At 40.8% G+C, this 51,749-nt stretch overlaps 3 protein-coding genes across 4 annotated transcripts; 2 read left to right on the top strand and 1 right to left on the bottom strand.

The window, feature by feature from the left end:
• Positions 1 to 1,647: 1,647 nt before the first annotated feature.
• On the top strand, positions 1,648 to 16,711 carry MORC3 (MORC family CW-type zinc finger 3). The gene is made up of 17 exons (XM_053456280.1): positions 1,648 to 1,740; positions 4,536 to 4,608; positions 6,843 to 6,975; positions 7,572 to 7,786; positions 8,882 to 9,029; positions 9,363 to 9,510; positions 10,294 to 10,425; positions 11,158 to 11,277; positions 11,382 to 11,479; positions 11,703 to 11,804; positions 12,222 to 12,344; positions 12,441 to 12,518; positions 13,225 to 13,246; positions 13,823 to 13,974; positions 14,227 to 14,998; positions 15,841 to 15,980; positions 16,488 to 16,711. Exons 1-17 carry the CDS (start codon positions 1,702 to 1,704, stop codon positions 16,645 to 16,647), a joined length of 2,655 nt encoding a protein of 884 aa, XP_053312255.1. The 5' UTR covers positions 1,648 to 1,701; the 3' UTR covers positions 16,648 to 16,711.
• Positions 16,712 to 20,642: 3,931 nt separating this feature from the next.
• On the top strand, positions 20,643 to 29,125 carry CHAF1B (chromatin assembly factor 1 subunit B). Of its 2 annotated transcripts, none has more exons than XM_053456278.1 (14): positions 20,643 to 20,704; positions 21,838 to 21,961; positions 22,194 to 22,326; positions 22,659 to 22,776; positions 23,578 to 23,681; positions 23,764 to 23,860; positions 24,282 to 24,363; positions 25,402 to 25,495; positions 25,727 to 25,796; positions 26,334 to 26,422; positions 26,804 to 26,966; positions 27,279 to 27,713; positions 28,409 to 28,506; positions 28,969 to 29,125. In XM_053456278.1, the coding sequence occupies exons 2-14, from the start codon at positions 21,839 to 21,841 to the stop codon at positions 29,097 to 29,099; spliced, it is 1,737 nt and encodes a 578-aa protein (XP_053312253.1). In that variant the 5' UTR covers positions 20,643 to 20,704; position 21,838; the 3' UTR covers positions 29,100 to 29,125. The 2 variants fall into 2 exon arrangements, with proteins under 2 accessions (XP_053312253.1, XP_053312252.1); XM_053456277.1 differs by having other exon boundaries at positions 26,801 to 26,966.
• Positions 29,126 to 37,238: 8,113 nt separating this feature from the next.
• Positions 37,239 to 38,175, bottom strand: CLDN14 (claudin 14). The gene has a single exon (XM_053456279.1). The coding sequence runs from the start codon at positions 38,173 to 38,175 to the stop codon at positions 37,465 to 37,467; it is 711 nt and encodes a 236-aa protein (XP_053312254.1). The 3' UTR covers positions 37,239 to 37,464.
• Positions 38,176 to 51,749: the final 13,574 nt, after the last annotated feature.

Raw genomic sequence — 51,749 nt, 5'->3', positions numbered from 1 at the left:
ATATATACACGTGTAAAACGAGTTAAACGATCAATCAACATCACGGCAATCAATGCTATAGTGTCAAATGTCAATACAGTAATACATCACCGAGCCGAGTATTTATCAATCTCCTCGCCGATCAACTCGAGACTCGGCAGGGACTGGGAAACCCCTTAGAACAGTCTTTTCGAGGAGCCGCTTGTCTTGGACGCATGGATCCCTGGCTCCGTCCCGGCCGTCCTGTGCACGTTCTCACAAACACCGCAGGCGAGGCTTCAGAGTTCGTGGTCGTGGCTGTGGGATTTTATAGCCGGTGTGGGGACTTTCCAGAATCTTCCATGGGCGAGTGTCTTTACGTCGTGGTGTTATTTCTAGGTGGCTTCTCTGTCCTACGATGCTGGCCGGGCACCCTAAACAGAGGTCCTTCGCCATGTTGATCGTATGTGCTTGGACGTTCCCTTACCTATTTGGCACAGCGGTCTGTACACGTTGCCGCCTAAGTTACAAGTTATATGACTAGCCTTAACTAATGAAGCCGGGCCCAGGAGTCATATCATTAAAATGATTTACGGTGGACAAATTCTTATTTGACGTTTAACGACCTTCATCAAATTCCTGGGCCTGGGCCATAAATTTAATTAGGATTCAGTCAAAGAAAGAATACGGCCATTTATGTGATTTAGGGTACAATATGCTTAGAAATATAATATACATATTTTCACACTTGGGAACTCTCTGGGTGAAGCACTGCTTCTCCGGGTCGCGGGAGCAGGGTCTTGACATGTCACACTCTCCCCATTTCCCCTTTAAATGGGGGTGTTTCCCATGATGTCAGAAACGCCCACTGACATCAGCGGGAACGCCCCCCGACGTTCGCCCAATTATATGATTCCATCTGTCGCTCCCTAATTTCGCGTAATCTCACTCCCAGAACACGTGACTGTACTAGAGGAGTATGTATGCCACAGGTTCATAGGTATAGTCTATAAGCATTCCTCCCCATTATAGCCTATGGGCATTCCACTCCGTTATAGCCTCTGAGCATCCTTCCCCATTAGAGCCTATGGACATTCCTCCCAATTGTAGCCTATAGGCATTCCTCCCGATTAGTTTATGGGCATTTCTCCCCATTATAGCCTATGAGCATCCTTCCCCATTAGAGCCTGTGGACATTCCTCCCGATTACTTTATGGGCATTTTTCTCCGTTATTGCCTATAGGCATTCCATTATATCATTCCGTTAAGCATGTCCCCTCTATTTCCTTATGTTGTATTTTATGTTTCCTTTTTTATGGGTTAGTACAGGGATGCGGGAGGAGCTACGGGGTGCTCTTGGTTTTATTTACCCCATTCATTTCATCACAACCATTAGCATAATCTGATCTGCCCTAGTCCAGCACTTCTTGTTGTAGTTTATCTGGGGTAGTTTTAAGTAGTATTTTAGGGTAATATTTAATGTGTGGTCCCTATGCGGGTCCTGGAACAAACTAAGTCACCTATAGGACTGTATAGGGCTGTATAGGACCGTTCAGCGACCGTTACCTTCCGTTTGGAATCAGATAGATACGTGACCGCGGACACTCAGGGGCTGTCACGTGAGTAAATAGCCAGTGCGAAAACAAACATCGCAATGTGATTGGCTAACATGAGTAAGCTCCGCCCCGGAAGAGGAGCTCGTTCAGATGTTGTGAATTCGGATAGCAGAACGGTTTTAACAAGATGGCGGCGCAGACGGCGCACGGGATCCGGCTCAGTGCGGTGAGGGGAAGGGCTAAAGGGGGGGGACACGTTGGGGAGGAAGAGCGGGGTGCTGTCATGGCTGCGGGCAGTGAGCGGCCGGTGTGTGACATGCCCTGCGGCTGCGGTGACGGTCATTGCCGTGTGAGGTGTAGTGTCTGGCAGCCTGTATACCTTGCAGGGCTGTTCAGCTGCCACCGTACCGCACAAATTGAACTGAAAACCCTATCACTACGAGACAGTCAGCTGAATGGCTTGTGTCATGGTGTTAATTATCCAGGACGTATGTTATGTCCTGGGAATGCTGGGAGTTGTAGTTCGTTACTCAGCCGTGGTAGCCACTCTGTCATCGCTTGGGGTATTAGCCCCACAGTCGGGGTAAAGGGGCAGATTCCTTCATACTCTACTCCGATTAAATGATGTCTGATTATCCTAGGTGTTGCTATGCTCACTGCTTCATTACAGCTGCAAACCCTGCTTGATTACAGGTGAGACTTAAAACCATGTCCGCCTCCTGACAAGTTGAAGTCTTTCGAAGGGTTAAGCGTTTCGGGTTCCGCTGATCTAGAAAGTTCTGTAGGATATATTGAATGGCTGACGCTCTGTGGCTTGGAGCTGGTTAAAAACACTAGGTGCGATAGTGATAAGGGCTCTTATCGGGCGCAGTTACCCGTCTCTGGCGGACCCGCCTATTTCATGTCTTTATAATATATTTCTCACCAAATAATTTCCCGGCTCGGTCTGGTTACGCTGATAAGGGTCGGCCCCGTGCAGTGATCACCGATTGGTCGTCGCCCGGTTTCTGGCACCATTTCCTCATTGGGCTGGTTCTTGTTTTTTTTTTGTTTACAATAAGAAAAGCCTACTTTGTTGCTATATTTATTCTTAAAGGAATAGCCTTATTTATAATGTCTTCACTGTATTATCCTCTACAGCGTCTGCTGGGCTGCTTCTCCACTTATCTACCACTCTTCCATTAAAGTAACAAAAATTGGAAGGGTGCCTGCTGTGTGTAATGTTGTAGGGTGAATTGGGTCGGTGATGTATAAAAGGAGCGCTGTTACCCCCCCCGCAGCGCTTCCCGGCTCTGTGCGTTGAAAGGATTGCAGTGATGGGTGGAGGAGTCCATCGCGAGGCCTGTCAGGGTTTGTCTTGAATTGTTACATGCAGCTGGTTTCAGTTTCTTTTCCTTGGTCAGTGACAGTGGGTGTGTCGGTGAGTGTGTGTCGGTGGATGAGTGTGCGAGTGAATGTGTGTCGGTGGATGAGTGTGTGAGTGAATGTGTGTCGGTCGGTCGGTCGGTGAGTGTATGAGTGAATGTGTGTCAGTCGGTGAGTGAATGTGTGTCGGTCGGTAGGTGAGTGTGTGTGTGTCATTGTCTGTTTCGTCCTGCTGAAGTAATTAAAACACCAGCAGGCTTCATACAGATTCCTTTACTGGCCCCCGGGGAGGAAATACAGCGTTGTGTCTGTGCTGTTCCCTGGTGACTGTCGCAGGTGTTGTGTTTGCCCCCACGGAGTGCTATAGATAGTAGGGGCTGGTCGTGTAAGGTGTGTTTATGGTTATGGAGAGCTGAACTCTCGTTATCATTGTGCTGCGCTGAGTGCTTTCTGTAGGGTCAGCCACGGCGGTCTCTGCCTGGAAACCTATCCCTGCGCGGTGTGAACACATAGCGACGTAATGATGTGAATATACCGCGCTTCATCTACAAATAGGTTTATAGAGAGGCAATCAAGGAAGTCCATTGCAAAATAAATGAAATCATTTGAGTGTTAAACCCCAGCGCTTTATACACTAATTCCCCTATATATATATATATATTATAATTACTGTCTGCAGTCCAGACAACAAATAATCTGAAATACATGATGGAAGTAAAAGCTGTTATAAAGTCGTATAAACACGGGTATGTGAAAATGCATGAGGAGTAACGTGGGGTTTAGATAGCGGGGGGGCTGACGGGGGGGCACATTGTCAGCGCTGCAGAATATGTTTCTATCAGGGTCAGCTGAAGATCACGTCGGGCCCTGGGCCACACTGTTACAAGGGGCCCTGTCCAGTAGAATCATGTTATATACTCGCCTCGGGCAGTAACAAGGCCGGCTACCTGGCGGCTCTGACATGTTTTTGTATTCATAAAAGAGACAGTCGTGGCACAAAAAGCCTTGGACTGGAGAGCCCCCCGAGCAGTGAGACCCCCCAGACCGAGCGGGTGCGATGGGCAAGCAAAGTAGATAAAACAATTGCTGCCCAGCTGCAGTTACCAATGTCTGTGTGTAACCCAGGACGCTGTATAAAGACACATTTTACAAATGCCCTGGAACCCAAAATAACGCTTCTTGTGTTGCTGTGACAATGTATATAGACAGAGGCGTAATGCATTCATGCACACCTGCGCGTGCACGCACCCCCAGACACTTAAAGGGACTCCCCAGCCATCGTAAGCACTTTAGTTGTTATATCTGTGTGGTCCCTTTACATTTTCGTGGTGTTGCTTTTGCCATGGGGTGGGGGATTGTGCAGAATGGTGGTCTTTTGCTACAACGTGCTTCGGAGGGAATCCCTGTGGTTAAGCAGCAGCCGCTGCGGGTGGCTCCGGGAATTTACATCTTTCTGCCTGACAGGAGGTTTCATTCTTTACGGGATGCCCGTCCTGTGTCAGAGGGAGGAAGGCAATGCTTTTATCTTTCTTACTGTGAACCCGAAATGTAATTGTGTTACTGTGACCCCGAAATGTAATTGTGTTACTGTGAACCCGAAATGTAATTGTGTTACTGTGACCCAGAAATGTAATTGTGTTCTTGTGTCTCTTTCAGCTGTGCCCTAAATTTTTGCACACAAACTCTACGAGTCACACGTGGCCCTTCAGCGCTATCGCGGAGCTTATAGGTAAGTGCCGGAATGTGCCGCCATCTCCTGCGTTAGGACTATGAGGCTGTCACAGCGTTGTATGAGAAAACAAAGTCTCTGTGCCTTTAAGAGACATATAACCATTGGGGGGCGCACTTGGGGCGGTATCACTTTGGATGTGTTAAGGAGAGCATTCAGAAAGCTTAAGTGGGGTTTATCTACTAAATTGTTGGATGACGTAACTGGGTATTGTACATGGACAACTCTTTGGAAGAAAGCCATAAACGGCCACAAATTTAACTGAACATTATTCAAGGCCAACTCAGCCCCTGTTGCAGAGAAACAAATAACCTTCTTCATTGTTTAGTCGATGAGTCCCCATTTAGTGAGTGCAAGAAGTGCATGTTAAAGGGACACTCCAGCCATCATAGGCGCTTTAATTGACTATATCGGAGAGGTCTCGTAACGTTTGTTTGGTCCCCCTGCGTTTTCTCTGTTTGCTGTGCGGGAGCTGCGTTTAGATGACATGTGAATTACGTCTAACGAGCCCCCCCTCGTACACCGCTGTGAGGAGGCAGGGAGCTGCAGCTTCTCCATAGGGAAAGTGATTTATTAAATTGCCTTCTGTGTTAAGCGGTCTCTTTAACCCATTCTAATTTCTAATCTTTTTCTTTCCAAAGCCTGCAGCTTCCTAGCCTTTTCTATCCTTTCTTATTTACACGTTGGGTACGCCGGCCCACCACGAATGGGACTAATCGGCAACGCAGCCGCTGAGGCTCATTTCCTTGGTGATGACATTCTATATATTGATAGAAAACGGGTTTATCCTCTCCGATCTGTCTGTTTTTTACGTTCTTTTTTATATCTGGACGCGGCTTTGTTATAGTAAAAAAATAAATTGTAATCAGAAGCCTGGAGTTGCCCGCGTGTGTATGGGGGCATTCACCCCCATACTGGAGACGGCTCTTTCTGGCCCGTAGTGCCTTATTTTTATGCAGGTCTTTGCTTAGGCCAAACTTTGGCTCTGGTTGCCGTAGTAACGTTCCAGGAATCCTGCCAGATTGGATCTCGATACGTTTCAGATTTTGGCTTGTTAGTCTGAACCCAGGCCAGTTGCTCCAGTAACAGCCGGAGACGGTGCCTTTTTGGATATTGCCGCCGGTATATTAGTAGATCAGAGGTGTTGGTGAATCCTCCCGAATCCGCAAAATGTATTGTCTGTGGAGCGGAAGATATGTATGTTTAACCCGTTCATGGCGAGACCTGTTTTACACTACAGATCAAAAAGCAGTTTATTGGCATTTTTATTGTTCGCAGGCACTAGATTTGTACTGAAATCTGTAAAGTGTCGCTTAGTGGGAATAAAACGTCTGAAGACAAAAAGCTGTTAATGAGACTGGTGCAGCTAAAATAAAATACCCCGTATCATATCCATGGATTTGTCTTGATTGGCAGATTCTATTTGCCCCATAAAGGGACAGTCTAATGCTCTCCTAGACAGACAGAGGGTGAGCTCCTCGTGAAAGAATGCATGTTAAAGGCCTTTAATATACTTCATAAAACTGCAGTATTATGCAAGATCCTATTGCAATTAATGGAAGCTTTCTGTGCTTGAGCACAGGTGGTCTCAGACCCCCAGCCAGAAACCCCCCCCCATGCCAGCGCTGGAGCAGACTTGTGAGTATATCACATGGGCGAAGGCAGCGGCAGCATCTCTTGCAAGCCAAGTAGTTGGAGGCTGGGGAGAGCGTTAAATGCATATGGGGGGGAGGATTCTGTAGAATCCCTCCATGCATTAGCAAGGAAGACCACATAATATTTAATGGGACCCCCAAGCTATCGTATGCATTAAAGTGCATTACTTTATGTCGCTGTTTCCAGATTCCAGCCATGGCTTAATTGGAGCTTATTGTTTAGATCATCCTGTAATTAGTTTAGGATCACTGCAATTGCGAATCCCCTGCCAGCTACACAAATACCATTGGCACGTAATCCCTGGGTTTAAGTCAAAATGTTGGCATTTAACTAGTGCCGGTGCCAGCGGTGGATAGAAAGGTAAAGTTTTTATAGAACTTCCTACAGAAACCTTAAAATAAGAGAAATCAATTGAATTGTTTTTGTTTCTGAACAAAACATTTATCCTGCAGATGTTAGATGATTACTAAAGAGTCTCTGTCCCTTTAATTTATGGTTTCTCATGCTGCTGTGAGTTATACTTTGTTTTATCCCTTTATTGGATGTGTTTGTCATATTCTCTCTCTCTCTACTTTCAGATAATGCCTATGATCCCGATGTGAATGCAAAACAAATCTGGATCGACAAAACTGTCATGAGCTTCCAGGTATGCTTGACGTTTACTGACAATGGCAACGGCATGACTCCTGATAAACTCCACAAAATGCTCAGGTAAGCAACGAGAGACATTGCGTTGGGCTTTAATCACTAAATCACTAGCAGGAGAGTTGAGGAAACTCAATACATACTATATATATATATATATATATAACACATACACACGAGGGAAGTTTGAAAAGTTTCCGCACTTCTTTAATATAAATATTCTTTTGTTCTCTCCGAGTGAGGAGACTTTTGCTGATTGAGCTATACATTACACAGGGCCAGTGACAGTCTTCCTGCAGCAGAAGCTCCATACGCTCCTGTCGACTTTTTGAATAAACCCCTGTGTCTTAAAACTGTTTTTTTAACTATTTCTTTTTATCATTCAATAAAAAAATCATACAAAATGAGGATGAGGGATGTGGAACGTCCAATGTGTTTTATTGATGAGTTCATCATCGCACGTGAGCCGACCCCAAGGCTCTTCCGAATTCTTATCAGTAATTAAACCAAGATATTTTAATTTCAGGCAGGAAGTTTATATTTACCGGTAGTTCTAAAAACCTTCACCTTTTTAATGCGGTTGTTAAGGTTGCTGCCGACATAAACGGGGGTCCTCGAGCCCTCACGCCATTGTGATTAATGAAATCTTTTTTAATTTGCAGCTTTGGCTTCAGCGATAAAGTTGCCATAAATGGCCACGTTCCTGTCGGACTCTACGGCAACGGGTTTAAATCCGGATCGATGCGGCTGGGGAAGGATGCCATCGTGTTCACCAAAAACGAGTCTGGGATGCACGTGGGCATGCTGTCCCAATCCTACCTGGAGGCAATTCATGCAGAGCACGTCATTGTCCCCATAATATCATTCAACAAGCAAAATATCCTTTTTGTCCGTCGTAAAGCACTTGGGTAGGCCTGCAGTAAGTGGAAATAAATATTGATTTATCGCTTATGAAACCAGCATAATAGTATCCATAACATAATATTTTATTAATATTAACCATTAATATTTTGTAGAAATGTATCTTCATGTCATGAGCAGTCGTTAACCTGTTCATGATCTGCATCATTCCTTTACAGCAGCATTTTTTTATTTTAACTTATACGATTTTTTACGATTTTACCTTTTTTATCTAATTGCAAGTGGATGATGCTCCATCAGTATATATAGACGCTGCTGGCTCCTGTACCGTCAGCGACCAGCGCTGCCCTCCGCATCTGTGCCGTTGTGCGTTACAGGAGGCGATTGACAAAGGCAAGTCTCTTCCTTTATGTAAAATAATTTAAATATATATAAGGTGCGTTTTATTATATCTCGCGTTACTCCTCCCCCTTCACCATAAAGATAATTATTTAAGCTTGTTAATAAGTGTATCAGGGTTGGGTCGAGCAGGAATTATTTAATTTATATAGCACCATCATATTCCGTAGCACTGTACAATGGGTAAACAGGACATAAGTTGATTTACGGAAACAAAAGGTGAGAAGGGCCCTGCTCAAATGAGCTAACAATCTAGAGGCAGTTAGAGTGTATAACATAAGAGGTAAAAGTACCACCCTTTGTGACGGACCGGCCGTGCTAGTTAAAGAAATAATAATATTGCTGGATGTTAATGCAGTCCGAAAGCCGAGGGACTGGGAAACGTGAGCTAGAGGTGAGTGGGAGTTAATCTGTCCGTTGATAGACGTCCCTGAAGAAGTGGCTCATGAGGAATTTCTTTGAAGGGCTGAAGGTGGGGGAGATAAGTTGCCCCTAAATTACTCCAGTGCTTCAGCTCCTTAATAACGTCTGCTGCTGAATATTTCATACAAGGAGGGTTTCCCTTGTGCCAGGCATACTCTCTCACCAGCCTCCGCATACAGATTGTGTTTAACCTCTTACGCTCCATGCACTCCCCCACTTCTGTAGTTCTGTGACTTCACTTCTCTCCTTCGACATCCGCTCGATTGTTTTTCCTTAACGTTGATTTAACAGCGGCTGGTAAATACTGAAGATTCCGAGGCTAATTTAAAAGCGATTTTAACTCATTCGCTGTTATCGAGTGAAAAGGAATTGCTGGCTGAACTGGATGCCATCCTAGGTAAAAAGGGGACACGAATAATCATCTGGAACCTGCGCAGGTAACGTTTGTATCTCTGCTTAATACTAACATTTGCTTGTCTTTAACACCCCCCCCCCCCCACACACACACACACACACGACACTACAGCCTGTTTTGGGCAGATACCAAAGGTACACGGCACAGACCCCCAACATGTGCTGTGCACAGGGGAGCATATGTGTCTCTTCCCTCTCGCTTCTCTCTGTCTCTATTAAATTTGATATAAAGTATCCCTGTTTGTCAAAAGCTGTCCTTAACGTAGAAGTTGGCTAAATACATTTACCCTAACAGTGAATTACGATAAAAAAAATACTTATTTTCAGTTAACCTTTTTTTCTTCTTCTACTTTTAGGGACAAGAACAAATTTCTAGAATTTGATTTTGATAAGGACAAATATGATATCAGGATTCCCGACGAAATAGACGGTACTTTGAAGAGAGGCTACAAGAAAATGGAAAGAGCCGACCAGGTTGCACCAGATAGCGATTACTCACTGAGAGTAAGTATAATCTCACCTGAGAAAGCAATAGATGAACCGACTGTTACCTTTCCCATTGGGAGGGTGAGAATCTAGAACCTGCTAAGACTGCTCTAGAGAGAGAACCCGTAGTTTTTAGTACTTTAAGAATTTCTCACTGCTTAGAGGGGATATTATAACAATATAAAGAGCTCTTCAGCGACCTGATCATAACAGAAATGTACAAAGAACAAGCGATCATCCACTGAGACGGGAAGAGCGGAGATTTCATACACAGCAAAGGAAGGGATTCTTTACAGTGTGGGCAGTAAAGGTATGGAATTCACTGCCGAGAGAGGGGTTTCTATCACATACAATGGATGACTTCAAAAAGGGTCTGTATGTTTTTGGTAGAAAAGCAGAACATACAGTGCTACAAATTATAGAATAAACAATATTTTAGAGCATTTTGGAGTCAAAAACAAGTTTTCCCTTCAAAGTGGCAAAAAGTTTTAAAAAAATAGGTTTAATTGGATTTAATTGGATTTTTTGCCTTCCTTTTGGTTTAAAAGCATGAATGATAGGAAGAAGGGTTGAACTCTAATGTTTTTTTTTTCTTTCTTCAACCTAAGCTATTATGTTTACCAACGCTACAACTGGAGAATGTGACATAAAAACAGAAATAGTTCTCAGAAATGTTTAACCAAAATGCAAATTGTGAAACATGTTCTATGGCGCATACCTTTGCAGTGAGATTTCTTCTCTATGGAAGTATTGGCTGTGTGTAGGTGGCCTATTTTCAACTTTTTTTCCCCCCCTTTACAGGCTTACTGCAGCATCTTGTATTTAAAACCGCGGATGCAGATTATTTTAAGGGGACAGAAAGTTCAAACGCAGCTTGTCTGCAAAAGTCTTGCACACATAGAAAAAGATGTCTACAGACCCAAATTCCTGGCTGTATCCTTATTTTTGGACAGTGTGAAAAGAACAAAGCATTATGTCGATGCCTATTGTTAACATGCGCAAACAAAGCTTGGTATCCTTAAAGGTATCTATTCACACCCGTGGAATGGGGACAGGTTGGAGGTCAGGTTTTGCCTGCCGCTGTTGCTTGCACCGGAGCTGCCGGTGTCACCGCATACGTTTAAATATCATGAAAGACCAAGGGAGCTCAATATGTATTACTAGCAGAACGAAGGAGACTGGAGATGTGATAGAAACAGAGTACCGAAATTTATTTCAGAGGAGTAATGTTAGATCAAAAGGCCATAATCTAAGCCTACAGGGTCAGGGGCTTAGATGTAATTTAATGAAGTGGTAGATAAATAGAACAGCCTCCCATTAGAAGTGGTAGAGGGTCATACTGTGAGGAATGTAAACATGCATTCAATAGGCACGAGTCTTTACATCATGGAAAGACCAAATGGGCCGACTGGGTCTTATCTGACGTCAAATACTATGTTTCTGTAAGTAAGGTTTACAAAGTCGCTACCTTGAGAGGTTAAAAAAATAACAGTCCGTAACTTTTGAGACATTGTGCCTTTTCTCTGTCCTTGTGGGCAAGCCTGTCGATGTGAAGTTCATGCGCAGCATTACATCCAGTCCTCGGATTAGAAGGGGGCAGCTTTTTTGGTTTTTTTTTTTTTTTTAATTTCTTAAATTATATGAAATTTTCCTTAGTCTGGTTAGCCTAAAACTGTAACAATCACCTTTGGATACAACTGTCGTAACAAGGAGCACTACGGAATAATGATGTACCATAAGAACCGCCTTATCAAAGCCTATGTGAGGGTTGGCTGTCAACTAAAGGTAATTATTTTCTTATATGTTTTCTAGTTTTTAAGTTATTAAAAAGGCTCGAAATTAATTTAAATTACTGCGTGAATAAAATAACCCTTTGAAATTATTTCCAGGCAAACAATATGGGAGTCGGGGTGGTTGGAGTCATTCAGTGCAACTTCTTAAAGCCTACTCACAATAAGCAAGATTTTGATTATACAAATGATTACAGGTAAGCAATGTCATCTGTGATGTCATCTATTAGACAATTGATGTAATGCAGACGGCGGCAATCGGATACCTTGCTTCGCTATGGAACCAAATGAATCATCATCATAATTAATCTGAAAGGAACTCTAGATTCGCCCGACCCGTTGAATGCATAGACTGCGGAAATTGTTGGTGATGTTATCCCTTTTGCGTATTTTTTGTTAAAATCTCCTACTTCTTTACAGACTCACGCTCACCGCATTGGGGGAGAAGCTCAACGATTACTGGAATGAAATGACAATGAAGAAAAACCTGGATTCAACAAGTGTACCTGTGGAGGACACACAGTAAGCGATAGACTTGGAGAAACCATAGTTTGGAGAAAACATTGAGGACACTTCTATTGCATCGTGAAATGGCCCTAAATATTTTTCATATTAATGATGCTTAAACCTAATGCTTCCTATGTGGTGGGACAGCAGATCAGACCCATTCAGCCGATCTAGTCTTCCCATTCTTACTGATGTAAAGACTCTTAAATAAGAACTTTTAATTAGTCCTTGGTTCAGAATAACCATATGCCAGGCATGTTTAAATGTCTTTATTAACGTTTACCACTTCTCCTGGGAGGCTCTTCTGTTTATCTGCTAGCCTCTCGGTAAGATTTAATATTTAATTCACTATATTTTCTTGTCTCGTTGTCAGGGGAGCGGTGTGTAAGGCTACTCTACCCAATCTTCACATTTTTCTTCTCCCCTCGATAGAAAAAGTCCAGACCAGACCTGGGTTCAATGCGATTCGTGTCTGAAGTGGCGAAAGCTTCCGGACGCCATGGGCAAGCTCCCTGTAAAGTGGTACTGCTATATGAACGCGGACCCGCAATTCAGGTAGATATGTTGTATATCTGAAGTGTCGGTGCGGAAGGAGCATCTGTTACTACATCGATGTGCGATCATTTCTGTCTTATTCTTTATCCCAATCAGAGATTGCAACGTACCGGAGGAACCTGAGGACGACGATGCAATTACCCATTCTACATATGAGAAGACATACAAGAGAAGGTAATTACTCTCTGACCTGGGAAATGTATCAAAAATATCTGTTCCTCTCGGGCCAAAAAGATCCCTTAGAGAAGATTGATTCCCTAATAATTCAGTCTTCTAGGCTTCTACAACTATCTGGCTGTGATCTGTGCCAGGATCGTTGTTGTCTTCTGTAAGCCGTAAGGTCCTTCTTCTGTAGAAAAGAATTTGGTCGTAATTGTGCTAGATTGTTGGGAAAGTATATAAAAAAAATAAAATAAAAAAAAAAGGGCAGGAAGGCTGCCCCCTGTTAGCTTGTAAGTGAACATCAAAGGTGACATCCAAATGTGGTCCCTTTATTTCACTGTTTGGTGATGGGACATATATCGGCACTCAGCGGGGTCTATTCATTGAATGAAAAGTTTGCAGCTCCTTCACTTCACTATTCATTCTGAAGAGCCATCCCCAGCGAGCTTCTGCTTCAGGAAGAGCTTCCCTGTCCCCGATATAATGTATACTTAAATCAATGAGATTTCTTTAGACTCGCCGTACGCATTGAATTGAAAATGAATAGTGTTGGTCCGTCATTATGAATAGTAAAGTGAAATCAAAAGACAAACGCTCCTTCCAAATTTATCTTTGAATAAACCCCATTGATACTCAAGTGAATTATAATGTATTTTACACTCTACTCGTTATTGGTTTTGTGCTAATTTTATCTCTCGTCGTGTTTTTCTCTCAACAGAAAATGTGAACAACTTCTGCAGGTGCGTTATCTTTATTATTTTAGTTAGATAAGTTTATTATATTATCTTCTTGCCCACTAACAAGTCATAAGACCCCTCTGTCCTCTATCTTCTACATGAAGGACAATGAGTTGTTTGGAGTCGTTCACGTGATGGATAAGTAGGACTGTCGCTGAGGATACCCAGGCTATCTGTGGGTTTTAGCTCGATTTATACATATATGCTGCGTGTGGAGTCAGTTTCTGCCTTCCCTAAAGATACTTGTGATTATAAATTTTAAAGCGGAGTTGCGCAGTAAGAAATCCTCTAAAGCAGATGGGAATCACAATGCAATCTTCCCTCAGGGATATGGTCTCCTCGCTTCTTTTTTAAAGTTTGTAATAGATGTAAAGTTCTAAGTGGCAATAAATTGATTCTAATGAATAAAACCAGAATTCCACAGAGCTTTTGTTGTACTGTTAATGTAAAACTGGGTATTTAATATATATAAACATATGAGGAAAAAAATGCCTTTTTTTTTTTTTTTTTTTTTTTTTTTTACTGGTGTAGAATGATTTTACTCTTCTTTTTATTTTCCTTTTTTGTCTGTTGGAACAGATCAATGAAAAAGCAACAATTCTTTTCACTCCCCCAAATAAAGACCTACAGCCAACGCTGAATTCATGTGCAAGACTCTTAAATAAGTGGTCTTCTTCTTTCCCGGCAAGATCTTCCGAACTCGTTTCTGAGAGCTTTTACACAGATTACAGGTAAACTGCCCTGTGAACAGTTTGGAAGCTGCTGCTTAGGGCAACGCACCCCATCCTTCCATTCCAATGGGGTCCTTCTGTGAAGCAGACAAGGGGCTGCCGCATCCCCCCGGCTACTCTAGCCAATATTACACACCCTTGGTTTATTGGATACTCGCTATAGAGAAATAGAACGTATTCCAGTCCATGAACTTCTCCGTTCCATAATTCTCTTACAGCACACTATAAAATAATCTTTTATTTTGTCCTCAGAAATAAACGTCTACTTGCAATAGACAGCCCTCCCATCTCCGCTAAAAAGCCAAAGGCTGAAACTATTGAGTTAACTGACGAGGTCGATGAGATTGAAGACGGTGATGTTATCATCCTTGAAGATAGCAGCACCCCGAAACCCATATCCGAGAGCGAGGCGTGTGAGAACGATTGGACCGCTAGCCCCGTTCACGAGGAGCGCACTGAGCACAGGCCTCCGATCGAGTCGAGTGTGAGCGACGTGTCTGCGGTAGCCACTCAGACTGAAGGGGTACGTCTGACTGTAAAAAAGGAAGAGGATGTCCGCGAAACGGAGTTCCCGGAAGACCACCAGCCCTACGCTCACTGCAACGGATCAGGAACCCCCCGAGAACCCGAAAACCTCTGCAACCCACAGAGTCCGGCGTGCGCAAACAATCACGAGAGAGAAACCTACAGAAAGTACTGCGGAAGCCTGGAACAGAAAGTGAAAGACTTACAGAATCAGCTGGTCGAAATGAAACACAATTCCGTGAAAAAAGAGGTTTATCACAAGTTAACGCAAACCGGCGACGGCCTTTTTGGCAAATCTGAAAACGCCCCGAAGCAGCTGGTTGCGCAGTACGAGCAGGCGCTCAAAGAAATCGACAGACTGAAGCTACAGTGCAGCGCTTTACTGAGAAGTAAATCCGCGCAGAGCGCCGGACCTCCCGGAGACGGGAACGGCAGAGCGGACGACCTGGCGAGACAGCTAGGCGTGTGTTCTACTGAACGAGATCAGTATAAACTGGAGGTGAGTTTGTTGCGTAGCTTGGCTTTAGGTTTAATTTGCTGCTTAGTTTGGGAAGTTCCCTAAAGTGAAAGAAACATACTAGTCGTTTGCAGTCTTTAAAGGGATGGCAAAACTAGCGGTGCGTCTCGGAATCCGAGAGTGATCGTTTCAAACAACTGAGACGCTTAACTGCTCTTTAAAACTTAAAGGGAGCTGTCACATCCATGTTCAGCATAACTGGGTGCACACGATAGCTGTGTTTCACCTTTAAATAATCTCTTCCTATTGTAAATGCGTGGCAGGAGGCAGGACTAACCCCGGTTTTCCTGCCAGGCACTTTTGCTGAACACTTGTCCTGCTTACCGGTGCAGTGCGTTTCAGGGGTCCCAACTAAACCCCCACACTTATATCATCCAAAACCGGTGTAAAATAATGTGCTTTTTTATTGTTTTGGGGATATTTAGTTTTTAACACCCCACATGGTAGCAGCCGGTCCGTGACGTTCTTTCTTCTCCACACCCGCCCTATTAAAGGTTTCCTTGGGAGGTACGGAATTATACCTCCCGTTGTTATCTCCTCTTTAGTAAGTTGCTGATTGAGGTTGATTGGTACAGGCAGCCTTTGTAAGGGTGGAGGTAGGAGAAGGAAGAAAACTTCCGCAGTGGAGGCAGATTACCTAATGTTAGCCCTGCCACAGGCTGCCACCGACCTCCGAGTCTTCAAAACAATTAACAGCGCATAGGTTAATTTAATACAAATATTTACAGACCCATTTAGGGTGTAAGAAAGGCTAAAGCTGTTTTTGTTTGTTTTTTGTTTCGTTTTTCTATGGGTTTTGCATCTTTTTCATGTGTCTGCCGCAGGTTGAAAAACTGAATGAAGAGAGAGCACAGCTGACTTTGCAGAATAACCAACTGAAGACCGAGGTGCAGCAGTTGAAGCTCATGGTTCAAGACATGAACAAAAACAACCCTGCCTGGACCAGCTCGTTGGGGGAGGAAAGGTATTTTAGGAGCACCTTTTAGTTTTTATATTCATAGATATATTTTGAGTTTTAGCTTTATTGGCTATATCCCGAGCCCTTTACCTTATTTATTATTATTTTATAAAGCGCCATCAAATTCCATAGCGCTGTACAATGGGATGTATGTATGGGCTTTTAAAACGCTTTTAAATAGCGTGCAGTTGCTATAAACTTGTGTGCGGGTTATTATTATGGGGCAAATACTTGGTAGGCGGCACACTAACATGCCAGTGATGGCAACAAGCCACAAAGTCCTGCTTTATTTTCCTAATATGTTAAAGGGACATTCTAGCTGCATATGATGGCCAGGGTGTCCCTTTAATTGCTGGGGGGGCATCTAGCATAGTAAGCTTATTTTAGCAGGAACCTCATCACCTTTTGTTGTAAGATGCTTCTTATGTCCTGTGGAATATGACGGCGCCGTGTAACTCCACGCATAACGCTCTGCAGACCGCCATGCTGACTCGAACAAACCTTCTTTTTCAGTCTGAAGCTACGGATTCTCCGAATGAATGTCGCCGGTCTGCTCACCACATTGATGCCCGAATTGGATTTGCAGCAGACGGACTATGGCTTCGACGCGGTTGATGACATTTTAGTGCAAGTGTTGGAACAAACTGAAAAACAGGCCAACGGACATGAATAAGTGGAACGTCTACCGCAGAGCTATTGTTTTGTTAGCGCTTGTTTCTATGCCACTAAAATGACCTCCAGCTCCCGTTTCACGGCCTTCTGGGAGATCGAGAGACTCAAGGCCATTTTTTTTTTTTCTTTTTTTCAAGGAAAATAATAAATTTTTTTCTGAAGACGGTGATTTTATGCACTGAGAGATTACCTCAATTTTTATACAAATTTTCAGGTGTAGAGCAAGTTACTTTATTTTTCCATTGTTAACATGCCAAAAAAACAGAAACCTTATAATAATTTAGGGTGAAGAATCTCTTATGTATTATTATTATTGTAATGTGTAAATATTGTTCCATTTTATCTCTTGGGAAATGCATCAATCACCGCCCAAGATTTTGTTTTTCTTTGTAAAGGCTGAAACAAATACTGTTCTCTTCCAGTTTTGGTTAAATGATGTACAGTTATACATATAGAGCAAGTGTGCCAAACCGCTAGATAAACGTTCTGGGTACAATGGTTGATTTGATCTTTGGAGGTAGTCCTGATCCATAAATGGGCCGTTTAGGGAGATCTCCCTTGTACCCGGACGAATGAGCGCAGGCACAACAGGTGGTCTGATTCCCCCAAGAGGACAATATGCCCCCTGGTTTTGCCGCAGCGGCACTACTGCCCTCCATGGACCTCTGCCACCTTAGGCCAAGTTGGCCCAAGCCACATTACGTCTCTGGGTAGGATCTTCATTTATGTTGAAAAAGTCCTTAAAGGTACTCTTACCACAGAATATATATATATATATCTTATACTGCTTCCCGGTCAGAGTAACACTGCTCTGCCCCTTCGCTACTATTTTTAAATATTGCTATGAATCGTTTCACATTGAAATTCAGACCTGACTTTATAATATTTCTTGCATTTGTAAAGCTACTTAAAACAAATCCAGCGTATCTCTCCTGTTCTATTTTATACCGAGTATTTAAAGCACAAACCTGGATGACTTGTATTGGGGGAGCGTCTGCCCTCGTTTGTGTTAAGCATTTTGCCGTGTCATGTATAACTAAATAGTCAAGGAAAGATTTAAGAACTCTTGCACATTGCCTATGCATTGTACGGGGCCAGCACAGCCCTCTACATTAAAAAAAAAAAAAAACATTACTATGGAACCCTAGAACGTGTTCTATATATGACCGTGTTGGCGGTGACTAAGGGGTTTCAAATTTAAAAACTATTAGTATGATGGGAGTTTTTTTTCTACAGTTTATAATCTGTTATTAACCTTTTAGGTACCTAAAGTGTATGCCCTCTGGCAGTCATAGGGTTAATCCAGAGTATTACATTACGATTCCAAGTTCGTGCCACTAAATCTATGGCTTGCATTTTGTGTGTATGTGAAGATTTCTTTTTATATTGCTTTTTTTGAACAAAGGAAAGTGTATATACTGCAGATGAGTTCTGTTGCCTACTATTTATATATCTAAAGTATTCTGGAAACAAATCTGGTTAACTTTGGAACTTTTCTAAACTGCTCTTTTATTTTATTTTTTTACTTTTAAGCATATCTAAATTCACCTTTTTTTATACTGACTTCCGAAAGGAAGATGTGAAATTTGGACGGCGTATTAAAGAACAAACACGTTTAAAAGAGATTTTATAAAGGTACAGCGAGTGCATGATAAGTGCGGAGCCTGAAATCATGCTTGTGCCATAATGATATACTTCATTTTATATTACGCTTCTTTTATGGGTGTAATACTGCAGCTTTGGATGATTTTGTCTGGTTTTGTTGATGTATCGGGGTCTCTCAAGCCAAAATTATCACAGTAGGGGGTGGCAGGGGCATGGTATCCTAATTATGTTAAAGCCATTATATGTATTTCAATGCATATGAAAGATAAGAGGTCCCTTTAAATTTTAGTGTTCGCTTACAAGTGCATGGGGGCGTTCTGCAGAATCCCCCCCTATGTCTTGGTCCTTTTCCCCACCTCCAGCACAGCTCCTGACATGTGATGCACTTTACTGCCAGGCATCTCTGGGGCCGCTCAGCAAATATTAATTCCAATGTGATTTTCACAAAGTCCCTTCTTATTCATTCAGTGTTCAGGGGGATTCCTATGACATCAGGGAGTGTCCCTTTAAGCAAATAAACCTTAACTAATCAATAACTTTTTTATTTGTTGCTCTGAAAACTTAAAGTGCTTCTAGTAAAATATGAAGGCACATTTTACATGATTAAAGAATTATTTCCAGGAACGTTTTGGAAACTGAGCATTACTAGCAGCATGTTTCTTACATTAATCAATGGAAACTCGCCTTTAAAAAATCCTTCCTTCTTCCCTTACCTCTAGTAGCTCAAATAATGAGGGACAAGAAGAAGAAGAGTGAAAAACACTTTTTTTTTTTTTTAATTATTTTGCAAGTGATAGGGCTTTTTCAAAACCATTTTTGTTTTCAAATCTGGTCATTCTGCCCCATGTATTATTTGGGACATCTTTGAAGAAGGTCAGTTCACTTTACCCAAACCAAGATGTCTGAAAACCAGACACTTCAGGATTATTTCAGATGCTGATATTTCCATTCTTGTAATTTAACTTTTCCAAGTTTGTGGTATTTTTTTATATTTTTTTTCCCCCACACATTGTAGGTATGAAGTTATAGTTCCTGGTCTATGTTGCTGTCAGACAGCACCAACCTATACAATTTACCCCATCAAATCATGCATTTTTGAAAACTAGACACCCCTTGAATATTTCAAATGGCGGTATTTTAACTCTTTCCATGTGCGGATTTTTGCGAAGATCCGTGGAGCGATCAGATGGGTCCCCTGCTGCAGATTTCCTTAATTACAGCAATACTGTTTGGGAAAAGAAAGTGATCTTATATTGCTTTCTTCACTTGTTTATACTCGTGACATGCCTGTCACGTCAACTGTCCTCAATGGGATGTTTTTCTGTGATGTGCCTTATGTGTCAATTGTCAAAGGGTTAACGGTCATCCAATGTTTTCAACGCAACGCCTATAAGTCCAAAAGAAATACCTGACAAACTAAAAAAATGACAGTGTAAAAAATATCCATAAACCGATCTGCACCCGGCGGCTTGAAAACGGCTGCTGCTTGCTCTAGCGTTTGTAAATATGCTCTGGAGTAGCTAGTGGCTGAACGCTAAATTACACTCACTATGTCGCAGGGGCAAAAGCGATACTTTTTGTCTTGTTTTGGATCCACTGAGTTCTGTTTCATTTAAAAGGGACTGCCCCTGAACATGTATTAATAGAGAGCCAAAGTTACATTTGAAGGGATTGTACGGCTATATGCATTAGAGTGCGGATGATGGATGGAATATCTGTTTAACTATTACGATATAAACCTCTTGCGCATGCCCAGTAGCACCCCAGTTGAAATCAAAGCAGCATGCGTCAGTGTTCGCTTATATGTGATAGGCTGCTGCCGCTCCCATTGAGTTCGATGAAAGCCCAGTTCCCATTGGCTGGAATAAAAGTTTTAATGAGAATGCGGAATAAGCGTACTGGGGTATGCCCCTTGTTTTCAGTAGCCACAGCTTCGCGAGGAATTACATGAGAAAGAGGAACTCCAATAACTGAAGAACGCCTGTGAACCCTGAGATACTCATACCCAGCAGACACTCTGAGGTCCTAGAAAATAGGGCATCAGGGGAGCAAAGGGGGAGAGGATTTGGGCTCCTAAGATGCACTGTTCGCTCTAAACCGGGAAGCTGGATGGTTTAGAGCAATCGCCAAAGAAACCGGCTGTGTAACTGTGGCAACCAAACTCAACACATCCTAATCAATTCTGAGCAGGACCCGCTGCTTCTGTAGTTGCGCTGCCTCCTCTCTGCCGCTAGGCGTCGCTGTTCCCGTGCGATACACACTGCCGAATCCCTACAGCAATTACCTTTCGTGGCCGCTGTGTGTCCTCCCCGCCGCCGGGTGTCGCTGTACGCTGCGGAGCACGGTTACTGGACTCGGTGGTGAATTCTGTGAGAGCAGGCTGATGAGGGGCGCGCGCGGGAAAGATCCCGGCAGTCAAACTACAGACAGACAGGAAGCCGGTGCCCTGCGAGGTAATAATTACTGCAATAATATAACTAGTAATATTACTGATCAACCGCAAGGCGGTTACAGCATAGCTGATCAATATCACCGGCCACCCCACGGCGGGGGTAATATATAGCACAGCCCGGGATTCCAGGGAGACTGCGATAGTATAGCTGCTTAATTTCACTGAGCATTTAATTACTGCTAACAATGATGGCTTTAAAGCTTATTGAGTGTATCCATCATAGTTTGGTTAATATTACCGACCATTGCAAAACACTATTATTACTTTTGGGTTTTTTTTATAGCGCCATTATATTCAGTAGCGCTGTACAATGGTACAGCATAAATACAGTTCACTATCACTGGTTACATTTACTGCTTATATGAAGGTACTAATACATGTTAATTATAATGAGCCTTTAATCACCCGGTAATTGTCTTTATATTTCATCAAACTGATGTGGTGCAGATTGGATCAAAAGCATATTATTTATTTAACACCCTTTGCTGATCATACACAGGTGGAAAGATGTATGGAAAGCCATTCTGGTGCAAAATTATAAAAAAAAAGTCTTATTACCATAGCAACTGGTTGGTTGCTATGAGGAAAATACTCCTTTTAAATCAACCATGACAAAGCTGAGGGTTTTGTGCATCATGCATTGAATTTATGGTAGGAGGGATCCCGTTGATCATACTTATACACCAGACTAATATAACACTAATAATAGATCAATATTAAAATGGATGGAGTTCTAGACAGTTACTATAGCAACAGGAATCATTTGTATAGTGCTAATGTTACAGCGTAGGAAAAAAAGTAACATCCCATTTCTAATAAAACATACTAATAAAGTTTTTCTAAAGTTATTAGAAACCATGTTTTTGGGTTATATTTCTGCGCAGTGTATCGATGGGGGGAAAAAAATACATTATTTGCCTTTAGTGCTTAAACCAGTCGTGGATTTATAGATACCATGTGGAGATAAACCGGTAACATCTGTAAGGCATAAATCTGAGAGCCGCTTACTAACATTCATTGTCGTCTGTGAGTTATCTGGCTGATCGTCGGCCCCGATGCCCCCGGGGATGGTGTTTTAGGAGCTTCCTTTGAATGTGACTTTGCGTTTAATCGATTTTTTTTTTTTTCTTGTAGAATGAAGGTTGTTACGTGTGAGATCGCCTGGCACAATAAGGAACCGGTGTACAGCGTAGACTTCCAGCATGGGACGGATAAAATGAACAGAATGGCCTCTGCAGGAGTGGACACTGCCGTGCGTGTGAGTGTGTGACTGCTTTGCCTATCAGAAAACAGTTTTTTTTTTATGTAGATCATGTCTTGTAGAATATAAGGAAAATGCCTTAAAATGCCTTTTTATGTTTTTGTTTAGTTTTTATTAAATTTAATCCGACCTGGATTATCCTACAATTAGGTTTGTAGGTCAGTTTTAGACACATTTCCCCAGATTTGCTGTTTTCACAAATGTTTTTCGTTTTCTTTTTCTTTGCTAGGTTTGGCGGATTGATAAAGATCCCGATGGGAAAGCTGTTGTAGAATTCCTAGCCAGCCTTGTGCGGCACACCAAAGCTGTCAACGTGGTTAGGTTTTCCCCGCATGGTGAAATCTTGGCGTCAGGGGGAGACGGTAAGTTTATGATGCATCTTGTTAATGATATATTGGTGTGTGCTATTCACAAGTACATTATCCAAATCCATTTTTAATAATGTTTAGTTTTTTTTAATACATTTCCTTAATAAAATAAAATAAACAACAACGTTGCTTTCCTATCAGATGTCACAAGAGGCAGATTCAAAACTGTCTGGAATTCTCACTCCTGTTATGCTAACCCTGCTTATTAATATTTACTAAATGTAGACATTCTAGGTTAGATTTGTGTAGAGTGATTTTTGCATAATCTCCACATTGTCATTGGAACAGTTCATTTTTACCCTCGCATACCTTTCTTTGACATACAGATGCTGCAATATTGTTGTGGAGACTCAACGAGAACAAAGAACCGGAACAATCTTGTTTCCAGGAGGGAGATGACGTTGCGCTCAACAAGGAGAACTGGACAGTGGTAAAAACGCTCAGGTATCTGTCTTTTCCACCTCCGGCAGTAGCCCGTTATAATGTCTGGTGCGTGAGGTCATACCGCCAACCACAGCCTGATGACCTCACTATAGTTGATGCACAAAAAACGCGTTAAGCTCACATACAATTCCATTTGAAATGTCCCACAGTATTATTAGGGTTTAATAGCATAATCATATAGCTAGATTTCCAACAAGAATTTGGCAAATACTTATTTTTATTTTCCTGTAAAATCTTGGGTATAATACACAAGAGCGGGAAGAGAGAGTTGCAGGGAAGTTGTGTTTTAGCTCCTTCACTATATTATGAAGGTCCAACTCCAGTGAGCTGCTAATGCGGTAAGAGTTTGGCTGGCCCTTTGTAATGTATATTTAAATCAGTAACATTTCGTCACTCTTCTAACCTATTGAATTATATGTTATAAAGGGCCACGTCAGTCTTCTTGTTGGAGAAATTTGCTGGGGATAGCCCTTCATAATGAATAGTAGAGTTAGGGAGTTGAAACCACAACTCGCTAGCAAATTCCCATATCAAATGAATAAACCATGTGTATGGGGGGGGGGTCCACTTGGCATGCCCACCAGGCCTAAAGGTTGCTAGCCCTCCCATTATAAAATGCACTACTCATTTAGGACCAAAGTTACAGGAAAACATTACATACCCCTAATTTAACGGTGAAAGGGAAATCTATACATCATTTTTGGTAATTGTTGTAATTTCTTGTTCCAGCTTTAAAATATTACTTGGTGTGTTCTTATTTCCGCGGTCTTTAAATGTGTCGTTTTTTTTTTTTGCATCCAGGGGTCATCTGGAGGATGTTTATGATATTTGTTGGACACAAGACAGTAATTTTATGGCATCGGCCTCTGTGGATAATACAGCAATTATGTGGGATGTTAATAAAGGTATGTCCCTTGTCTATGCCCTGTACCATGGCTGGTTATTATGGCACCATTAACATCTGCTAAATGTTAATGTGTCTTCCAGGACAGAAATTATCCATTTTCAATGAACACAAAAGCTACGTGCAGGGGGTTGCCTGGGATCCTCTCGGACAGTATATTGCAACTCTAAGCTGTGACCGGTAAGACCTTTCTGCAGCAATGTTGGAAAGATAACGTTTGCTGCTGAGATACCTGAATAATTATTTGTAATTCAGATATTCAAAAGAGATTGCGTTAATCACTTCTTACAGATTGTTCCTCCTCAGCTGTGTGGTTTTTTTTGTGGTTTTTTTTGTTTTGCTTTTTGAGGCCATGGATAAAGGAGGTTTTTTTTCTGCGCTGTCATGGATATTGATTTAAGATTAAAAAAATATGTCCCATTACCTAGATGATTTAAATCCCACTCAGATGGGATAAGAACAGAGTCATGATGGCAGGTTATATATTTATATAAAAAAGAAGTGTTACTGGTTCAGAGTTTTAAAGGTCCTGTTGGCTCGGCATTCCTTCGGCTGCTATGGTGGCTGCTATCAGTTCATGAATCTGCCCTTTTTCTTTTAGTGTTATGAGAGTGTACAAAACAGAAACCAAGAGAGTTGCATACAATGTTAGCAAGATGGCTTCAAATACGACAGAAGGAGAGGTTTGTAATTCTTAGATTTCATTTCACTTAATTCCACCAGAGCTTCCAGATGACTCCAGAAACACAGAATCTGAATCCAGATACAAGCCATTTGGCCTCTTTAGTCCATCCATTTCTCCTCATGTAAAGCTTTAAAGCCCGAACAGTTTGGATTGGTCTGGTCCCATAGATAGGATGGCTTTATGCCTATTCCGTGCATGTTTAAATTCTCTCACTTTATTAGCCTCCACCACTTCTGGTAGCCTCTGACCCTCTAGTTTTAAACCATGACCTCTTGTTCTAACATTTCTCCTCCATTCAAGTAAGCTTCCCTTCCGTACTTTGTAAAATCCCTTTGTGTGTAATTTTTTTTATTACAGCTCCCCTCTTGCTTCCAAGCCATCCTTATTACGATCCCTTTCATAATCATTCCTGATAAGTCCCCGTCCACTGAACTCTCCCCCAACTTGTCAAAATCCTTTTGGAGATGGGGTCTTCAGAACTTTACACAATAGTCTAGCTGAGGTCTGACCATAGATCTGTAATGTGGCAGAACCTCCTCCCTTTCCTAATACCTCCTCTACTGATGCCTCTCGCCATACAACCCAGCACACTGTGTGCTTTTTGGGGTTGCTTTATTGTATTGTCATCAGAAAATAATTACTCCAAAGTCCCTCTCTTCCGTCGGCACAGACAGAACAGTGTCTCAATGCTATATTCTGCCTTGGGATTTTTACAACCCTAGTGCATTATTTTACATTTATCAATGTTAAACTGCAGCTGCCACACATTCAACCATTCTTCTCATTTACTTAAATCACTTCCCATCTGACTTCTTCCAAACAATCCCCCCTCCCTCCCGGAACATCTACCCTTTTGTCTGAACCAAATGTGTCTGATCAGATTCTATGTTTCTATATTAGAATGTTTCCCCTAAATATATTAGAATGTTTCCTCTAAATAAAACTATGCGCATGTTTGGGGAGGGTAGAATATATATATAAAAAAATCCATACCTAGTTAATGGTTTTGTTTTAATGTTCTGTTATTTCTGCATAGGGTAAAACTTACCGAATGTATCATGACGACAGCATGAAGTCCTTCTTCAGGAGACTTGCTTTTACTCCAGATGGATCGCTGCTCCTCACTCCAGGTGAGTCATTTATTAAACTGGCAGAGTAAAGGCGATGACTTTCCAAATACTTTGTATAGTTAGTGATATATAAAGCATGGTGGGCTGTCCAGCACTATTAGGCACATGCATTTTGCATGTGTTCTCCCCATTACTTGCAGTTCAGTGTTGGCTTTTGCTACTTTTTTATCAAGAACCTGTATATATCATTTGTTTAACCCTTTCAGATTATTTCATGCTGTTTTTTTTCAGCTGGCTGCGTGGAGTCTGGAGATCTGTTAATTAACACCACTTATGTGTTTTCAAGAAAAAATCTAAGGAGGTGAGTTCTTTTTGCTCATGCGATCTTACAATTACGTCATCCTATTACCGTTAAAATAAATATATATCCAATCTCGTTGTTAGATGTGCTCTGATCCACAATCTGACCCTTTTCCGGCAAGATTTTTGTAACCCTCAAGCTGTTAAATTTGAGAAGCTCTGTTGGCATCTCTGATGGACCCCTCCCTGGTTGCTAATGAAAGGCACCGTGATCAGCAATGCAGGGCTAGTATAGAGCCTGCTTCTTGATCCTTTTGTGATCTGCTGCAGCAGGCAGGAGAAATGCCTCTTGTTTCGCCCTCTTCAAAAAAAACTTTATTAAGGACCCCTCCCCCCACCAGTAATGGCACCTCACCTGTGGCAGAAGCCCTACATAAAATTGTAAACATATTTTTTATATATTCATACTATGTGATGGGCTGTGCATATAAAGGTGTTAGAAAATATTGACTGTCCTCATGCAGTATATAGTAGTTCATTTGTAATTTGTTCATAATGTCTCATAATGTTTCTTTTCTCCCCTCTAATCCTCCATCAGGCCAATTGCTCACCTTCCTTGCCCAGAAAAAGCAACGCTGGCCGTCCGCTGCTGTCCCGTCTTCTATGAGTTGAGAAAATCAGTGAAAGGTATTTGACTGCCCGAGCACCCGCGCTGTCTGTGTTAGTTGAGGGCAAGGAACACGCTTACTACATGCTGGGTTTACTTCACTTATCCATTTTGCAGTGACACCTAAAGAGCGTTTCACATCCATCAGTTGGCAGCGTCAGGTATCCGCGCATGTGAGCGCTGCTTCCCAGTATGTTCCTCCCTAGAACTTGGGTTCAAGATTGAACTCAGGGGTGCCCTGTACTAGCCTGGCGAGAGAAACGGAAAGGGCTTTAGCAGCTCTCCAGACAGTTTGGACGTGGAGGTTGAGGGGGGGGGCTTTTTTATTTGTATATATTTTTTTTATTTTATAAAGAGCATGCCAAAAAACATTGTCATTTGTTTCCCTCCTCTACAAGCAGACGATTCTGGGCAGACGCCCCCACCAGGTCTCATCTGCCAGCCGTACCGCATGGTGTTCGCGGTGGCCTCCGAAGACTCTGTGCTCTTTTACGACACGCAGCAGCTGTTTCCCTTCGGTTACGTATCGAACGTTCACTATCACACGCTGAGTGATATCTCATGGTGCGTTAATCATGCCTTAACCAGAGGTCATTAATATATTCCCTCAGTGTAGTAGATTTTATACTCATATACAGCATGCATTTTTCCAATTTCAGTTAAATATAAATTGACTGTTTTAGGGAGCGTTTATCTTGCTGCCGCTCTCATAATCTACCTGTAGGATTTCGCTGCAATGGATCATGGGAAATGGAAGATAATTTACATGAAATACATTGACTATGCTTCTGGTGAAAGGCATTATGATTTATAAGCCGTTAGGGTTGCTCATTTTACTAAACTCTCAGTGTTTGTCATTCTTCTTGTGGATTACAGGTCCAAGGATGGGACTTTCTTGACCATCTCCTCCACAGATGGTTACTGCTCATTTGTATCGTTTGATGAGGGAGAACTTGGTGTTCCTCTAAAGGAGAAACCCGCATTGATAGTAAAGACGCCTTCTGTACTGGAAAAAAAAGTTAAAAAGTTCAAAAAGATGTCATCACCCTCTCAGCGTCTTGGAGACCTAACAACACCAAACAAAGCCGCAGAGCACTCCAACCCGTGCACACCTCTTAATATCAAACCGGTGGCTGCCTCTAATAATAAAGAACCCATCTCGACTCCAGTTGGCATTAAAATTATCCCTTCTACCCCCAACTCGGATGACAAGAAAAAACAAGAGGCAAGCAAGGTGGCACCCAGGAGAATTGTCCTAAATACTTTGGAAGCCTGGAGCAAACCCAGTAAACCCAGCACGCCCACACCAAGGTAACTGGTAAATTGGGCAATAAAGTCAATGCTTGAGGCTACCAGCATTCCATGTACTAAAATGATCTGTAATATAGGTGATATAAAATAAATGTTTTTAAAGGTTTTCGACCTCGCTCTAGTATCCAGCAAATCCAACATTCGGCTAAACTAAACCCAAAGGCAGCTGAAAGTGGCATTTTTACCCACGTCTGAAAATGTGTTCCTGGAGCTCTCTAGGTGCCAGCTACATGGAGATGATGTAGCTGGCATGCTGGGCTCAAACATTCTGTTTAAGGATCTCTCTACATATTGGCTCACCATCTCCCATCACCCTTAACCAGATTGGGAATTATGGGAGTTCTGGTCCACAAAACTGGATTGGCATAATTCTTGAATTCTACATATGTTGTGTACTGTCATGTATATGGACTTTTACATAGTAACGTAATATTAAAGTGACTCTCTTCCTGGTTCTACCTGCTGACTATCCTGCGAGCTTCTCATGCAACAAGAACTTGAGCTTCTTACTGGGGTACTTAGCTCTTCGAGATACGTAATAAAGCCCATGAGTTGAAGCTGCCTCTGTTCTGTTTGCTGGCTAGTTAGCTTGTCCGGCACATGTATAAGTAGGGTTTTTAGTGTTATGTTTTGATTGTATCAATTAAATGATCTTAATTTACATGTAAAACCTTTTTTTCCCTTTTGTGCGCCAGGAGAATCAGCTTAGTTCCTGTGAAGACAAATACTTCAAGTTCTGAGCAGACCAGCCCAGTTTCTACATCGCCCCCCTCCGAAGCTGCCAGCACCAGTGGTTAGTATCCACTCGCCTCAAAGGGATGCACTTTTTTTTTTTTTCTAGGGTAGCTTAAGAACCAAAAAATAAATACCAAAGAACCCAGAAATAATAGGAGTTAATTAGAAGCAGAATTTATCTTTAAGTTGTCAAACAGAAATACCTGCACTCCCTGTCCATATATTTGAATCTGCTGTGGTCTAGTCCAGTGTTGTGGATATCTACTTATTATGATGGTCAGATCTTCTTTTTAAAATTACAAAGAAAATCTTACTGGTACTTAAGCCATAACAGAACTTACCGGCTCGCAGCGCTCCACATCTTGACGTGGAGACCCCCATAGCAATACAGACTTTTACATGGGAGGTCAGATGCTATGAAAACAGCCATGTGATATCTTTAGAAGGTATATAGGCTAGCTCTCAAAGGCAGGTTTTTTTTTTTTTACTCGGTTAATCGCTATATGCCTCTTTTTTTCAGAAAATAATTTATCAAGCGATGACAATTGTAAACCTCCAGAATCAAAACGTAAAAGGTCGACTTCCCCGCGTCTTCCCACCAACGAAAACAAGAGTGCTGACGGTTTCCTTAAACCTGTAACGACCATGTAAAAACATTGACTGATGGACCGTTTGACTACTTTTCTTCTGTTTCTTGTTTAATGCAAACCATGGCGCACGGGGAGAAATATGTCGCTAAATGTTATGCCGTCAAAAGCTACCCTCCCCCGCACAATCAGGAAAACATGCCTTATCTTAGTCTCCGACAACACGCCGGTTCCATACGGTCAGTACTTATGATTTGTCCAAAGCAAGCTCTATGTTGAGCATTACAGCGGCACCTTTTAGGTTATTTCTCTGCAAACCCGGCCACGTGGGCTACAACATGATTCCGGGGCAATATCTCTTCCATGTGGCTTAATACTCTTTATTAACCTGCCTTGGTTCACCAGTAATTAGCAAAAATGTAGATAATTAAATTTTCACAGGTACAACTAGCACCTCGGCACATTCAGCCGTCGTGGGCGCTGCCGTCTTGAGCAGAGTTTGTGATGTTGGCTGACTATTCCCCGGAAGATGGTGTTCTGGTACCCGGCCAAGTAGACAGAGCGGGATGTAGTTCAGTATTTCAGGTTATTTTTGCCAGTAGTATCCACATCACCGTACCGTAAACGTGATAAAAATAATATATATATATTAAGGCGGTATTGGATATTGTTGAATTCTAGTTACGAGCGTGGTGATGGACCAAAGACGCTTAAAGATTAGTTATATCTCATTTGAATTTTTGTTCAAACGTTCTAGTTGAAGTTTTCATTCTGAGATCCTTTCCGAGTCCAGGTGGCGTGTAAAATACACGTACACGTTCATTACATGGCTGGCTTCGTATGGGGGGGATTAAAGGTGCAGTGCCCTTCTAACAGCCGCCGGCCTCTTGGGACGTCGGGTCGTCTGCCTGTTCCACATGATCTGGATTCCTGTTATATCATCGGCTTTGCATTTTTTTAGCACATGCCAATTATAATTTGTTTATATGTATTTTATTGTAACAAATTTGATTTAAATGTACAGTTTCAACGTGACCATAAATTTCAATGATTTAGTGACGTTTTCTTTAGACAAAAAATTTGAAAAAATAAAGTTCTTTATTAAAATTTCATTTGTTCCGTTCTGAGACATGACGGTGCATGCTTTGGTACTTTCATTCTTGCTTGAGATAGATCCGTCCGCGCTGTATCCCAGAGGTGTGAGGCGTAACGTTACCCATAAATATATTTCCCATGCTTTGCGGCGGGCGATGAAATGGGCAAAATGTCCTTGCGCACAGATCTAGCTCTGAGAATGAAGCCTTCAGTGAAGTTCTCTTGTTGATTGTGAACTTGCCAGCTGCGGTTGAATTTTCTTCAATGAGGAATTGTCTTGTTGGGAGGCGTTAATGAATTCACACAGCGCCGGCTTTATGGTGGGAAACTGCCTGGGGCAGAATAATTAAATGCAAATTAAGCCTGTAATCTGCATATTTGTTTGCCTCGGGCTATCTACAGGAAACGGGTCCGTGCCACTTTCACCTACATGAACGAGAATAAACATTAAATGGCAAATGTTACCCAGAAGAAGAGGCGTTTCTCCCTGTTTCTTGGGGTACAAAAAAACGGGCACACTGGATGGGCTGAATGGATCTGATCTGCCATCAAATTCTGTTTCTATGACCACTTAATAGGGAAAAAATATTTTTCAATATGAGCATAACCCCCAGCGCTGTATACAGTAATTTTGTTCAGCAGTGGCCTGGTTTTATTTCATTTTGTTTCAATAAACTCTTTATCTAGAGGCCGCCATTGTTGTCAGTTGTGACATTTGGGGTGGCTTTCCCTGCTCAATCACCACACTGAGCTGATGCTTTATGGTAATGATAATGAAGTCTCTTCCTCCTTAATTAGTCGGAGTCTGGCTGGGCGATTAAGACTGAGCCGTTCTGTTGTTTACCACAGGCAGTCAGGATGTTTGTCTAGCATATAGGGTTAAGAACTACAACCCATACAAATAGTTAATATGCGGCTACCTGAAATAATTATATTAATATATAGGTGTGTTTAAATAAAGAAAAAGAAAATGCATTTTTCATCTGCCAATAGCAATAAAAACAGTTGAAGCTCCCCTTAAAAATCTTTTTGGGTGTTCCTAAAATCTGTGGGGTGTTTTAACCGCCAATGTCCGATAGGTGTCACCGGTGCAGCACATTCCATTAGGAAACCGATTGGCAGATTAAAGGCCTTTTTATGCTGTAAATACGGTAGTCCTGTAAATACGGTAGTCCTACCGATATTCTGCTAACATTTTTATATTCACTCCGGTTTTCTTTGGCTGCAGCATTTTCCACATCTGGAGAAGGAGACTTTACTCGCTAATTACTGAACGGAACCACCTGCCACGTGTCCATGCAAAAACCTCGCCAGTTAGGAGGTCAGTTTTTAAAAAAATAATTTCATTTGTTTTAACTTTTTACCCCAAATAAATACAAGTATGGCATATACAGTTTGGATCGGTAGCTCTCTTATTCGCCTATCGCTTGCTGAGCATCCTGGGAGTTGTAGCTCTCAAACAACTGGTGTAACCTCAATGTTTCAAATAACCAGAGGGACACTTCTGTCTTATGGGGTGTGGTTACAGGTGTGGCTAGGGGGTGTGGTTACAGGTGTGGCTAGGGGGTGTGGTTACAGGTGTGGCTAGGGGGTGTGGTTACGTCAAGCTTTTTTATGCGACTTTGTTACTGTTTTTCTGTATTTATGCTGCTTGATTTATAAATGTGTTCTCTCTTGTTGCTATACTAGGGTGACCATGCCGCATTGTGCAGCGTTTCGGGATAGGATGGAGCTATATATAAAATTTGAGTTATCAAAATAGTAAGGGGTGAGTCTCTGTGATTGGTAAAACTTTTTTCCTATAGGGTCGTCTTATATTCAGGCTTTTTCTTTTTTTCATAAATTAATATTCAGATTTTGGGGGTCGTCTTGTAATCGAGCAAATACAGTACTTTAATATAGATTTTGCGTTGTTGGGCAGTATGGGGCATTATACCGTCCCTTTAACACTTCTGCATGAAGCTGCCAGCCAGCTCGTTGCTGAAGGTGATGGTGATTAATTTAACAGCCCCTCTTAGGAGAGATGACAGCTCAGAATTCAGGCGAGCTTCTGCCCTGCTGTCTGCGAAGTGCCGGCTGCCCCCAGCGGACGTGTAAATATTATATGATATTATAACATGCCCCCTTTGGTGATGCTTTCCCTTTAAGGGCCGTACAATAGGTTTACGTCGGCAGCTGGTTTTTGAAATGCCCGTTTCTGTGTAAATCGGTCGCTGGCGTTAAGGTTGTGGAGCGTCTGGCGCGGCTCTGAGATTTATTACGTGGCTGCAGAGCGTTCAGGAATAAAAATACCGTTCCTTTGAGCGATGCGCCATTTGTTTGTGCCAGTATAGCATGGAAGGATTGTGTGCGGATCGTGTTACCCCAGCACGGACCAAAGCCGCCTTTATAACCCCCGAAACAGCACATACCCCACCGTAATCTCTCACTGTACCAACGGGATTATAAATTACCTTATTACATCCTGAATGTGACAATATAAGCTCCTGCTAAACCATTACCGCTTACAAAGAGCCAACCGCACATAACCTGGCAGAGCGTGATGGGAGTTTTATTCCACGGGAAGACAATCCGCTTTCTATTTATTCCTCTGCATGGTCTGAAACTCAAAAGATTACAGAGCTCCCCAGCTGATGGGAGTTATGGGAGTTGGGATCCGCAGCGACAGAGCTGCCAGAATACTCGCATAGAATTTGGATTGCGTTAAAGGTGCGGTTCCACCGACACAAACATTTCTACTTAAAACGTTCCTGCCATGCAAAATACATTTTATTTATATATGTGCCACAAATAAAGAAGTCATTTGGCAAATTAACTTTATTTAGAAATATCTATCGATGCAGAATGTAAAAAGATGGTGGCGAGCAGAGGGCATCAGAAGAGGAAAGAGAGATAAATAGGAGATGAGGACTTTTTTAGGTAAAAAAAAGCGTAGGAGTAAGTAATGGCTGTAGGAGGCCAGAGGGGAAGGGAAAGAAAGTACATTTAAATAGGTAAATTACCAACATTCGGCCAAAAAGAGACAAAAATATGTCCCCAAAATATATATTTAGTAATAAATATTTAATGCAAATTTTTCTTTAACATATAATAAATACACCATATATAGAGAGAGAGGATATGTATGTGGTTTATGTGCCAATAAGCTAGCGTTTCTGTTTACTGCGACCATCTCAGCCGGGATACGGATCATCATCATTGTATAGACTGACCATTAAAAAAATAGAAACATTGTTCAGAGTGGTCACCTGCACTCTTGAGGACTACAACTACCATGATCCTCAGCCAGAAGGATTATAAGGTCTTGGAAGTTGTAGTCAGCTGCTGTTTGGCACCCAGGTCCGGACCGGCGATGACGAGACAGCCCAGGCGCTAAAAAGCCGGCAGTCCGGGCCTGTTGGCACCTACCTATAACTACAGTAAAACCATAACCGACCTGGCTTGCGGAGTAGAAAAATGTGTACTGTCCTCTGGCAATCGAATAGTTAAAAAAAAATCTGGTAATCTTAATTGGGTTTCATCCCTAAATTGAATTAACTCTTTGAATGCCAGGTGTGGCATTTTTCTTCAATGCCACCTTCAAGGCACTGAATGGTTAAACTGAAAGGTTACTCCGCAGCTGGTAGGAGATCCGTCGCCGGCTAACTGTGCCAACACGGCAACTACACGCTCATCGTACAAATCCCCGCGGCGTATAAATAATCTTTCCCTGACAAAACACGCGCATGTTCACGGGCTGTTATCAGCACTGATATTATCCATTATTATTATCCACTATTAGTCGCAGACAGCGGTATTTGTCAGCATCATAAATTTCTCTGTAAGTGGGATGACGCCACAGGAATACCTTGGTTTTGTGCCATTTAGTCAGTCCGTGCCCAGCGGACTAAATAAGCAGGACTGCGATTAAAGGTGCTGTTCCACTTACACAAAAAAGGTAATTGAACTCTCTGGTATTTTAAGTGAATAAACCTTTTCAGATCTGTTATTTTATTCTTTGTCCGAAGCCCGACTCTTATAAACCCGGAAGGCTTTTCACTTTCTATGGCAACAACCTATCAGTGCCTGCTTTTGTGGCAAAATGGAATGAGGCACATTTTTACATGAGTAGGCGGGACAGCAGCTTTAAGCGGACTGCATGTGAATTACCTGTTATTTTCATGAATTCTTTCCATAAATTTTTTTGTCTGAAAATAATTTTGCAAAAAACACTTATTATTCGGCAATAAATAATACGATTTAATGTTCCTGAAATATTTCTAATAAACCGTTCCGTGGATTACAAATTCTGAGCCAAAACCACTTTCTAGAAATTACCAAAATGACATTTTGTATTGTGATATATATCATGACATTATAATGGTAATCACATTGCAGAAGGCTTCATAATACCTCCCAACAGACCCGATGTAGCGGGACAGTCCCGGTTTTCAGGCACTGTCCCGCTGTCTGGTTATTGTGAGCGACTTTCCCTGCTGAGACGCCAAATTGATTTTGAATATACCAAACAAGCCCAGCTTGCCCAGTGAAATTATTTTTCTCCATAGACTTTGATTCGTCAGAATGTCAGGCTGTGTGATTAAGACTGAGCCATTCTATTGTTTCCCACAGTCAGTATGAAATAGAATCAGAGGGTTTGTCTGGTAGATCGGGGCTCAGATAACGGAGCGAGAACTCGTACGATGGCTAATAGGCAGCTACCTGAAAAAAATTATATTACATAAAATCGAAAACTTAAAAAAAACAAAAAAAAATAGAAAACAACGCAATTTCCGTGAAAGCTCATTTTTATTGTGATGGCGGGAGTTTCCCTTTAAACCAATTTACCTGTGCATTAAAATGACACAGTCTGCATTGGGCTGATTTATCTTAAAATAATCAATTATTTTAATATTTAAAATGTGTGGCTTTTTTCCCCTCTATATATGTAACCATGTTTCTACCTGTCAGGTCTGCGTCATTGTGAGAGATCCCTCCTGCCACCACGGATCAGTCAGCAGGCAATAAAGTAACAGGCGCCTGTTTACTGATTAAAATCTGCAATAAATATATATAATATATATATATACTTAACACTCATCTACAGACACCAGATAGGCCAGAAGGCTTGTTTTCCCCTCAGAAATCTCATGGTGCTGCCACAACCACAAGGGATTCTGGGTAGGTGCATGCAAATTAGGTCAATAATACTCACATATATATATATACTGTATATGTATGAGAAACCCCCTGTACTGGATGTGGACGCCTGTCTTGCCTTCCACAGTTTAATGGGAAGTAGTAAAAAAAAAGGGGGTTAAAAGCTGCATTTTGTGTTTACTCACGATATCAACTAAAAAATGAGTTGGAAACATTTAAATAATGTGACAAATAAGCAAAAACAGGAAGGGGGCAAATACTTCTCCCATAATAAATCTAATGAACCAGAAACAAATAAAGTAAAAAAAATAAATCTAATCAACCTCGAGAAGAAGCCGCCTTGTTGTCTGCATCGTTTTATGAAAGCACACATTTCTAAAACTACCATCATCCTCAGCCAGCCCCGAACATGTATAATATATTCTTTTGCCATCAGGAATGTGGGAAACGTTAGTGCCGGGAAATGTTAAACGTCGCTCACTTCTTAAAAAGAGTAAAAAAAAAAAATATTGATATTATTGGTCATCAAACGGATATCTTGGGTTTCTTTATTTTAGAGAAAAAAGAGAACTTTGGGAAAAACTTTGTTCTTCCCCCGGCCCGTGGATCCCAGAGGTTCCGGGTAACGCAAACATATACTAAGAGAACTAAACGTAAAGAGGCAAATACGTTTAACGAGACGAGGATATTCTGCAGATGTCGGTGAACGCAGACATTTAAATATCATACGATAGCCTAATGACTCGTTAGCCGAGGAGGAGACCTTTACTGCCTTCCTCTGCCAGGCTCGCATACTAAGCCCACCGGGCCCTGCTTCCCTGCGCTGCGTCTCTGGGGGGCCATAGGCATGTTTGACTTGGCTGGTGGATGAACAGATGGTGAAGCCAGGTTAATGGCGGTATTAACCCCGCTCCCGTGGAAATGTTGCTCTTAGCCGCCACGAGAATAGCACAGGATAGACTTCTCTATGGATGGAATTTCAACCGAGCGACTGGAAGCTGCCAAACTCAGGGGTCTGCTGGTCCCCCGATCCAGTAACCTGCGCGATGTGATGCCTAGAGAAGCGAGCCGGACCGGCGGGGATCGTATAATTAGTCTGGTGGAAAAATTAAAATTTGGCAAATGCTGCTTTTAAACGTTGGTTCCTTTTATAGTCGCGTGGAAATAACTGGAACCACTTCAGAGGGGAAATAACTTTATGAAGAGGTTTGATGATTAATGTGGGTTTTCAGAATGATAATGATACTTTATATAACCATTTATCCAGCATTGATGTCACCACAAGAGGTTATTATCCTCTTTTTACTGATAAACTTCCCAAGAGGACACCGTCTCCACCTTTGGGACCCAAAATCCCTCTGTTCTTCTTTCTAGGAGCTCACAATGTTTGCCCCACCACTGCCCTGACTCCATAACTCCGCTGGGACAGAAAAGCGAGAGCTCCGAGGGCAAGTTCCCAGCCATGCGCAGGAGCCGCTCAATCATCTGATTTATCTAACGGAACCCCAGAGGAGGACGCGCCGGCGACAGCCCCTCGTTAGAGTCTTGGGACTGTCGACCTTTTGGACCCAAATCCATCTGTCCCACGATCCTCAGGTAGCTAAACTCATTACCTCCCAACATTTCATGAAGATGGACGCTTTAGTGGAGTGAGGCAGGAGACCTCTGACTTCTCAGTATCTATTTATGCCACAGAGTAAGGCAATTATAAGGATAACAATGCATTTCGCTAGCACAATTTCATTTATAAACCCATTTGTTGTCTCTATGCACATTATTGCACCTTTTGGGGCTGTAGAACCCTCATCCCCAGCAAACATTCCGAGCTCCTAGAAAAAAAGGACATCATAGGATGATTTGGGGTCCTAAATGGTCCTAAACTTTCCCCCCTTAAGAGTGATTCGCATTATCAAAAATAATACATTCCGTTATGTATAAGTAACATATACACATTTATTACACAAGTTATTTGATAAATGGTCTTCCCAGTAACACTATTTACTCCGCGTAGAATTCCGTAATAAAATGTAAAAGATAAGCATCCCGTGCCGTATATATACAAGTCTTTCCTCCTCAATATACATCAGAGATCTTCCTCATAGCTTTACAAACACAGTAAACATCGAATTATTGAACGTCATAAATAGAATTTCAGTCATTGCACATAAGTGTCTCGTTGCGTAGTCGTCAAGCACTCAGACAAAGTCATTGATTTGATACCCATGGCGCGAAGCAGATGACCACGCGGGAGAATGGCTGCTTTTGTGGACAGTTGGTAATCTCCTCGATGGAGTCAATCTGGTGTTGTATGGTGCATGGATGTATGGTACCTGCTCAACATTGCGTTGACATGATGAGAAGAGTAGCATCGCTCCTCCAACTATTGTTAGCCCCCCAGAGATAAAGCCAACGTAGAGAGCCTGCCCTATCTCGTACTTCATGCCGAATGGAAGCGAAGGATGGTAGAAGGCTTGGATCACATCATTGGTAGTCCATGCTATGGGAATCAAGCACAGGAACCCAGCCAGGATAAAGAAAGTCCCACCAAGAACAGCAATTGACTTCTTTGTCGACGAGCCCTTCGCACATTGAGTACACTTCATGCCAAAGACTGACACCACGCAGGACAATATCGAAACGACACAGGATGAGACCATCATGGCTCGAGCAATCTGCAGGTCACGCGGGAGTGCTAGCTGAGACTGGTGAACTTGGCACTGGTAAATGCCGGTGCTATGCCACACGCACTCCATCCATAGGCCCTTCATGTAGGCTACGGCGGTGATGATGTTGGTACCCACGTGCGCCGTTCTCCACCAGTGAGGCAGTACGGTGGCAACGATGGTCCCAACGAACCCAAGAAGAGCCACAGAGAACCCCAGCAGTTGGACAGCCATGCTTGCCATTGTTGACACGGGTTTGTTGTTAAACTGAGGTTCCTTGACTCGCTAATCGCCTTTCTGCCAGCTTCACGTTTCTACCTTGCGGTAATAAGACAGAAAGCGGAGACCGAAGTTAAACATTATCTGAATGCATTAACCGAGCGCCCAATAAGACTCCAGATGTTAAATAGATTAGCATATTTATTGCAGCTCTTGGTAATAATAAGCATGGTTAATAGGCTGTTTATAAAAAAAATATATTTTCAGCAAACCTGACGTTTTATAGCCAAAGGTGATACCTTTTATTGGGCCAACATCGCATTCAACTAAAGACTCTACCTTCTCTTGGACCGGTAGGCACGGCTATTGGACGGCTATATCCATTTTTATATCTTAATAATTAAAAGATGATTATTAAAGACACCAATATAGATTATTCTTCTGTTTTTTTTAGCATGTGTCCCGGGCACCATTCAGCAAAGGAGGAGGGGAAAAAAGCGTCTAACGCCATGCTCAATATACCCTATCCAGACTTATCTTTAATAGGGAGAGGGTTCATTCTACAAAATAAACCTAGAACCGACATTATTCTAGACACTCACATGACAATATATCAAGATCCAAGCAGTTAAGAGGGCAATTGCCCCTAGTCTCCCAATCCCCCCCCCAGCTCCCTATTACATGTATGAATATGAAGGTCATCCAGCGACATATTATCAGCTAAGGGCAGCAGGTCTGGAGGGGCCACAGAGGTTCCTCTGGACCACACCATGGGCAGATTTCCCTATTGGGGCGATCAGGACCCCCGCAGTGCACCACGGCTCCTTGTTCTCGTTATAATGGTGATCTCTGATTCCTTAATAGGCAGCGGGCTGGGATATGACGACCTATCCCGGCACTCAGAGGACGGTGGACACCTACGGAGGGGCAGCCTAGGACGTCATTGGGGGGTCACTGTAATTATTAACCCTTGTTTATTATGTATATCGTATACATCACAAAACCATGGATCAGTGTGTATCAATGATTACCGAATTTCATCTTTTCACAGCTTGGGAGGGTTTCCAGTAGAGGATCATTAAATCATTTTAGGCAAACTAATGGGTAGAGAGGAGCTGTCACATACTAGAGCGCCCCCAGACACGGGTAATATCTCTACTATCTGTAAATGCTATCTATGAATCGCGTCTGTCTATTCTTCTCACCAAACCATAAATATAAAAAATCCCTTTATTAGCGCATCATGGTTTAAATCGTCGCCTCGTTCCGCGGCGATAATTACGCCGGAATTACTATTAATCAATAATCCTCGGCATTCTCTGCAACCGTTCCGTTGTGGAAAAACCATTCATTAAAGGAAATGGGGCGATAGTTCAACGAAGACAGAACGCGATTTAAACGAACGCAAAAGGAAATGAGTTCCTGCTTCGGTGAAAGTTAAATATTCATTCGCCTGACGGTGGTGGTTATTTTTAGAAACCATTAAGAGCTATTTTTACTTCACATTTACCAATGAATTTTCTAAATTTGGAAAATGTGCGCTCGTTAGGTTTTTATTTCCACGGAATTGCGTTTGAAAAGTGTTAATTGTTGGCCTGTTGAGATTGGTAATTAGTCATTTCTAACCCGATTCTGATCCCTTTATCCTGGTTTTTTCCACGCTGTTGATTTAGTAAAACACCTAATTAATGGTTTTTCACAATCAGTTCAATTGTTTTGTTCGGACTTGTTTTATATTATTGTTATGTTGTAGAACCAGGAGTAATTACTGATCAGCAGCCAGGTGATACATAATGCAACACAGTCTTTTAGAATTTTTAGCACCATTTTTTCTTAAATTTTGTGTTAATGGTTCATTTCTGCTTCGTACTTTCCAACTTCTAGATTTCCATTTTTTGGGACACAGTCCTGTCCATAAATGGCGCCATGACATCACACCCCACCAATGTTATATGTTTGTCCTAAAAAACAGAAGTTATGCCTGTGTTCTATTTTTCACGTATATGTTGCTCTTTAAAAACATATTAAATGTAGAAAAGTGTTCACGGCACAGAGTTTGAAAAGTGTTCTTCTCACCATAGCAACCAATGGAATGATCCAGTCAGGAAGTGTGTTTGTTGGGCTTGGAACCAGAATCACATTATATGCATGTAATTTTTTTGAAAGGGTTTGTTATTGGGCGGCTCATCATACCGGCAAACATCCCTGGGTCGCACTCTTGGTTGTCTCGATCCTGCTATTTATAGGAGGCTGGAAAGAGGCGTGACTAGGATTAGGGGGAGGGGCTAACTGTGCATAGGGGCAGCATTATCCAAAACCCTTGGTGACCAAACATTACTCCCCCCACCTGGAGTTTGATCACAGCTCTGATTTCTAGAGCCACTAGGAATGCTGCTCACCTACGAGCCTCTGGCCCTCGAGGGCCGAACACAGACCAGAAAGTTTGATTTAACAAATAATGCTAATAGGTTTTTAGGTGATTTGATTCAGCCACCTGCATGGGTATAAAGCCGGTCCGCGGCCCACTGGTCCCTGTACCATTGTGTACGAACTCAAGATGGAGAACATAACTGTGACATCATACCTTGGAGCCAACAGTGGTCATCATATCTACGGTGAATGAGACACAACATCTTTTGAACTAGCAGGTGTAAGCATGAAGCAAAATGCTAGTGCAAGGGCACCAGGGTCCGTGATGGTGACAGGGCTGGGGGACATTATTGGGGCCATAAAGCATTTACTCAAGAACCCCTCTCACTCACTCTCCTGGTGGCTGCTGGCGGACAGCACCACCACCTCCACCACGCATGTGTCTTCTCAAAGTCTAACATCTAGTCAGCATCCGTCCATCGAGACGATACGCCATCCTGGATAACGGAGCATTAACGTAAAAACACCGCATGTGGACCGGGGACTCTGTTAGCTCTGTTTACAAAGGAACAAAATGTGACTATTTCTTTAAATGCGCGTTTGGAACGGAATACTGCAGGGTTCCATTAACATGTAGGATACAATTGCTTATGAGCTTTCCAGACGGAGGGAAACATTTGGTCGAGGCTTTAATTAGTGAAGCCCGGGCTGTTCCTAAGAATTCTGGAGAAAAAAAAACCTAGAAAAATTCTGAGAAAATTCATATTTCATTATACCAAAGAGACACGATTTCCTCTCTAGGAGCCTCTCACCTGGCTGCCAGCTCTGCGCTGTTTTATTTAGCCGACGACCAGAAGGTGTTAATTAGCGTCTCGCTTACCTAATGAGAGCGGTTAACCTTTCTCCTGCTGGTCTTCACTAGTATAGAAACAGGAGGCAACGTTCACCCTGTCACACTGATTATATTTCGTGTATACAACCAATCACCAAAAAAAGAAACATCGAGGAACATAAACAAGATGTCAGAATCCATATAACAATACGTATCACAGAAACAGATGTCTCTAGGAAGCTCTCCGTGAGTGACATGATCCTTGGCAGTCTGCAATATTTATCTGTCATCTCTAAACAGTGAAATTAGAACAGTCCAAACAAGGAGTCCATCACACGCCATCACACGCCATCACACGCTATCACACGCTATCACACGCTATCACACGCTATCAGCGGAGGCATGTATAAAAAAATAAAAAATAAAAAAAGAATAAAAAAGGGATGAATGTAATGGGTAATAATGTTGGTTATAATGTTGGTTATAATGTTGGTTATAATGTTGGTTATAATGTTGGAACTGATGGGATTCACTGGCGTACCCTTCCAGGTAAAGAATGCTTTACGCATATAAGATACTCGTAACAATGGTTTTAAATAAGCTGCCATGTGTTTCTGTGTTTCCCTCAATAATTATGACCACATTATTATGGATTTAGGAGTATGGGTAAGAAATGTTATATCTGAACACACAGTTACATCACACGGAGTGTACAGGGTTACTCATTTGTTATGTGATACTATGTTTCTAGGTTTCACCCGGAGTCTCTGTGTGAAGTCCTGCTTCCCCGGGACTCTGGCTTAGTTTCTTCTTTCTCTGGGAAGGGAAGGATGCTTGGCCACGCCCACTCCCTGTCTATGATCCGCCCACCTTTCCCTACTCCCTGTCCAGGCTGTTATGGACTGCCTGCATCCCTATGGACAGCTAGCCCTGCCCCTACACGAGGCCGCTCCTCCCAAAGAGGGAGAACTGCAGGTAGCCCATCCTGGGACATGGGGGTCTACAGTCATTTTTCCAGGGGGGATGCTATGCCTACCCATGGGTTGGGGCATAGGCAGTATAAGGCGGAGCATGGGTGGCCCTAATATGTCCCACCTGTTCCAATGGGGTGTGACACCATCAAAACGATATATAGCGTTGGAATTGCCAAAGTCGCTGATCGTTACCATTGATGCTGTAGGAGCCTCACCTGTACAGTACACAGACGGACACCGTTCCAGGGGGTAGCAAGTGCTATAAGCTATTAACGGTATATATACATATATACGGTATATATATACCGTTAATAGCTTATATATAAGCTATGGGTATACTAAATTAATTTAGTTATACTAAGAGCTGCGACAAAGACACTTTCCCATTAAATAAAAACAATGCATGCTTGCATAATTTCAGAGAATTATTATTAGAATATGAAAAAAAAAATATTCTGCCAAATAAGTAAACATAATTTGTAAAAATTAGCACAAAAAAATCACAGCAAAGGGACTTTTCCGGAAACAAAAGCATACCGGTTATAAAACATGTTTATTATCACACAGAAGGGTTAAATAACACGAAATGTAACCTTGCCAAAAAAAAGGCTCTCAAATAAAAATGTTCTTAAAATGCCAATGGAGCATAAAGTAGCAAAAAAAAACAGCGCGAGAAAGTTAAGCAGCGCAGGGAAACAGCCTTTAAAACGTTATTATTATATGTGTTTAAGGTTTGTTTACATTAAACTGCTCCTGTAAGCAATCCTTAAAGAAGTTTAATCGGCATTGGGGGGCAAATACATTGCCGCTGCTTCGTAATGTATCATGTGCCTATGTACAAGCTAAAGGCCATGAGTTTAACCCTTTAATTAGCGCTACAAATACTATGAGTTAATGGCTATGACTTTAACCCTTTAATGAGCGCTACAAATACTATGAGTTAATGGCTGTGAGTTTAACCCTTTAATGAGCGGTACAAATACTATGAGTTAATGGCTATGCGTTTAACCCTTTAATTAGCGGTACAAATTATATTTGTATTTGGAAATACCAATACAATGATTTGTTGGAAAAAATATTAATTTTGTATCAAATGGAATAATCTATGTTATAGGACCTAACACTGTTTTGCTAAAGGATATATCATGATATTATGCATTTTTTGGCATTTCATGATTTAACAAAAATAAGTTTACTTGACAAAAAAATATTTTTGCTGTATTACTTTATCAAAATCCATGCTTCTGTTGCATTTTTTATATATATAAACATATAATCATCTTACTTTTTTAATTGAAATTCATATTGTCATTTATAGCATACATTTTTAATGATTACAAATCTGATTTTAATCTCTGAGCTATCTGATTGTCTGTAGTCCAAGCGTTGTAGACAATCAGGGGAAATCATTATTGGTTGATTTATATACGTATAGAGAGTTTGTATCGAGTCGCTATTCAGTCTTTCAGTTACATTTAGGTGATCAACATTAAGCATGAGCTCATTTCTAGAGGGTAAGCTGGCGAGCTCTTTCCCTAATGTATGGGTTCGTCTTAGTCCGTCGGTTCTAGTTTCGTCAGACCCTTTGAATGTATGGACTGTAAGAAGCGCGAAGGAAATTGTTGGTGCTAAATAAATAAAAGCTAATAGTAATAAATAATAATAATCATGAACGAAAAGTGTGAAAAGGCTGATAAATTTCCGATGACTGGACTATCACTTTTGCTTGCTATGGTAAGAAAACAGCTTTTCAGACGTTGCAGCATACTCGGATTTGTACATAACCCACAGTGTATATACTGCATTTTATACTGTAAAGTCCAGTTTTTTAAGTTTCCTCTTTTTTCAGAATCCTAATAAGTGCAATATAAATCTCTTGGTAATGGATATCTTTTTGTGCAATATTCTCTGTGGCCACTAGATGTCACTTGAAGCTATGGAAAACACTGGGGCATCGATATCTCTACACAAATAATTTAAAGTTCTGATGCATTGTCCTGATTGTTTAAAGAATGATATTTAGAATGGAATTGATGATATTTTGGTAAACTTCCAAACCCCACAATAATATATTGAAGGTATTTTTTTAGTATTACTAGTAGAACATGGTTGTAGGCTGAGTTATTTCAAATGAGTAGGTCAGTAAGAGGTAAATGCGATGAAGCCGGAATAAATTGTGAAAATCCCAGACTTCATTATTTGTTTTAGACTCGACTTTTAGTCTCTGAGTGAGAGAAAATTGCGCAAGTGTTTTTCATCTGACGGCCCTCAAAGGGTTAAAACTCCGTCATTAGAAGGAATTTCACGTTACTACCGTAACTATTCTCTATGATGGAGTCTCTAAATGCGTAACATATTCCTCTGAATATAAATCGCGCGTGGTTACAAGACACTGCATACCTTTAAGACCAAATATTTGAAGAAGAAGAAGAAGAAGAATTCGGCTGTATTTCCAATACAAGAATGCGGTCAGTTTTAAGGCGCATGTAAAATGAAGAAAATTTAACTTTACATTGCAAAGGTGATGGTATATTATTTCCATGGCTATTTTAATGCCATAATATTTAATATTAATATTTCCATTACAAGTACTCAATTTCTTATTTTACCAAAAGAAATGTCAAAAATACTGTAACTAAATCAAACGACTATGTGCAGAAACATTAGTAGGAAAAAATAGCCCATGAACAAATGGAGTCTTTCGTTGAAGTTGACAGCTTTTAATAGGCCAACAAAGAAAAATATTAAGCTTTTGGGACCTCAGAGAACTCTTCTCTAGAATGTCGGCATAGGGGTAGCTAACAAGCAAACCTCCCAGTAAATAAATACTAACACTACTAGGACATTTGATCCCTGCCCATCCCATGCGCCCGCTATGATGCCTCCTTCACCTTATGGGCGCATGCTGGGTAAATGCTCTACAGATGTGCCTATACCGGGTGTTTTGTGTTTCGTAGGCGGACGGGCAAATTTCATCCGCATTTTCAAGGCCTGGAATTCGGGGCAAGACTTGGGGAAGTTGGCCAGCAAGAAATAATTGGGGTTTGCTGGAGTACCCCAACCAATTCAAGATGGCAGCCCATGTACAATTGCGCAATACAGGAGACCGGCTTAGCGTCACAATACCACAACAGCAAGAGTGACAATATTAACGAGACATAGTTATTATGATTAGTTATTGTATTATATAGCGCCATCAGATTCCGCAGTGCTGTACAAAGGGTAAACAGGACATGATAAGTACACAGGTGAGGAGTTAAAATAAGTTTACAATCTAGCGGGGGGTTAGGGTGTATTACACAAGAGGTTTAGAGGGAACTAAAGAGTAAACATAAGAGAGTTGTACGTGGTCTCTTTAGGATTTATGAAAAGAATATACAAATTTTGTATAATTTGCAAAGAAAAGGAAAAAAAAACAAATAAATATCTGCAAGCATGCTTATAAACCGTTATTACAAAGATTATCTTTATCTTCTTTATCAGCAAGATGGTGACAATATTTATCCAGAATTTTATTGCTAAAATGTCGCCTTTTTATTTAGCAAATTCCTTTTGGTTTCATTTTGCATAATTTCATTTTTTTGTGTCACACATTTCTGTGTTTTATGTGTTTTTTTTTTGCAAAATGACTTTAGCACTTGGGATTGCACTTTTGCTTTTTATTAATAAAATTGCATGTTTATCTCTTTTTTTTTTTACATTTATAGAAACTTGCCTTTATAAATTATTCGGAATCAATTTTATTATTTTTTTGTTTCACGCGCCTCTGTATAACGCCCCTGTATTTCTTAAATATATACGAAAAAAATAATCATTTGATTAGCGACTATAAAGCATAATTAATGGAGATATTGTATTCATTGTACCGCAAAAATATAAATATATATATATAATATATATAAATATATGATATACTATAAATATACATAAATGTGACCTTTAGTGTAGTGATACAACGTATAAATATTAATGTATTCTTAATAAGTATACACAGTATTGCTATTCATATTGTTTATTTTTTTTTAAATATTACTCCGTGATCCCAAACACGGCTCGCAGAAGCTAAGAAACGCCGTCAGGCATCAGAATGTCACAAGTCCGGAGAAGGCCTGGGGATAATTGCATAAATGTGGACCACCCGTGGCGTGCATCAGCCTTTAAGCTCCTGAAATTAGACAAAATAGTCAAGACTTCACCCTCGTTGGTGATTAATGGGCAGCTCCCCTGGTGAATGAATTCGTTATCCTATTACCTGGAACACGGAGATGACTTCATCTGAAAATTCTGCTTTATTCTGCATAATTTTGGGCTACGTTACTTACTCTAGAACAGCGATTCCCAAATATTAATGCACTCATTTATAAAATATAATAATAATAATAAATAATAATAATAAATAATAGTAAAATATATATGGTAAAATATTTTCGGGAAGTATCCAGAATTATCACATGGTAGATTTTATGCATCTTAAATATTTTATAAAATTATAATTTTATTTGCAATTGTAATATTAAAAATTAATTATATTATTGAGGAGATTTTTTTTTATTTATTTTTTAAATATATTGGTGCCTTGAAAATCCTGGTTTCTTTAGAAGATATTTTGTGTAAACTGTATAATGTCATTTGTTTAACCAAAAACGCTGTATTTGGCAAAACTGACAATTTTTTGGTTGTTTTTTTTATAGAAAGGCTGTTGAAGCAATGAATTATCTTCCAGATTAAGGAAAAAAATGTTACGAGGACTTTTAACAAAATTTTCAGATTTTTTTATTGCAATCTGGATTATGAATTGCCCCCAAAACCACAAACTTGATCGTTCCCAGAAATATTTCCAACGATCTGTGTGATCAGGGGTATTGTTTGTGCTTTCTGCTTGCTTACTTTGCCTCGCAGGCTAATACGGCACAAATTACCATTATCACATATTCATATTTGATGAATAAACAAGCAAACATTTTATCAAATACACTAAAAGTGATAAAATAAATAAGAGACTGACAATTCCTCAAATATTTACTAAGAGAGTAAATAATTCGGCACAAAGTCTTTTCCAACCATAAGCTTTTATGACGTATAGAGAATTTAATCTGCCGCAGGTACACAATGCCCTGTAAATAAAAAACATTATATTAACAAGCAGGGTCTGGGAAGCTTTACGATCGGATTTCACAGCTGATGTTCAGTGAAATAAAAAAAAATAAAAAAAATCTTTAATTAAATGTTTTTGGGTAAATAAAACCTATTACTCAAAGTTTTCTTAAATAAGCATAATGCTGCGTGTGAGATATAAATCACTGCCTCTATAATACTTATCTTATCCAAATATCTATATTTTACACATTTTCAGGATGGCTGTGAATGGGGGGGGTATTGGGTGCGGACTGGTAAAGGAAGCAGGGGGTAATAAATCCCTGTTTGACTCCGATTTGGGCAGCATTGGTAACATATTGATGATCATTCCACTTTTTAATTATATATATTGTGTTAAAAAAACAAGAAATGAAGTTTAGAGACGCTTCTATAGTTTCTACATGAACAGCCAATTGCTGTCTGCATTTGTGTCACATGACAATGATTTCCTCCTGGCAAAAATTTTGGGGGGGGGGGGGAATGTACAAGCAGGGTTATTTTTTCTCTTTTGGACAGTGTTGATGACATTATGGAGCTGATGGTGTGCCGATCAGCAATCTTAGGGTTAAAATGAATGGTTGTGCATCACACGTGACAGCGTGCCACTCAACTCCCACCTGCATGATGGCGCCCAACACCTCCAAACCCCCCACCATAACCCACCATGACGGTTATATTATCACCGATTCTATTCCTAAACATCATTGTGTCCGTTATATCCACCGGCCATTGGGGATCAATAAATACTGGAATAAAAGTGAACAAAGCACCTACACTCGTATATATACAGTATCTATAAAATACTTGCAAGGAAGCAGAACTGCACACTAAATATATCGTTTACATAAATTCATTTTATTAAAGTATCAAAAATTATTATTTTAATACGTTAGTAAGGAACAACCCCGATGCATTAATACATGATGGATCTATTAATATGTCACGAAAAAAAAATAAAAAAAATAAAAAATGGCATCCTGCAAAAATATACAAAAGGTGTAAAAATGATGTCATAGTGTCCATACGTGTATATCTGTTGCTTATAGTAATCCCTTCTTCTCCTTTAAAAATAATGTTTTTAGAAGAAAAAAAACATCAATCCACTGTAGTATTTCAATACTAATTAATTAATATTCACAATCAGTGACGATCAAGGTACTAAATTCATTCTGGTCTCCCGATGGTTATCTCAGATTCATTAATTTCATATTATATATATATTATTAATATATTATATATGATAATATTATAATATTATTTTTATATATTTATATATTAGTCCAGTAAATCAAGGCTCATTCATTTAATGAAGTGTAATTTATTGATAAGTCTTCAAAAAATAATTATATTATTAAAGAAATATTTAAAAAAACTAATATATCAATAGTTCATTGATATAATTGAACAAGGTAAGAAAAATGTTTTAACATATTATTAAGTGTATGATGCCTCCTGCTTGAATCATTATTTTTTTGTGACATATTGATATTTATTAATAACTTTCAAAAATAATATTTTTTTATACTTAAATAAAATTAATATATTTAAACTATATATATTTGGTGTGCAGTTCTGCTTCCTTGCAAGGATTCTACGTACCTTTTATGGGCTGTACAAGAGACAGCTTATTATTATTATTGTTATTATTATTATTATTATCTTTTATTTATAAAGCTCCAACAAGTTACGCAGCGCTGATTACAATACATATATTCAAGGGGTCTGACAAGACGACAAGTGACAGACTAAGACAAACCGATACATTAATTATCCTCCTATTTGCACCTAATTAGTCAATTAACATAGCTATCTACTCTGGTCTGGCCATGACATTATTATCATATATATATATATATATATATATATTGTACAGCACTGCAGGATCTGATGGTACTCTATAAAACCATAAATAATTATATATATATATACACACACACACAAATACATATATATATCTATATCAGACGTAAGCCCCACGAGGTGTCTTTATGTGGTCTAATAAGGAACTGAGGTTCTCGCTTTGGTTCTAGAAATGGATTTTAGGGAACAAATCAGAAGCATCTCATTGCTCCTTTCAAGTATAGCACTCAGGGTAAACAAGCGGCCTGATATTAAAACATTTACATATTAAATATTAAAACATTTACATTAGTCCCCAAAATACAACAATTGAATCTGTTAAAAGTAAATATAACAATGTTTGGTAAACTTGATGATTTACTAATTGAGAGATTATAGGAACTGGACCAACCCGTTCATCGTAAGAGGAGGTAGTCACCAGCGGCCGGTCTCATCGGATAGATATGGTGACTGTCCATGCTGTTTTTGTTTTATTTGTATCATTAGGTCATATAATGTGATGCGCGTTTTACCTCATACCACACACTTAATGTACTTTAACCTTCTAAGGAAAAATATAGATTTTTCTGCCCTGTGTAAATTGTAAGCTCGTTATAAAGTTATATTATAGAAACTGGCACATTCTGGGGGGGGGGGTGTCCAGACCCCCTGGCACTGAAATAGTTAATTTTTAATTCTGCCGCTACGTCTCAGTTGTATTTTTTTTCTTGTTTTCCCTGCCAAAGAACCCCCCCCAAAAAAAAAACCCTGTGGCATTGGAACTGTGACCCTTAATCCACTCTCCAGGAGCACAGAGCACATTTTCCTCACAAGAACTCTGCTGAGTACAGAAGCCGCGAGTGTTCGCCGGGGAGACGTATTTATGGTAGAAGTATTTGAAACAACTGCTAAGTTATCAGTAACATATTAAGCTAACATAGACAGATACGTCAAAAAAAAAACGTGTAAAAGGAGCAAGATTTATACGGTGCTGAAAGGTAAATGAAAAAGGATAAACGGGATCCTGAAACCTCAAACAGAAAGGTAGATTCTGTAAGCCAGGAGCGCTGTCCGGAGCGATAATTAATGACTTGCGCAGGTGTCCTGTTCTATTTTGCTAGATTTGCACCAGAACGCAGAAGAAATAGGCATGTTTTTGGTAGAACAACGGTCATTAAGGTTCCGTGCTCAGAAAATGACCACATATTATCCTTCGGTTTTATATCGCAGGGCTGATTCATCAAGCGGGTCTACGGATGTCACCGAGGTTGGGTTTGGGTTGTGACCACAGAACAAAGGGGTTGGTTGTCCTCAGAGCAGACATTGTGTGTATAAATCAATCAATCCAACATGTCAGCTCATACTCTTTCTTTAACAGCGATGGCGAGAAGACACAAGGAGTGTATATGAAGAAATTAAATTTCCTAATACAACTTTAATCTGTACTTAATGATGGGAGTTCACTGGACCATAAAGGCGTAATGTTTTAAAACACGTCTTCCTAGACCATATGGGGGCATCACTAGTTGATGAACATCTTGGACGGTTCCTTCGGTCACTAACACTTGTGATTCATGCATCTTTCTGAAAATAAGGTCAAAGATAAGCAAGATCAGAAGGTTGCTAGGACTGGCTCTGAGAGGGAATGTTAAGACAGAGAGCAAAATTAATCCAAGACCATGTTAACTACCATGCATTTTCAAATATATATTAAATATAATATTATCGGCCAAGACAAGGTCATGATCAATGTGGATGGGGGGGGTAACTCTTTGGACTTGAGATGGACGTGCCAGAAGATAAGAATGACAAGTTCTAAAATAGGCTAAGGGATTTCATGACCAAGAACTGAGTAAAGATGATCATCAGGATGTTATGGGGGTCAATTTACTTATTCACTAAAAGTTTTGTAAGTTAGGCAGTAAAGATTCTGGAGGCAAATCAACCAAATTGACCCACAAATTCACTCAACTCAACACTCAACTTGAACACCGGCTCGACCACACTTAGAGTCGGTCGAACGCTACTCAACACTTGCTTTGAGCTGCAATGGAAAGAAGAGCAACTCAACTCTTCATTAGCAACTGGGTAGAGTCATTGGAGTCATTCCAGACTAACCCAAACTTGACACTCACTTGGACAAACTTCATCAGTGTTCAGATGTCAAGTGCTGTTTATGTTATTTAAGAACAGGATACATTGTTATTCCGTCTCAAATAGTATTATAGATTATTACTGAAATTATGAAACATTCTGCTGGGTTTGATAATATCGATGAATAATCCACTGTGATATCTCGTATTAGTAAACCGGTACTGTGAGCTCTACACCAATTACGTTGGTAATGAACAGAAACCAATTCATTCCTATTAGTACTTTGTAGCTAACGTTTGCAATGCTGGGTTTGACAGGCGATCACAAATAATACTGTGGACATTTCACACATT

Source organism: Spea bombifrons, chromosome 2 (genome assembly GCF_027358695.1).
Source record: "Spea bombifrons isolate aSpeBom1 chromosome 2, aSpeBom1.2.pri, whole genome shotgun sequence".
In the NCBI taxonomy this organism is placed as follows: domain Eukaryota; kingdom Metazoa; phylum Chordata; class Amphibia; order Anura; family Pelobatidae; genus Spea; species Spea bombifrons.
Note: the sequence above shows the minus strand (reverse complement) of the source record. Positions and strands in the feature narration are given on the sequence as shown.

Excerpts from the sequence above, each read along its gene's own strand:
- MORC3 (XM_053456280.1), top strand. The coding sequence starts at position 1,702 with ATGGCGGCGCAGACGGCGCACGGGATCCGGCTCAGTGCG. Across the intron at positions 4,609-6,842 it reads CGCTATCGCGGAGCTTATAG|ATAATGCCTATGATCCCGAT; the intron begins GTAAGTGCCGGA and ends CTCTACTTTCAG. Across the intron at positions 7,787-8,881 it reads AATATCATTCAACAAGCAAA|AGCGGCTGGTAAATACTGAA; the intron begins ATATCCTTTTTG and ends CGTTGATTTAAC.
- CHAF1B (XM_053456277.1), top strand. The coding sequence starts at position 21,839 with ATGAAGGTTGTTACGTGTGAGATCGCCTGGCACAATAAGGAACCGGTG. Across the intron at positions 23,682-23,763 it reads TATGTGGGATGTTAATAAAG|GACAGAAATTATCCATTTTC; the intron begins GTATGTCCCTTG and ends TGTGTCTTCCAG. Across the intron at positions 28,507-28,968 it reads CGAAGCTGCCAGCACCAGTG|AAAATAATTTATCAAGCGAT; the intron begins GTTAGTATCCAC and ends TCTTTTTTTCAG.
- CLDN14 (XM_053456279.1), bottom strand. The coding sequence starts at position 38,175 with ATGGCAAGCATGGCTGTCCAACTGCTGGGGTTCTCTGTGGCTCTTCTT.